This window comes from Myxocyprinus asiaticus, chromosome 32, assembly GCF_019703515.2.
Source record: "Myxocyprinus asiaticus isolate MX2 ecotype Aquarium Trade chromosome 32, UBuf_Myxa_2, whole genome shotgun sequence".
NCBI classification, from domain to species: Eukaryota; Metazoa; Chordata; class Actinopteri; order Cypriniformes; family Catostomidae; genus Myxocyprinus; species Myxocyprinus asiaticus.
This window is the reverse complement of record NC_059375.1, coordinates 40,506,208-40,577,370: the sequence shown is the minus strand read 5'-3', so window position 1 is coordinate 40,577,370 and position 71,163 is coordinate 40,506,208. Positions and strand designations below refer to the sequence as shown.

The following is a 71,163-nucleotide window of genomic DNA, read 5'->3' as shown; positions in this document are numbered from 1 at the left end:
CTTTTCTAATCAAACACAAATCTGTAGAAGTACATTGTAAAAGTTGTTACTGCAAAATAAACTCCTTCAGGGTGATACAAGTCCTGATCACCCTGTCTGGTTTATTGTGCGATAACAGCCAGCTTACTGTACATTATCCCTTACTTAATAATCACGTTAAGAGTGTTGTTTATCTTCCTCAAGGTAGGTAATATATCGGTTATACATTTTAAGCAAATAACATCATTAACATGAAAATTGCTTGTTCTCCACTCTGCTGGTTAACATGAGATTCATCTTCCAGAAGAGCAGTGCCTAATCACAACTGACGTAAAGTGTTCCTCTGCAAGTAAAGTTTTATTCTTCAACCAGCCAAAAGTTACATAGTGTAGCTTTAAGTCTTGCCTCAAAAATGCATTAAAAAATGATGTGATAAGAACAAAAGAGGTTTGATGTTATTGACATAGTTGTCATATTTGATTTTAAAGTGAATAGAAGAAATAAAGTCAGGTGGGTCTGGAGTGACATTATGGTGAGTGAATAATTAATAAATGTTAATTTTTGGACGATCAATCTCTTCTCTGTCTCTGACACTAAATACAATGGTTTCATTTAACATTTCCTGACGGTAAAGAACTGCAGATAATGATTACATAAAATACATATTTGTTTCTTTGGAAACAAGCATGCAGACAAGGAAAAAAAGACTTCCATAAACACACTTATATGTCCACACACAAAAACAAAAATGAATCAGTACAAATAATCAAATAACAAACAACCCTCTGAGTTCATTTAAAATTAAATTACATAATTCACTGCAGTATATTATTACAATTATGATCGATTTGTCACCGTTGCAGAGTAATTCATTTATTATTCTTTGTGTAATCCATTGTGTTTAACAGCAGCATGGGTTAAATCTACTTTAATCTGAAATATGTGAACAATGAAATTAAACCTGATTGCCTCATTTACTGGAAATCATATTTTACTCACATTCCCCCACACCTGAATAGTTTAGATGGTGAGAGATTATTTTAGATTGCGTAATAAAACTTGTATATACGTATTTAGAAGTTTGTCCTTATAAACAAATTTTAAATACAGACAGATTAATAAGTGGATAAAGTGACTAAAAATATCAATTTTATTATATGACATTATTACTGAGTAAAAAAATCTAAAGTATTTTAACATGATTACACTATAGAAAAATACATTAAAATGACCAAGCCATGGAAAATGTATACTGTATGACATACTTCAAATAATCTAATTATTGACCTATTCATTCATTTCTAAATAACCCACCATATGCGTAAATAAAAAGGCTAAAACTCCCCAAAACATTTGCTCTGTAGATCATAAGACAGGAAGGCTTACAAAGGCTGGGATAAAAATTAATCAGTGGTAAAATGTTTTACATATATCAATATGAATATGAAAACATGGTGGGCATGATTTTGTAGCTGAACGTTTGCAGTCGGTAATGTTGTTGATTAATTTTTTTACATTTTTTTATAATGTTTTTTGGCGAATGTTTTCATTTATGCACTTGCTCGAGACTCATGAATAGAAAATGTTCACATGACCTCTAAACTGTAAATTGTAGGTAATTTTCTGGAAAAGGCTGTATGTGTGAATGCGATTAGTGAGTGAAGTAACTGTTTTACACAGTTAACCTGTGTAGAGCTGTAGATCACGTGACCTAATTAATATTCATGAGCTAGCCCAGGGCCCCGGGGAGGCTTAACCCTGAATAGAGGTGGGTCCCAAATGGTTGATCAAACCTTTGGCTGTTTCATACCAGCAAGAGGAGAAGAGGAGACATTGAGAAATATAAGCTGTTTCTATAAATAAATAGGCTACTGTATAAGAACTCATGTTACAGAACTCTTGAACATTCATACAGTCATTCGCCAAAACCTAATGGTTGACTAGTCACAAGAAATCAATATTTTTTAACTAATGCCTTTAATAACTTAATTTAGGTATAATTGTTGCTATATTATTACAAAAGGTTTGACAAACATTCAGGGAGTGTCTGTTTTTTTGTCGCTCGCGCTTGATGCGCGAACCACGCCCAGTTTGAATGCAACAGCGAGAGGACCATTAATCCTGCGTTGAAAGTTTGATGGCTGAACCAGGTAGTGACGTATGTTTTGGCCATTTAAAATACCTAAAAATGTTTTACAAATGTTGGTTAATACAGTTGTTAAGATAAAAAAGATTATTCTGACAGAAGCACAACATTTTGTTTAGGTATAGTACCTGGTAAGTACCTTGGTCTCGTTGTTTGATCCACGTCAAATTAACCATGGTTTTACTATAGTAATATTATAGTAACCATTGTTTTGGCGGAAGCCATAGTTTCAATCTAATTAACCATGATAATGCAGTAATATGGTGTTAATATAGTAATTACCACGTACAGTTAATATAGCAATTATATTTTTATTCGTGATTTTACTTCAAAATACCATGGTGATACTATCATTACTGTAGTAAAACCATGGTTAATTTTTGTAAGGAAAGGATAGGGTTAGGTTTAGGTGTTGGTGTCTCTGGGACTCGGCTAAATTTTCGTTTCTATTTATAAATCTTGAAAAGGTGATACTGCTGTTTAATTACCAGAGCCAAAATGTAATTTTTATTTAAATAAAGTTTTATATTTATATGTATATTTTAAGTGACACAGCTTCATTTCGTCAAAGTAAAGCAGCGATGAAGGGGGAGAGCAGGGATAAAAACACTTGTGGGTCTTTGCTCATTTATTCAGTCAGTTATATTTATAAAACCATAGATTAGTATAAAATTAAACTTGAAAAGCACATAGGATGATGTTATTCAGAACACTCAGACTGTATAAAGGTATGCGATAATTGTAACACATTGTAATAAATAAAGCTTTTTAATGTGAATATATAGTATATATTTAATGTGTAATGTTAGTCAATAAGCAACATATCATAAGATCATGAAGCACAAACTTTATTCACACCACCAGACTACAATGTAAACATATTAGTGTTATACACTGATATGACGGTTGATTTCTGTGTATTGTTCATGAGTTAAAAGCAGCTCTTACATTCATACAGATGGCAGCATCGCAGATGTTTTGTAATAGTTTGACCAAACCAGAGTAGAAAACAACACAAATATTTGTTACTTCTGAATGAGAGATGTTTACGGTGTTGTACCGGTAGACGTGTGCACTCTCTGGTCACACAAAAAACTTGCCGCCGTACGGTAAATCGTGGATACAATATATTTAAATGTCCGCGAAAGTCAAGTTTGGCAATATTTGGGGGCCTGGGTAGCTCAGTGAGTAAAGACGGTGACTACCACTCCTGGAGTCGCAAGTTCAAATCCAGGGCATGCTGAGTGACTCCAGCCAGGTCTCCTAAGCAACCAATTGGCCCAGTTGCTAGGGTGGGTAGAGTCACGTTGGGTTAACCTCCTCGTAGTTGCTATAATGTGGTTCTCACTCTCAGTGGGGCGAATGGTGAGTTGTGCGTGGATGCCTTGGAGAATAGCTTGAAGCCTCCACACACGCTATGTCTTCGCGGTAACATGCTCAACAAGCCATGTGATGATGCGCGGATTGTCAGTCTCAGATGCGGAGGCAACCGAGATTCGTCGTCCGCCACCCGGATTGAGGCGAGTCACTATGCCACCACGAGGTCTTAGAGTGCATTGGGAATTGGGCATTGCCAAAAATGTTTGGCAATATTTGTGCTGACCTCAGACCTTTATATACCTTTCCTGGGACTTGTCATGGATCAAAAGTATTTTTTTTAGGTTTTTCTTGATATTGTTTTGTGGGTCTTTTTCCATTCACTGTCATTGTTTCCTACCGCTGATGCTCACAAATATGGCGGCTGCGGGAAAAAAGTAACATCACTGAAATAGGTCAATACCGTATGTTCGTATTTAATTAGGGGTGTAAATTGCATCTAACACTATTTGCACTTAGTGCAAAGAAGATGCTTTTTGTTGGTATTTACACAGTGTAAATAGTGGGGCTGCAAGATCTGGACAAAAAGTCATATTGCAATTATTTTGAAAAATATTGTGATTGTGATTTGAACAGCGATTATGATAGAATTTTTTTTTAATGTTTTTCACATGCTCAACTGCCAAAAGGCTACTGGGGTTTTCACACTTGATTCGTCTTAAAATAACCAAACTGAGACCTTTGTTTCAATTCATCCACAAACAAATAAATATATAAACAGTGAAACAAAATAAAAACACTGTCGTCTTCATTTTCAAATTGTACCCATTCACCATCTACCTGTTGTTGTCCATTTTGTGATAGGGTCTCACCCCACTTACCATCATCATTAGTTTTTGAAACCCAGTCAGCTTGAATATTAGGGATGCTCCAATCAGGTTTTTAACATCCAATACCGATCTCCAATTTTCTTTTCATCTAATCGTCCAATGCTGATCATTTAACTTTTAATCACTAGCTCTGTCAAAACTGTTTATATGTAAGCTTTCTGCTCAATGTCACTGTTAGCTGAATTTCCCTGTTGGTAATACCATAGTTATTGCCTAGTTTTTGCTGTCAGACATACTGTTGGTTGGTTGAATAATCAAATTAACACAAAATATTCCATTTTACTCTATACTCCAGCCCTTAAAAACAAGGAGGCTTATATAAACTATTCTCTGCTGTATATAAAATAGCCCAAAAGAACAAGGCTAAATGTCAAACTGAAGTTGATAACCCATTGGTGTAATTAAACTTAATGTTTTGGTTAGTTTGTAATTATTTGTATTCATAATTTTTTTATTATGTTTAATTTAAAAATGCATTATATTATAGTATCTAAATATTTTATATAGATTTATTATATGTATGTTCTTTCTTTTCATGTTGTTGGATGTTGGTAATATTAGTTCCGCTTTCACTTATTGCCACTGGGCGTGTAATAAGGGTGACACGCTTTCTCGTGAGGTAAACAAATGAAAGGAGAATGGAGGAAGAGCGCATGTTTCTGGACTCTACAGATGCTACTGTTAATGCTGTTTGCTCAGCAATCATTTTATAAAGATATATGAAGTATACTTATTCTTGTATTATTATTATGATACCTGTGCCTGGCAGAGACTTATATGCTGCTACCATAGATGATAATAAAAACCACTTGGTGCAAGATGCGCCGGTTTAGTGTAAATAAATTGCTTAGCGCACGTAAACAAACAGAACCCAACTCTGAGCACTTCAGGTACTCTAAGCATGAGATGGAGTTGTGGACATAACCACTCTGAAAACACTGTAATAATTCTCTAACTTAATATAGACTGGAAAGAGCAGTGGAAATAAACTTTGAAGCCAGCAGACTATTTATTTATTTAATTAAATCGCAGCCCTTAACGATTTAATAATCGCACAAGATCATATCACGATTTCGATTAATTTCGATTAATTGTGCAGCCCTGGCAAATAGCCTCAGCCCAATTCTTTTATTATTCTAAGTATTAAAGGAAATATTAAAAGTGGAGACTGTAAACAGGATAGGACAAAGTGGGTCAAAAGGCAGAATCGAACCCGGGTTGCCCACACGAGAAAAGCACATCCACATCGTCGTTACATCCCACACTATTGCAGCAACACTAGAGGTGCAGTTTGTCTTCAATTTCTGTGTTTCTACCAGACTATTGGAGTGCAAATAGCCAACCTGTGTGGCAGGTGCTGTTTACAGTACACATAGTGCAAATAGTCACTCTACATTTGCAATGAAAACAGATTGTATAACTGATGACAATAGTCTAAATGCCCTCTGGCAGCTCGTTAACTTGTCCTTTCACAAACCTAGTTTGTCCGGTTCAACTGAACCATCATAGTTAGACTGGCTGTCAGACATGTGCATGTAGTTTTACTTTGCTTCATTCTTTTATCTACAGTGTGTTTTATTGAAATATGCTGGTATCATCTATATTGCTGTTTGTTGTGTGTCTCCGCTACAGTCGTACAATAACCGTGTCGGCAACTCTCTACTCATTAATATGAGTGAGAAAGGTGACTGAAGCACAGTAAGCGAGAAAGCACATAAACGAATCAGGTTTGGTGCTAGAGAGAAAAATATTCAAAGATATATTACCATGAAATCCCACAGCTATATATAAACATGAGCACTTGTGATGTATAGGTCTGTTCATAACAGGAGTGCTGTTCATTTACGCTCTCCGTCGACACATCTCAGTAACCAGTTTGAAAGGAGGCAGCGGAACTCTGGAACTGGAACAAAAAATGTTTTATGTTTCTTCTCAGAACTAACCAAAATGAAAAACATCACAAAAACACAGTCCTTTAGATTGCATACAGTGCCTACATATGAATTGTAGGGAGTATTAATCAAACAACAGCACTGAAAAAGAGAAAACTCTCACTGCTCTTCACTGGATAATTTTAATAGCTTTAATAAGCCGTTTAAAACAGAGCACAAAATTAGGCATAGAAATGACTAATTTTAATTTACAGACCTAAAGGGCGGTAGCATCGAATCAGTATTAATGTTCATTTCTACTTATCATTCAGACAACTTGAATTTCACTTTTACCTGTAATATTTTTCCTTGTACCTCTCCATGTTGTCATAATTGCCATGAGCAACTCAATCAAACTTCAAAGTGTAAAGAAAGTGTGTTGTTCTTGGTCAGTTGTGTTTGTCAGATCCAGCTTCAACTGAAAAGCCCCAGATAACACACATACATATGCAAGATGTCTGTTTAAGCAAATGCTGTGTGCATTTTCCATTCCCCTTTTTTATTTCGGTAACACTTTACAATACAGGTGCAATAATAAGCATTAATTCATGCTTAACTAATGCACAGATAACATTGAGTTAATGTATGATTCATGATTAACTAAGCCATTCATTAATGATTGCCATATCAGCAACTAATAAAGGGTCTGTCAGATTAATATATTAAGTCATATATAAATTGCTATTAATTAAATGTGTCTTCGTGGATTAATTCCCTAACAACTTATTATATGAACTAAGTGTTAATTAATGTCTTAATTACCACAATGAGCCAAAGCCATGTATTTGAACGTCCACTCAATATGGGTGCAATAATATGCATTAATACATGCTTAATAACTGCATTTTTACTGCAAATTCATGTGTCAATTATAACAATTACTTAATGATGAGTTAATAGTCATGTGCCTCAACAAGTAAAGTCATAACATAATGATATCTTTGCAAACATTAGTCGATGATTCTGTGGAGTGGGACGTGGTCATGTGTCTGTCACTGGGGAGAGAGTAAGGGCCATCACCTGGTGATTAATGATGTGTAACACCTGTGTCTCGTCACAGTGACGATGGAGATGAGCTTGAAAAGGCTGCCGAGAATGCCAGTGAGGGAGATAGAGTTGGGAAGAAAGAAACCCAGAGGCCTGTAGCTGAAGCTTACCAGACTTTGAAGCTGAGAAAGATTTAAATTGTGAAGCCGATTGAGTTGTGAAGCTGAATTATTTTGTGATGTGAAACTGACATGCACGAACTGTAGACAAAATGAAAAACATTAAAAACTGACTTCCTTGGACTGCCACCCCGCTTCCACTCCCTCCCTTATTCCTGGAACCTTCTTACAGATTCATTAAAACAAATGCTGATACAGCCAAAGTACTGCCTGAAAAGTCATGACTTGAGAACTAATTTATCATTAATGACCATCATTGGACTTTATAAAAGCTGTTTATTTAACATTGGTTTCCAAAAACAACAACAACAAAAAAGAAAAGAAAATAGAGGGATGCAGATATCAAAAAAGATATATACAAAATATCACATATGTGATATTTTGTATACCTCTTTTTTTATTAGTGCACCCATAATGGGTGGAAGTTCAAATACATGGCTTCATGGCACATTAATTAACACTTAGTTCATATAATAAGCTGTTAGGGAATTAATGCACAATGACACATTTAATTAATAGCAATTCATATATGACTTAATATATTACTCTTTATTAGTTGCTTATGTAGCAATCATTAATGAATGGCTTAGTTAATCATGAGTCATACATTAACTCAATTTTATCTGTGCATTAGTTAAGCATGAATTAATGCATATTAATGCACCTGTATTGTAAAGTGTTACCTTGATTTCTAACTAGCAGCCCCCTAAGAAACATGCAAATAAAAAAAATAAAGAAAATAGACCAAATAGTTTTACTAAACATTGATGTCCACGTATGTGGACAGCGGGACTAAGTTGTGAAATTTTAAATAACACCAGTATATAGCCAGTCAGATGCTGTGTCCCAAAAGACACACTATACACTGTGCACTTACAAAATATACTATGCACTCAGCCATGTAGTGTATGAATTTTCAAAGTGTAGTATCGTCCCAAATGGAACACTTTAATATTTGTTTTTACTACACGGAAGCATTTGCCATTTTAACAGCTGATGGAAGTGACGTTTCAAGTTCATGTGATGTGTTGTTGCTAGTTTTAGCATGTTAACCAACCTCAGTTCAACACTTGTATCTTAAACAACATACATATTCACGCAGCTTGGGGTGATGGTAAAGCATTCAACTCACATTTGTAAGGTGCTGTATCCGCTGAAGTTTCACTAGCTGCTATATTCTTTATTATGTACAATTGTTTTGACAGACCACCAGCACAGCCAGGTAACTCTGCCCCTTCCGCTTCATAAGGCAAGCTGTGAGCGCTGAGTGTATGAAGTGTACAACATTCCACACTCCGTTTTGAAGGCTGAAAAGGTGCATCATCTTGGTACTTAAAGAACACTTCTTTTTGCTGCATTTTCAGTGTTAACATACTACTTGCACAACAAAATGGCGCAGAATAGTGCAGTTTGGGTCGCACCTAGTTTTTTAAAATCAAATTGTTTATTGTTATTTATTACATTGTATATATGTTTCCAGGAGTGTTGGTTATTCATGTTTTTGAGACGTTATAGACAAGACATCAGACATTAGAATAAATAATACTGATTCAAAGTACTGGTCAGTATCATCCAACCATTGCCAGCCATGTTAAAATAAAATTATACATTATAAATTATGAATCTGTGTACTGATTACCATTGTCCCATGTCTGCCAAACATGCTGAGTGGTACAAACATCATCTGCAGCCTGAAACTGAACTTTAAATTGAAAGTTTTGTGTGAATGCACTTAGCTGCATAGAGAGATATAGTATGCGCCCTTGCTCCCTGTTTAGTGAATGACTTGGCCTCCATTGTGCTGTCTATCTGCACTGGTCTCAGAACAGTTTGAAATGCACCTTATTGTCATCCTAACTCCATATAAAGCCTCTGAAAGCAAAAAAAAAAAAATCATTTTTTCTCAGTGTCCATTAATTCTCAGTGTGATAATGCACAGTGAATTTAGGATATTTTAAATGAAAATGAGCGTACAGTCCATGTATATGGTCATTGTGTTTAACAGCATGGTATTTTGTGATAAATCGCTCAAAGATAAATCTTTTGACTCAAAAAGGTTTCAGTGTAAAAGCTTAATTAGGTTTCTTACCAGATGTAGTTTTTTTGGTGTTTCAACCAAACACAAACTCTGCTGTGATCAACATCATATTGTTTGGTCACATGACTCTGTACGTTGACATTTTAACCGTTTACTGACAGCACAGAGTCTGCTGAACTGAAATCATTTGGTTTAAAGGAAATTAAATTATGCGTTGCAAATAGCGAAGCCAAAATACAACATCCACACATGTGGACACAAGATCGCATGAGGTTAAGAGTGTTTTATCTGGAAAGTATCGTATTCTATTTAACATCTGCTAAACACCTTAAAAAGATCACATTTACAATCATTCTAAATCATAAAAGTCTTAAAGACATCTGCTGAAATGAAAGGAAATGTATTCCAGATGTATTGCAAATGAGCAAGCAACATAAAAAATACATCTTCCAGATGTAAACGCACACATCAAATAGACGTCAGGGTGATGTACATGTGCTATAAGGGGTGCAGAGTTTCCGCGCTGCCCTAGATAATGTTCTATTGCTTAAAGATGCATGTTCATGTTTGATGGCTTGTTTAAAGGAAATAAAGGTAATTAGAACTGAAACAAGGTATTATGGTATTATTTGAACATGTTCAATGGCATAAGCGCTAACAGAGAAATATGTGACTGTTTACAAATGATAATGAAGGGCTGGAGACACGATTAATAAACATAGCCATTGTAAGCCAGTACAAAATAAACAGCAAGATTTTACATCTACTGAAACACCAAAAAACAATCACATATAAAACTTTTCAGATGTGTAAGTCACTTTGAAAGTCTTAGATAAATTAACAAATGTAAATGTATACAGCATATTTCACCAAGAGGGGCACCTCAGCCCTTGTGGGCAAAGGGGCAGTGGCTTGGGCCACTAGGAGCCACCCCCCTGTGCACGACACTGCATATTTCAAAGGTCTTAAAAAATAAATTAATTTCAAATTTTTGGTGTATGAAAAGTGTATCAAAAGTATGGTGAAAAAAAAAAGAGTTGGAAAAATTGAATAACGATTGATTCTTAAAATTACTGCTCTGACTCTCACTTGTGTTTTATCAAGTGGCCAGTAGCCAAACTTGTTCTTGGGATTGCACCTTTTCAGATGTGGGTGAAACAGAATCCAGTTACCTCTATTCATGTGTTTCTTTCCCTTTCACTCTCAACAGGTACAGTATGTATGAACTATGTTTGACCTCAAGAAACCTGTACTACAGTAGGTCCTACTCCTCAAGAACCAGAGCACCCTCATTTCTGGCCTCCACATACCCGGTAGAGATTCACTCTAGAATACTGTGCGATTTATACCTTTCCCATAACATTTACTTATTTTAAACTTTTAAGTACAACACTGCAGACTCCTGAGATTTCTGTGCTGCACCGGTGAAGACCATGAAGACTCTAATCACATCAGTCTTAGAAGAAAAGCTGCTTTATTCTACACATGACACACATTTATGACCGCTGTCATGCTGAGATCATGTGACCAGCCGAATATTATGGTGTGTTCTAGTCATGTCATGAACATATTTACGAGGTAATCGCACATATACACCACCACAAAGTCATAATTACCACTGGGAAACTCTGGATTTTCTTTGAGCCTGACTTTTCAAGTTGGGGATGTGATGATTTAAGAATCATGGTGGAAGCAAATTGTTATTTGTAATTTAGTTTCACTTGTGGATTTTGATTGTGCGGTTTAGTTTGTATGAAGTTTTTGTACTGTTAATGTCACAGCAATAATGCTTTTAAGAAAATAAGACTCATGCAGCTGGTTTATAAAGGGACAGGTGCATGTGTGCAACAAAACTATATTTCCCATCATTAGATGTGGCCGCACAAGAATGATAAAATATGTACACTACCGGTCAAAAGTTTTGAAACACTCATTCTTTATTATAATTTTTTTTTTCTTCACATTTTAAAATAATAGTAAAGTCATCAAAACTATGGAATAACATAAATGGAACTATGGGAATTATGTTGTGAATAAATCAAAACTGTGTTATATTTTAGCATCTTCAAAGTAGTCACCCTTTGCCTAGAATTTTCAGACATGTACTCTTGACATTTTCTCAACCAACTTCTTGAGGTATCACCCTGGGATGATTGTTAAACAGTATTGAAGGAGTTCCCATCTATGTTGGGCACTTATTGGCTGCTTTTCTTTATTATTTGGTCCAAGTCATCAATTTCAAAACTTTTTTTTTTTTTTTTTTTCTTATAATGAAATAAATTAATATGGTGGCACAATTATATTTTTGTCTAAAAAACTAATTTCAAACATTTAAGCATACGCCTTCAGATCAAAAGATTTTTAAGATCATGAGAAACATTTCAGTCAAGTGTTTCAAAACTTTTGATTTACGCAATATATATATATTGACACAGTGTGGATAAAATGAATGTCAATCTGAAATCAATTTGCGTTTTGATTAAAACCTTGTATTCAAAATCAGGTAGTTTGTACAGTTATTTAGGTTATTTAAGCATACACCTTCAGATCAAAAGATTTTTAAGATCATGAGAAACATTTCAGTCAAGTGTTTCAAAACTTTTGATTGGTAGTGTAGATAGAGCCTTACTTGCACATCTAATCTGGCTTTGCTTAAAAAACGCTTCTAGTAAGAAACAAAAAGGAGACAGAAAACTTCTCAAACTTAAATCACTTGAACGCACAACACATCGTATTTATGATTTCTGACCTCTTAGGTGCGAACTTCCCTGATGGACTTAAACGCACCATTACTTGATTTTCTCAATTATCCCTTATAATTGAAGATGTTCACTTGTGGAATAAAATTAATTTTTACAATGACATTGGTAACTGGAAACTTGTGTTTTTGTGTGATGCATCTGCTCCTCCAGGTGTCAGCGAACTGAGTGCACCTTTAATGTTAAAGAATGAGGTGCACAGCAGGAAAAACAAACCTCCTAGTTATCAAGTGCCCTTTGCAATCTCTCAATGGACCTGTGCTCATGTTCCTTTACCATTATATCTATGACTTTCAATTTACCATAAAACAGGTTATTATATTTTTTCCTTGAATTAATCTATAATTGTTTTTATGTGCTTTCTGATATTTGAGTTGAATAACTGGTTCTGCAGCACCTGAACAAATCTAGCAGGGTTCTGTTTACAGGTGACTGATGTTTCAGTCCCACAGACACTTTCCATAGGGGCCTTTAAGGAAATTCAAGTGTAAAACAGCAACAAAATATGGCACTACTACAGGCCTAAAATAATGAACCTAAATAACTGTACAAACTACCTGATTTTGAATACAAGGTTTTAATCAAAACGCAAATTGATTTCAGATTGACATTCATTTTATCCACACTGTGTCAATATATATATTGCGTAAATCTTATATATACACTACCGGTCAAAAGTTTTGAAACACTTGACTGAAATGTTTCTCATGATCTTAAAAATCTTTTGATCTGAAGGTCGTATGCTTAAATGTTTGAAATTAGTTTTGTAGACAAAAATATAATTGTGCCACCATATTCATTTATTTCATTATAAAACTAAAATGTAATAAAAAATAAATAAAAAAAAAAACGTTTTTGAAATTGATGACTTGGACCAAATAATAAAGAAAAGCAGCCAATAAGTGCCCAACATAGATGAGAACTCCTTCAATACTGTTTAAAAAGCATCTCAGGGTGATACCTCAAGAAGTTGGTTGAGAAAATGTCAAGAGTACATGTCTGAAAATTCTAGGCAAAGGGTTCTTTGAAGATGCTAAAATATAACACAGTTTTGATTTATTTGAATTTTGTTTAGTCACAACCTAATTCCCATAGTTCCATTTATGTATATATATATATATAAATATATTAGAGTGATAAATAGATAACATGCATAAGGGTCCATATACAGGCTATATATAATATATTGATTAAAATGCAAGTTATTATGAAATGTTGCCAAGTTTCCTTACCAATAAATGATTGGTTAACACAATACAATTTGTAATTATTGTTATTGTGAACTGAAGCACTTTCAGCCAGCGTCAATTATTTCTATTTCTTCTGTGTCATCCTCATTCTATGCATTTTATGTTAACACAGATGTTGTCTACTGATATAAATATTAGAAATATCCTTCTTCCTCATTGTTCTGTTTTCCATTCGATCTCTGTATCTAATAATCTAATCTAGCAAACCAACTAACTAGCTTTTTCTTTTTTTTTTTACACGTCAGCAAGTAACATCATATATAAGCCTATTTTTCAAGGCAAAAATACAACAGTGACTTTTTGGGCTTTTGTTCATCTTGATCAATGATCATAAAAGCACACAACTCTTTCATAAAAAGTACTGTGGCAAAACCATGGAACATGGTGCAATGATGTATCAGATGGTAACAATTCTTTTTTTTTTTTTTCCTGTAGGTGTGCCTACAGGGCTGTGATGCATTTAAAATCATTTAAAGCTTCCTGCTCAGCAATTTAATGCACAGTATGTTGAAGAGCTTGTTGGTTTAACCTGTCTAAGGTGAGTTTTTCTATCTTACTCTTTAACATGTCATAAGCTATATTCTCTTTTTTCTAAGTTATAAGACAACAGATAATAATGTTTAATAATATAATAAGCTATTCGAAGAACATTCAAGCTATTCTCTACAGCAACCATATGATAAAAGGCACCAATGTTTAATAATCAATTGCATCTGTTAAATCAATAAGCATAATAATTACAAATATTTATGTATTTGTTTTATATATTTTGTAACACTTTACAATAAGGCTGCATTTGTTAACATTAGTTAACAACATTAGTTAACATGAACAAACAATAAACAATATTATTAGGTATTTATTAATCTTAGTTAATGTAAATTTCAACATATAGTAATACATTTTTAAAATCAAAAGTTATATTTGTTAACATTAGTTAATGTGCAATGAATTTACATGAACTAACAATAAACAATAGTATTTTTTTATTAATGAACATTAACAAGGCAAGGCAAGTTTATTTGAATAGCATATTTCATACACAATGGCAATTCAAAGTGATATACATAAAAATTATTTAAAAAAAACAAACATAAGATACATAAGAATAATTTTAAAATCAATTAAGAACAAGAAATAAGAATAAAAAGTAATAAGACAAATAAAAAAAAAACATTCAAATAAATAAAAAGAAAAATAATAAAGAAATAAAACGATGCAGTGCAATCAGTAAGTGCAGCACAGTGCTCAATGAATTAATGCAATAGCTAAACAGATGTGTTTTCAGTCTTGAATGTGGCTACTGTTGAAGCACACCTGACCTCTTGGTTCCAGCTGCAGGTGGCATGATAGCTAAACACAGTCTCATCTTGTTTTGAGTGAACCCTTGGTATTTCTAACTGACTTGATCCTAATGATCTTAGACATCTGATAGGTTTATATTCAACAAGCAAATCTGCAATTTGTTTAGGTCCTAGGCCATTGAGTAATTTATAAATGAGTAATAGTACTTTAAAATCAATTCTAAATGTAACTAGAAGCCAGTGTAAAGATCTGAGGATTGGAGTAATATGCTCAGATATTTTGGTTTGGGTAAGAATCCTGGGAGCAGCATTTTTAATGAGCTGCATATGTCTGTGAGAAGGTTCATTGGGTGGGAAAGGAGGAAATGGGAAACGTCCTGGTTACTTTCGTAACCTCCGTTCCCTGATGCAGGGAACGAGACATTGTGTCGATGTAGTGACACTAGGGGTAGCCCTTGGGAGCCCCGAACAGTCGGGGTCTCAGGATCACGTGAGAGTAGCCCGGACCGAACTCCAGGCACGTTTCGCTGACAGAGAACACCTGCAGGTCCCCTACCCTCTTGATGGAAGTGAGCGCAGTCAGGAGGGCAGTCTTCAAAGAGAGTGCCTTTAGCTCAACTGACTCCAGGGGCTCGAAGGGAGCTCCCTGTAGACCCTGAAGGTCCCACGAGGGGTCCCACGAGGGGATGAGGCGCGGTCTGGGGGATTCAACCTCCTAGCACCTCTCAGGAACCTGATGATCAAGTCGTGCTTCACCAAATACTTACCATCTACTGCATCTTGATGTGCCAAAATGGTGGCTACATACACCTTCAAGGTGGAGGGGGACAGCCGGCCCTCCAGCCTCTCCTGCAGGAAGGAAAGCACAGATCCGACTGCACATCTCTGGGGGCTTTGCATCGGGAAGAACACCACTTAGTGAACAGATGCCACTTCAAGGCATACAGACGCCTCATAGAGGGAGCCCTAGCCTGAATGATTGTGTCTACCACCGTGGGTGGTAGGCCACTTAGGTCTTCGCCGGGGAGGCTGTCGTGAGGAGCGTGAGGTCCGAGAACCATGTCTGGGTGGGCCAGTAGGGTGCTACTAGGATGACCTGCTCCTCGTCCTCCCTGACCTTGCACAGGGTCTGTGCAAGTAGGCTCGCTGGGGGAAACGCATATTTGTGTAGTCCCGGGGGCCAGCTGTGTGCCAGCGCATCTATACCGAGGGGTGCCTCGGTCAGGGCGTACCATAGCGGGCAGTGGGAGGATTCCTGGGAAGCAAACAGGTCCACCTGCGCTTGACCGAATCAACTCCAAATCAGCTGGACCACCTGGGGGTGGAGTCTCCACTCACCCCTGAGCGTAATCTGTTTTGACAGCGCGTCCGCTGCGGTGTTTATGTCACCCGGGATGTGAGTGGCTCGCAGTGATGGCCACCGCTGAGGATGCCAAATGCCCCAGGAGCCTCTGAAAAAGTTTCAGTGGGACCGCTGTTTTCTGTCTGAACGCCTTCAGACAGTTCAGCACTGACTGTGCATGCTCGTTTGTGAGACGCACCATCATCGAGACTGAGTCCAACTCCAAACCGAGAAAAGAGATGCTCTGAACCGGGGAGAGCTTGCTCTTTTCCCAGTTGACCCGAAGCCCCAGCCGGCTGAGGTGCGTGAGCACCAGGTCCTTGGGTGCACAGCACATCCCGAGATTGAGCTAGGATTAGCCAGTCATTGAGATAGTTGAGGATGCGGACGCCCACTTCCCTTAGCAGGGCAAGGGCTGCCTTTGCAACCTTTGTGAAGACGCGAGGGGACTAGGATAGGGCGAAGGGGAGGACCTTGCACTGGTACGCCCGGCCCTCAAAAGCAAACCCTAGGAAGGGTCTGTGTCGAGGTAAAACCGAGATGTGGAAGTACGTGTCCTTCAGGTCTACCGCCACGAACCAATTTTGATGCCGGACGCTCGCTAGAATGTGTTTTTGCACCAGAATCTTAAACTGGAGTCTGTGCAAAGCCAGGTTCAGTACTTGCAGGTCCAAGATTGGCCGCAACCCAATGGCTTTCTTTGGTACGATGAAGTAGGGGCTGTAAAACCCTTTCTTCATCTCGGCTGGAGGGACAAGCTCTATTGCACCCTTACGCAGAAGGGTAGCGATCTCTGCATGAAGGGTAGCGGCATTCTCGCCATTCACCAAAGTGAAGCAGACGGCGTTGAACCTGCGTAGCCGAGTCGGACGGTCCTGATCAACCACTGCGATGGGTTGGGGAACGCAAGCCACGCCCTAAGCTCCGAGCGAGGGGGACCAAGGGGACAATCGCGTCGGACGTACCGGCAGGTGGGGTCTCGTGATGGGGCGGAGCCTGAGGCGCCATGTCGAGGGGGCTGGAGCCCAAACTTCGTGGCCGTGCTGAGTCTGGGAACATCGAAGCACTTACCTGGCTCCGGATACCCACCATAGGGCCGGTCAGGGAGGGGGGAGGAGGAAAGTCGTCCCCGCAGTCCGTCAGAACCAGCCTGGCGTGGGCGTGTTTGTGCCACAGCTGGGCACGCAGGGGTGGGGGGACCGCCCCTGGAGCGCCATACCTGCCATAAAGGAACGGTGGCCAGTGGTCCTGATAACGTTGGCTGTGAGAACCGGATATGTGACCCAGGGAATGAGGAAACCGCTCCTTTTCTGAACGTGTAGGTGCCGCAACCCTTCGGCATGCAGCGAATCAAAGAAAAGGCAAAGGATTCTCCTCCCGGCCCTCCACCAGGGGATGGAGTGGTCTGCTTACCATCTCTAGGCCTGCAGCAGGTCTCCACGTGCCTGGGTCGCCCGTCTCAGGGGTGCTTCAAAGCCTTCCTCGGGTTCTTGGTGGCCGGCCGTGAGACGGGTGGCATCTGATTCCTGCGGGTGGCTCCACGCTGGGGCTGGATGGCCCTTGGCGACGGAAGGAGGACGCCCTTGGAGATGAGCAGACGAGGTGCAAAGTCTTGAACCGTGCCGATGCAGGATGTGCTGAATAGTCCTCCGCCTGCTGTTTCATCTCCAAGAACTGCTGGCCGAAGTCCTCAATGGTGTCGCCGAACAGTCTGATCTGGGAGACGGGGGCATCAAGGAACCGTACCTTGTCAGCTTCGCATATCTCGACCAAGTTGAGCCATAGGTGTCACTCCTGGACCACCAGGGTGGACATCACCTGCCCGAGAGTCCGCGCCGTGACCTTCGTCACCCGGAGAGTGAGGTCGGTGCCGAGCGCAGCTCCTGCATCAATCCCGGGTCAGAACTACCCTCATGCAGAATCACCGAGTACCCCCTGGCAGCCCCACCATTGAGGGTAGTGAGAGCGTAGGAGCTCAGAGACCGGGTCCGGGCAGTGAAAGGTGCCCGCCATGACCTCATGAGCTCCTCATGCACCTCTGGGAAGAAAGGGACTGGAGCGGGGCGCGGCAGTGAGCGGCGCTCCAGGCCCAGGAACCAATTGTCAGGCTGCGAGGGTTCGGGTGGGGTGGAGGGTTCCACTCCAGCCTGACACACGCAGCCGCCCAGGCAAGCATGGCTTCCAGCTGCGTGTCAGGCTGCGACTGGGCGACCACACCCGAAGGTGGGAGCCCAGTCGAGTCCTCAGAGTCAGACTGGACAGCCCACTCTGCGATGTTACAATTGAGAGCTCATCCACTTAGCGAGCGCTGAAACGAGATTGCGAACTTGCACTGAGACGAGCCGGCGGTCTCATCCTAGAGGGGCAAACAAGCATACTGGGGAATGGGAGGTCCGTGGGGAGTTACCCGGCAGAATGGCTCCCATTGGGGTCCCCAAATCGCCCCAAATGCTAACCGACACGGCCTCAAACCCGTAGGTAGAAGGGCCGAGGCGGGGAGCCACTGGGGTGGTCTTTCCCTCTAACGAAGGAAAAACAATGACCGCAAAATTGCCATGGTCACCCATGAGAACATGACCCATCCACGAATGCTGTCTCCGCGTGGGCAGGCCCAAGCATGTAAGACCGCGATCGTGGCCATCGGAAGTGGAGAGGTAACGACCGCAACCAGGAAATACACACAAACATGAGAGAACGTCTTTTAAAAGACGTTCTCCATTAATGCCACTCTTTTAGAAGGGAAACTATACTCTTTTAGTAGGAAGAATATACTCTTTTAGCTGCTGAAGCGCCCAGGGGCGTTCTCTGCACTTCACCAGTGCAAGCGGGGGAGATGCTGCTGTAATGCCCCGTAAATCCAACAGCTTTTCGAGGTGAATGGATCGGCAGAGTAATTCAGCTTGCTGAACACAACCGCTTGGCTCCGAAGAGAAAATCTGAATGAGTGGTTGCGAGTCAGCTCCTCACCTGTATGTCCACTTGCCAATTCCCATTGGCCTTTTTTCAAAGATCAGAGGTGTTCGGGGCTCCCAAGGACGACCGCTGGTGTCACTACATTGACACAACGTCGAGTGAGTGACAGATAGGGAACTTGGGATTTAAAATCAAAGGTATAACTTTAATTAAACAATCTAAAAATGGCTTTTCAGCACAACACTCAGCAGATCACAGTCACAATTCAATTCAGTCTTTTTCCGTCTGGTAGATCTCTCTCCTTTCATCTCTGGCGTGGTCCATTTTTATCACTCTCCCCAGTGCTTACTGCAATCAGAAACAGATGTTAGACATTATAGCGCTCAGGTATGTACACCCTTACCGCTTTCTCTCTCTCCGGACGAACGCTCAACCACGCTCCCTCCACCACAATGTCTAATGGTCTTTTTGGGAAGGCCGGTGAGAAGTCCATTGCAGTAGTCCACCCTTCTGGTGATGAATGCATGAACAAGTTTCTCTAAGTCTTGACTGGATGCAAAACATCTGATTCTCACTATTTTTTATTTTTTTTAGATGATAGTAGACTGATTTAGTTATTGATTTGATGTTACTACTGAAACAAAGGTCTGACTCCAAAATGACACCAAGATTCCTTTCTTGATTTTTTGTCTTATGAGCCCTGGAGTCAAGGTATGTGTTCACCTTGGGAATTTCACCTTTGTTGCCAAATACAATGGCCTCTGTCTTGTTGTTGTTTAACTGAAGGAAGTTTCAGCACATACAACAGTTAATTTCATCAATGCACTTGCACAGAATCTATAGGGCTATAGTAATTTGGTGATGGGGCTAGGTAAATCTGGGCGTCGTCTGCATAGCTATGGTACACAATTTGATTCTTTTTCATAATTTGGCCTAGTGGAAGCATATACAGGTTGAACAAGAGCGTTGCAAGAATTGAGCCTTGTGGGACTCCACACATCATGGATGTCCACTCAGATTCATAGTTCCCTATGTTCACATAGTAACCCCCTCCCTTCTAGATATGACCTCAACCAGCTGAGGACTTTCCCAGAGAGTCCTACCCAGTTGTCCAGTCTGTCTATCAGAATGTTGTGGTCCACAGTGTCAAAGGCAGCACTGAAATCTAGTAATAACAGCACTGATATTTTGCCTGAATCAGTATTTAGCCAAATATCATTAAGTATTTGTATGAGCACTGTGTCTATGCTGTGATGCGGTCGGAAACCAGACTGGAAATTGTCCAAGTAGCCATTTGAGTTTAAAAGTTTGTTCAGCTGACTGAAAACAACTTTTTCAATTATCTTGCCTATGACAGGAAAATTTGAGATTGGTCTGTAATTGTTAAAAAAAGCAGGTCGACGTTTTAAGATGCTGTACAAAACTACTTCCAGGGTTTTGCCATCTATTGCCTCAAAATCAGACAAGTTTTTTTGGTGGGTGCTGTCTAATCTCAGCGCACCATGAGGATGAGCTGATCACCATTCTAATATCATTGATCTTCTTCATGAAAAATTATGCAAACTCGTTGCATTTGCTGTCAGAGAGCATTTCACAGGGAACCTGTATTGGGGGGTTAGTTAGTCTCGCTACAGTAGCAAAAAGAGTGTAGGTGTTGTTTATATTGCTGTTTATAATGATTGAGAAGAAGGTCTTAAAGCATGAATGCTGTATTTATAGATGTTATAATGTCGAGGAGCATTAAATTCACAGGACTCACCCGCTGTTGGCTGAGGGGGTCCATGGTGATGCTCTCCTGTATGTTCCTTCAGGGGTGGCAGTACCACAAGTAACTTTGTTTCAAGAACTGCAATATTTTGTAGAAGTCTGTGGCAGTTTGAGCAGCAGGTGGAGTTTGAGCCGAAAAGAGGCATTTTCTTTCTCGTCTGTCTGTGTGAAGGCAGCTGTGTTGTCCTGTTTCAGGAATGTAAACTGCCGGCATTAGAAGACTGGTAGACCGCTCTGACAGAAAATCCACTTTTTTGTAGTAATATTTTAGTTCCAAAAGTCTCTGGTTTTGGTGTGGGTGCCAAATTAAGTCCTTTGAGCACTGTGCTGAACAGCTAATATGGAAATAAGAGGTTAAACTGCAAAAGCAAGCTAGCAAAACATGGAGCAGTAAGCAAAAGCGTCCAAACAGTAGCGAAGCAGGAAGTCAGAAATGTATAAATTATGTAAAACTTAATATTGTTAATTGTTTGTTTTTGATACCTAATGCATTAACTAATGTTAACGAATGGAAACCTATTGTAAAGTGTTACCATTTGTTTATTTTATTATTGTTTTTTTTAATCCTAAGGGTTTTTAATAAGGGGACATCATTCTGGTTTTATCTCTGGCTTCATCTTATCTAGTTTTCATCAGAATGTTTCCAGTTACACAACATCTGCTGGTATTCACAATCATTTCAGTCCTGCCACTGAGTAAGTTCTTGTTTACCATGTCTTATGAGGCAAAGACCACAGACATATACAAGTCTTTTAATGTTTCAATCTCTCTTCTTCCTTAACAGCTAGGGCACAATCGACAACATTAGGTAATTGTAGACCTGTGAATTCATAACAGATTTATTGTGTGAAGTGAGCAACAATGTACCTGAGAAATCATTAACAGCATTTGTATTTGTGTCCATTCTTTCAGGTGCAACCTCAGCGGCAAGCAGCAATACGAGTAATGGAAGCTTTACGACTACAACCAGTATGTTACTGTACATCATACCCAGAATCAGACAGAAAAACAGAATCTTGCTCAAGTAGTAATTAACGCAACCTGTGCTTTTTAATGTACTTAACGGAAGTGTTTTAGAATATAATACTGTATTTTTGTTTAGCAGCCATTATACAAATACCTGCTAACCCAGGAAATTACAGACCTGTGAATTCATAACAGATTTATTGTGTGAAGTGAGCAAAAATGTTCCTGAGAAATCATTAATAGCATTTGCATTTGTGTCCATTCTTTCAGGTACAACCTCAGTGGCAAACAGCAATAGGAGTGATGGAAATTTTACTACTACAACCAGTATGTTACTGTATATCACGTCACACCAGAGATTATTTAGATAATTAAAATGAAAGGGAGAAATTGGAATGCTCAGCCACGAGCTCTAAGCGCCCAACATTCAACGAATGTAGAAAGGAAATCCTGTCTTACAGTTAAAAGAGCCAATCACCTTTTAGATACAGACATCACCTGCCAATCAACTCTATAACGCACATGCACATTAGCTATACAAGCCGGGAAAATTGAGTTTTCTGAGTAACATGAGGTAAAGAATCACAATTTATGATTCCAGTATTATCCAATTATATTGCTGCTTTGAAATATGTCATTTGATCGTAATCTTGACCAACCAGTTTTGAGATTTCTGTGTTCCCCATTCAAGTAGATAGGAGCTGCACTGTCATGATTAGAAATAGTCTCCCAGGAGCATTCCAAAGATAACCGACAGTGGACTGACTTGCTAGAAAGATTTTGGTCACACTCAAATACTGTACACCATTCACAGGTTGAATTCATTTCAGTGGCAAAAAACACAGAGCGCTAGATGATCCAATAAAATAGAAATTTTAATTACAATCTTTAAAAGTTAATACAACATACCCAAAATAAAAATACAACAATAAACACAACACAATTATAAATCAACACAATTCATCCATGCATGGACCCCAAGATAAGTAAAATCAGTCCACTTCAGTTTAAAAATGATCCATCTACTTAGAGCAACAGCTCAGCATCTCCCCGGTTACAGCTGTCAAGCTCATCCTAAATCGGATGTCGTCACCACAAACAGCGATGTCTGTTAGTGACACAAGACAGAAAATAATAAGCGTCCGTGGAGCAGTTACAATTTCACTCACGTTCTTTCATTCTAAAATCTTTTCGTTCCTTTAAGGCGTGATTAGAGTGCATTGCATAACTCAGACTATGGAGGACGAGGACTGCCGTTATTAAAAAATAAATATATAATATATTTGCAAATAAATGCAAATTTTTTTAAAAGTGTACATATAAATACATAAATATGTTAAAATCTGACATACATAAGCGTTTGTACTTTTATTTCCTTATGTATAATTGTATTAATTTATTTGCACATTTATTTATTCCCTTAATCATTTATTTCTACATTTATTTATTTATATATATTTTTATTTCTACATTTATTTATTTATTCATGGGTATATGTCCATCATTTTTAATTTCCATATTTATATATTTCCACATTATCCGAGAACGAACGACTCAGACCAGATGATTCAGGAGGTGAACTAATCATTTCTGTTTCCTGTGTGTGTGCATAGCGTATACGGCCGTCACATGACAAAAGAACGAATGACTCAGACCAAAAGACTCGAAAGGTGAACTAATCATTTCTGTTTCCCATGTGAGGAATGCACAGCGTATACGGCTGTCAGGTGACAAAAGAACGAACAACTCGGACCAAAAGAGTTGAAAGGAAGAGAAAATTTGCCCATTTGCTCAATGCCCATGCACAACTCTACACAGCTGCTGCTTTGGGGCGCGTCTGTAACATGTACAGCAAGAGTGTATTGTCTACCACATTGCTTTCCGTATCCTACACGGTCAGTAAAATCACCATGTATATGCGCAATTATGGGAAAGAATATCAATATATTTACAGTACACGGGAATGACAGGAATTAACGTATCATGCACTGTAAAGTTGCACACAGCTGATATTAAACGAGATGCGCAATGTGCCTGCCAAGGACATGCAACGTTAAGGGTATTTTACAAGGCACGCAGTAACCGAGAGTCTCAATTAATTTTAGATTGGAGAGAGGTGATAGGAGGCAAAACAACTGAAATGCTTAAAATACAATGCGTATTTGTATTTGCCTATATTCTTTTCCAGTATATTGGGATACTGATAACTAGAGCGTATTTCATTCAAACAGATCTCACGCATGCACCTGTCTTCCCCATAGTAGGCCTACAATATCCAGTGAAACACTAACATGACCTCTCATACTCCAAGGCTCCAGACTGTGACCAAGTAGTCACATTTTGCGACCGTTATTCCTGTCAGTGCCACTATATTTTATTATAGGTCACACTGGTGCATCTTCAGTGTTGACCAACGTTTTCTCACTCTCCTCTTATAAACTGCCATTTTCTGTAAAGCAATATCAACCAGCAAACACTTCAAAAGTGGAGCGAAACAGCATTGTGTGTTACCTGGATTAATGGACAGAGTTGCGTGAAGGCAGAGCAGGTACATTTACTCGCAAACCGGTCTTGAGCTCTCAACTGTGACACGCAGCGTAAATCTTTAACGGTACTTGTCTGCTGGCATCTTTCCAACTGTAAACACGCATATTTAAGATATTTTTGTGTGTGTACTGAATAGATGATAGACAATGATAGACAATATACACTCACTTTACATATTACAAACACATGCCCCAAAGCAGCTGCTCTCGGGCGTTGTTTTTCGGGTATTTTGCAGATTTCTTCAGCACCTGTGGACACACAACAAGAGTAGTTTCTATTGATTTTCTTTACCATAATTGTGCATATAAATGATCATTTTACCATGTAGGATATGGAAAGCAATATGGTAGACAAAACACACTGGCTGTACATGTTACAGACGCACCCCAAAGCAGCAGCAGTGTAGCATTGTGCATGGGCACTGAGTGGATTTCCTCTACCACGCCAGTAGACACCTACTGTAGAGTGGAGGGAGAGGGTAGGTAGACCAAAGGAGAGTAGTTTGGTTACAGTAGGTTAATAACATGTTGATCTGGCAGTGATAATTCCAAATGAATAGCCGTGTGTCACTCTCTCTCTCTCTCTCTCTCTCTCTCTCCCGCCCTTTTGCCATCCTGGCTGAGCTGCCTAGTTTGGATATACCTATTTGGCAAGCTCCTGTTGCCAACATCTGCGCGTTTGCATTAAATATAATATTGGACCCTGCTTTTGACAATGTAAAAAGTGTCTGTTACCAGATCAGCTGGATTCACAGTTTTTGATCTGATTGCCAGACAAAATTTTCAGAAGAGTCCCAGGCATTTTAAAAATCCCTGCAGAGATTTTTAAAAGAGTCAGTGCAGAGATATACATTTTGTTAAATAGTTGTTATATAAGATTTTGATATGAGACCTCAGTCATTCATTCAATACAGATATTAATTCCCCATTAAACTCGCTCAACTCGCAGCCAGGTACATTTTACAATCTCTTAATGCACGGCCACATCCATCTGTGATTATGTTTCAATTGTATTTCATTTGTCAACCATAAGATGTCACTGTGGCCTCCAAGCACCACTCTGGAGCACTCTGAGTTCGACTGCTTTGCCTCAGGGATAAAGCACGCCCCCCTCATTACCTTATGGACAATGAAATATATAAATAAATGTGGAAATATATAAATAAAAATATGGAAATATATACATGAAAAATAAATAAATATAGAAAATATATATATTTAAAAATAAATAAATGTATAAATAAATTAAGGGAATAAATAAATGTGGAACTAAATCAATGTGGAAATAAATTAATACAATTAAACATAAATAAAGAAATAAAAGTATAAATGCTTATGCCAGATTTTAACATTTTATTCAACACTTTTTTATTTTTTACATTTATTTGCAAATATATTTATATATTTATTTTTAACAATTGCAGTCCTCTATCTGATCTTCTCTGCTTCACACTTTGCAAAAGAGTGCGAAAAAAACAACAACAAGAAAGCAAACCAACATCCCTTCAATTAATACTTGCGTGCATTGTATCAAATATTGTTTCTACAGCTGAGACGCCGTTCTCTCGTGCAACATCCAAACCCCCATCTGCACAACGAATGCTGGTGTCCCTTTTATCCAGTCAGCTCTGATACATCACAGTCAAAGCCATTAGTCCCAGCTGGGGATAATTAGTTTATGTCCAAAAGATCAACCCGTACTCATTCCCTAAGTGTCCAATTTTGACGCTTGTGCAAAAGCCATCTGTATCTGCATGATGACGCCAAAGGTGCCTCCAGCGTCCTCTCATTGACGCGGTGATAGTGATGGGACACGTCTACCCCCCCACCCCCCCCCAACACGTCTACTTACGCAAACTTTGATTACAGTCCCAATAAGGAAAAAATTATAATGCAGCCAAGGACAAATTATAAGAAACAGAAAGATTAGTTCACCTCTGGAATCTTCTCGTCTGAGTCGTTCATTCTTTTATCTATCACGTGACAGCCATATACGCTATAGAGTATATGGCTGTCACGTGACAAAAGAACGAACGACTCGGACCAGATGATTCAGGAGGTGAACTAATAATTTCTGTTTCCTGTGTGAGCAATGCATAGCATATACAGCTGTCAGGTGACGAACGACTCGGACCAAAAGAGTTGAAAGGTGAACTAATCATTTCTGTTTCTTGTAAAGCGGTTTTCACGTAACAACGGAGGTTGTGCAATGCGCATGCGCGGCCAACGCAAAATGAACGAATCACTCTCTGAGACTACTCGTTCTTCTGAGTCACATAAAAGATTCATTCAAAATGAACGAATCGTTCATGAATGACCCATCACTACGCGGTGAGAAACCCCATTGTTTTCAACGAGAAAACTTTGTTGTCAGTTATCAGTCTTTGCATATTATTATTTGTGTGCTTAACCTCAATGATTTATAACACTTACAAATATATTAGTGTGATATTACATTATACAATCATATATAATATTTTAGATCATCATTTTATTTATAAAAATGCACTTTAATAATATTCCAAACCATACGATGGCATTGAGTGTGTAGCAGAGTGAAACTGAAGGTTTTAATCGGTAAATTATTGCCCCTCCATGAAGGCATCCTGATCCTGTGTCATCCTGATTCTACCAGCATGTGAGAGCCAATGGCATAATCGCTTTGAGTCTCTGACGTCAAACCCATGTCATTATGCTTGAGGCGTCAAATTTTTCAATGTGTTATAACGAAACTTGTGCAGGATGTGTTACGGTGGATGCAGGATGACAGTGATCGGTGACTGAAAATGTACATTTAGGTTTGTTCTTCATATAAAATGATTGTAAGACTCGGAATACACCCGTAATGAAACGGGTTACTTCAGCAGTGCAGGATGTGTCCAGACAGATTAAATAGACAGATAAACAGCAAATTAAATATTAACCACTGTGAATAAATGCTGCTGATTTCAAATGAAATGAAAATCATACCCCCAACATATGTCACGATGACAAAGTTGTACCCCAACGTATAATTAAACGATGCTAAAATTCTAATGCCCATCGCGTCAGTCAGTTGACGTCAAAGGTTTTTCCGTTGAAAAGAAATGCACTTGCCGGATGCGTGGTAAAGCTGACACTAGAGGGCACTTTTCACGTCTGTAGATTGACGTGCTGGGCTCTTGTACAAGCATTAGCCTTTGATACCTTGGGAGTGAGAACGTGTTGAATAGATCGCAGGGCATTGTTGGCAAGGAGATTGGCATTAAGTGACAACACCCATCCTCAATCAAAAAGATAAACCACAACAAACACTGCAAACAAAACCATCTCAAATATCACAGACATGCAATAGTGAAAAATCACACACAAATAAGAAAAATGCCTCCCACACTCCACCTGTTAACCATCTGACATATCATACCTAGAATCAGATAGAAAATCAGAAACTTACGCAAATAGTAATCTGTGCGACCTGCGTTTATTTATTTAATTATTTTTACGGTACTTTACGCAAGTGTTTTAGAATATAATTCTCTGTCTTTTTGTTTAGCAACCATTGTACCATCAACAACAAAGCCAGGTAATTAAAGACCCTTGAATTGGAACTAGTTTTGCTTTTTTAAATATGAACAAACATGAACCTCACAGATAAGTGTGAAATGCAAAGCATCTTCATCCAAGCTTTTGTATTTTTTGTGTTCATCATTGTCTCTACAGTACCAGCGATATTTTATCCATTTGGCTTAGCGGCAGGACACACAGAAAATCCTACTGGTGAAGAAACCTACTATCTGGTCAACATATCCAGTCCATTTTTATTCTTCGGGCGAACATTCAGCCAAATATATGTGAGAATAAAATGTGTCTCTCTAAATGTGAATTGCCAATGCTTTATAAACACAACTGTGATACGCCTCTCTTTTATGCAGTCTAGTTCATAGCTTTCTGTTTGTCTGGCAGATTTTGACAGATTTCTCTTTCTTACAGGTTAATGGTAATGGATTCCTTTCATTCAAACAACCTTTGTATGAGTTGGAGTCTTTTGTTTTTCCTGCCGCTGGAAGCGAAGATCTCATTGCTCCTCTATATACTGACATTGATGATTATCAGTCAGGTGTGGTCTCATATCATGAGTACACCAATGGAAGTGTACTCACTCGGGCCTCTCAAGATATAAACCAGTATTTCCCTCATCATGGCTTCAATGTTAGTTGGGTCTTTGTTGCGACTTGGAACTATGGAATTTATGGTGGCGCTGTAAGTTTTTCATACCTCCTGAACTGTAGCGGTTCAGACTTCAGCCACAAAGACACAGACTTTGTCAAATAAAACTTGATATGCTCTGGGCTGCAGTGATGATCTGTGTTTTTTTTTCTTTTTTCTTTTCAGAAATCGTTGTTTCAAGTGGTTTTAATTTCAGGCAGTAATCTTTCTTTCATTCTGATGAATTATGGTGACATGGCAGCAGCACAGTCGGAAGTGCAGGTAAAAAAAACATATCACTGGAACACTTTTTTCTGTACTTTGTCTTATATGTACAAATAATGTATGTTGTTTTATGGTTTGCACAGGCTGGCTATAACACAGCAAACTCCGAACACTACTTTGTAATTCCTCATTCAAACGAACTTAACTACTTACCAAACCTCAAATACTCCAGTAATGTAGATGTTCCAGGCCGTTGGTTCTTCGGTGTCTCCAACGGTAGGAATTTCATCACAAATATATGTTTTATGTGTTGAACGATACCAGAAAACACAGAATGATAATAGTCAAGTCATATTTATGTGTAGCGCTTTTCACAATACACATCGTTTCAAAGCAGCTTTACAGAAAATCATACTGTAGTGCCTGTAAAGTCCCCATTGAGCAGTTTCATTGAAAATCATGCATTCATATTTTACAAAAGATTTTGTTTCAGCAAATCAAATATAATATCCTTATATAATGTTTTTGATATGTGCAGTATATACATGCAAGCATAACATGCAAATACACTCTCAGCATACAATTCAACAAACTGCATATTTAATGTGTGGTGTGTGTATCCCTTTAGAGATTCTCGTTGGACTTAGAATGACTGTTAGATCGTTTTCAGACCTAACACAGACTGGAAACATTGAGACTGTTTTAAAGCAAGTAAGTCTTTGGACTATTCACGCAAAAGACATTGTCATTGGATAGAAGTGAAAATACTGTATGTAAAACTCAAGAAATTTTAATTTGTCTGTCTATTTTTTGTTTCAGCTGAAACAAGAGCTGATTAATCGTGGAGTCTCAGAAACCATAGCCCTGAAATTAAGAGCGGTTAAAAAGACAAATCCATAATACCAGTCTCAGGGAGTGGGAAAAATAAATAAATCAAAGTACAAAAACAAGGAAAACACTGGAACAAGGCAAAACTAGGAAATAAAACAAATGTTACAACCACGATAGGAACTGGTACATGAAACAGAAAAAACACACAACAACTGACAAAGACAGAGCAGACATCAGGGGATTATATACACAAGGATAAATTAGATAATGGAAGACAGGGGAAAACAATTGGGAACAGCTGGTAGTGATGAGGGCAGTGAATTATGGGGAATGTAGTCCCTGGAAACAGATGATGGGGCAAAACACAAGGCAAAACAACAGTGAATCATGACATACACAAATCTGACTATAATTCATTGCATTATACTTTCCATCAGATTATGCATTTTAAAAAGACTATCTTCTCTAAAAATATGTTTTTTAGCCATCTGTAAATGTTTAACCTTAGTTAATGTATTTGATATCATGAACTAACAATGAATGATATTTTTACAGCAATATTGGTTAATGTTAATAAGGAAAATAAAATTGTTCATTGTTAGTTCATGTTGGTAAGTTCATCATCCATCCATCCATCTTCTAAAGCCGATTGTTCTATATAGGGTCGCAGGTAGTGCTGAAGCCTATCCCATTTGTCTCAGGCCAAAGGCAGGAAAACACCTGGCTTAGACAGATGGCCAGACCATCACAGTAGTTCATAATGCATTAACTAATGTCAAGACGTTCAACTTCTTTCTTTTTTTATTTTTTTTTATTTTCTATAAATATGCTTTTGAAAATGTGTTGTAAAAAGTGCTTGACAAATAAAAACTAATTGAAAGATATTAATTGAAATTAAAAGAATTAAAAGATAATTACTTTTGGCCCTCCTGATTCTTCATCATGCTTTGCACCACAGATGCAGTTGATAATTGTTTATCCAACATGATCACACAGGAAGTCGGCATGTTGTTTCCGAGAGTTCCAGTACCCTAGGATCAAGCACATTATGCCAACTCACTGACAGTAATCGCATTCACATTATCAGTGACGAGCGTATTTCGGAGGTTGCATTTTTCCCTCTAACATTACATTTTTAGTCCACTGATGGTTAGGTTTAGGTTTAGGGTTTTCATTAGCAGATACAGTTTATAAAATATGCATTCCTCTTTACTTCATCCTGTACAGCTGAAAACAACTAACTTAACAACTTGATTTCGGCGCCCCTCTGTAGACATTTCACCCGAAAAATTGAGCTCACAAATGCCAATATGCTCAACAACACTTACAGCTTTGGCCACTAGGGCAGTGTTATTATTTTAGCTAAAAAAAAGTCAACTTCCTGTTTCCAATTTCACTGTGAGTTTTTATCTGGCACATTGAACATTACTGCCTCAATAAATTTGATAAGGTACAATGCATCAACCTTGCAATTTTAGTTTATTTAGTTTATTTTTTTAGTAAAGTTTATAGCTAATATTAAAGTATGTTTCCAAATATATACCAAATGTTATCCTCCTACAACAGATATAGTTTGCAAAAATGTATTAGCCCCTTTTTTCCCCTTGCAAAATAGTGCCATTTTTTCTTGGCCAAGGTTCAACAGAATAAAAAACAACAACAAGCGAACCTTTCCAGTCTGTTGCCACTGCGTTGTCTGCTGATTTTAGTACCAAGGGTTAATGCAGACACATTTTAAAAGAGTATAAAAGGATGTTGGACTCTTGACTTATGAAAAGATTAAAAGACAAGTTAATTTTAGAGCTGTCATTTGAGGTTAAGAGTGGTCCATTTGCTTTAATTGTTTTGCACACATGTGGGGTCATTTTGGCTTTATCTCTGGCTAATATCAGTCCTGTTTACTGAGTAAGTTTGTATTTTCCATCTGTTTGAATATCACTCAGTATGGCAAAGGCAATAATAACAAACAAATGTTTTACAGATGTGATTTAGAATTGAATAAAAATGGCAAAATAAAGAGAAAAGTTTAAAGATTTGTGAATAAATTAAACGTCTAACTTTAACATTGTTTTCCAATTACACTTGCTTTTAATTTGCAGCATTTTTTTTAATTTTTTTTTATTTCAATGTCACATATGTTAAATTATTTTTAATTGTGTTATTTTTCTTATTATAATTTCAATGTACTTACCTATATGAACTTCACAAATGCGTAAGGGCATAAATGCTCTCTTTAAAAGCCTACATTCTTAAATTGCCAGAAAACAAGCATTAATGTTTTTTTATTATGTAACAGGCAGGCACAAGGCCACATAAGGGCAAGAGAGGCACTGGTCCACCCAGATTAACGGCGGGTCCACCCAATAAACCTGCCGAAATACAGTATAGGCTACTAACAGGGTTGGGAGGGTTACTTTTGAAATGTATTCCACTACAGATTACATAATACATGCTGTAAAATGTAATTTGTAACGTATTCCGTTAGATTACTCAAGGTCAGTAGAGTAATCTAAATACTTTGGATTACTTCTTCAGCAGTGCTAGATTTTTTCACTTGTTTTGACTATAAACACTCTGCCAGTACAGCAGGGCTGGAGTGGGATTCATAATCAGCCCGGGATGTCATGCCCAAGTCAGCCCACACCCAAAAGGGGGGTTGGAGGTGAAGGTGATAACAATAAAACAAGATCACAGCAAAAATATGCAATATATGTAATTACTGGAAATTATTTAAGCTCTATATGTCATTATACCACATACGGCATTCACTAAGATTTTTCACTTTGTCATAAGACATCATTGTATATGCTGTAAAAATAAGTGAATGTTAAAGGGATATTTTATCATTTCCTCACCCTCATGTCATCCCAGATGTGTATGACTTTCTTCTGCAGAACATGAATGAAGATGTTTAGAAGAATATCTCAGCTCTGTTGGTCCATTCAATGCAAGTAAATGAGAAGCAGTGAGAAACAGATCAATAATTAAGTCATTTTTTACTATAAATCTCCATTTTCACTTTCATAAGTGCTCTTCTCTCGTAAGAGTTCTTCTTCTGTTTTTGGTGATTTACATAAGCATATCGCCCCCTACTGGGCAGGGAGGAGAATTTATAGTAAAAAAAAAAACATTAAATATTGATCTGTTTCTCACCCACCCCTATCATATTGCTTCTGAATACATAGATTAAACCACTGGAGTTGTATGGATTACTTTTATGCTGCATTTATGTGATTTTTGTACCTTCTGAGTTCTGATCACCATTCGCTTGCATTGAAAGGACCAACAGAACTGAGAAATTCTTCTAAAAAGCTTAATTTGTGTTCAGCAGAAGACAGAAAGTCATACACATCTGGGAAGGCATGAGGGTGAGTAAATGATGAGAGAAATTTCATTTTTGGGTAAACTAAGTTTATTTTAAAGACTATCTAGGCACATAATAACACTATAGAACTGTAAATGTTTATAACTCTTTCAAGATGTACAGGCTCACACTTTAAATGGTCAGTGCTTTGTATTTTAGATAATAAAAATAGCAACAGATCCAGTGAAACAATTAAGGTTGAGTGATTATTTTTACATTTTTACATGCCATTCAAAAACGTGCCATTTTACAATGATAAGAGTGAAATAAAAGACTAAAAATAACACATTTGTACTTTTCTTTTACTTGGAATGTAAATGTTCAGGACAAAGGCAAAATGGTTACTGTCTCTTTAAGAGGGTTTTATCACATTACAACACTGAAGGCACTCTGTGCAGTTTGTTTCATTGAGTTTAATCTTTTGAGAGCTGTAAAGTCCCATTATTTTCGTACCATGTCGTGCTGTTGCATCTGTATTCATTTACTTTAAGTATTCTGTTATTTTGTGACAAAAAATAATTTTGCTATTATCATTCTGCACTGCTAGGGAAGAGGCTTTCAGAGATTAATTGAGATTGTGAGACTGCAGTCAGTATTAAACTTGTGATGATCTTGTAGGCTACCTGAAGCACGAGATGATACAATACAGACTGCGTTCTCTATAATACGGAACGCAATTCTGATCCTTTAAATACCAGATGTTACGGACTGTTGGCAATTGTTATGCAACATATGATGAAAGTTTGTCAATCAACATGCGGACCTAACCGGCCCAATATTTGACCGGCCCAGCGGGAATTCTCCCGATCTTCCCCATTGCCACTCCGGCCCTGCAGTACAGTAAGACAAAATACACATGTTAAAAATACATTCTCTGAAAAACCTAAATATCTTATGCAGTGTTGTTTCTAAACAAGATAAATCATATTGATCTTGTTTTAAGGATTTTTAGATATTTTTACAGGAAAACAACACAAATATTATTATCAAGAAAATGATTTTTGCCCTGATATCAAAGGTCTTACTAGAAAAAAAGAAATTATGATCCAATGTGAATTTTCTTGATAAAAAAATATGATCGTGCCTGGTAACATGTGCATGTAAAATGGCTAGAAATAGCATTTTATCTTAGCGTAAAGCTGTCAATTTACACAAGGTTTATTTATATTTCTTCTGCTCCAAACTTACTTCAAACTTACTTCTCTGTCTGCTCGTATTAATGTAGCACATCATAAGAAAGTGTTTCACCGCTGTTCAAATGCACTTTGGATCGCATCATTTATATGTATAAATGTTTTCCATCTGAAAGGACTAAATATTAAATGAAACAAATGACAATAAAATGCAAAGTAATCTCTTCAGTAATCAAAATACTTTTTGAATGTAACTGTATTCTAAATACCAATTATTTTAAATTGTAACTGCAGTGGAATACAGTTGCTTATATTTTGTATTTTAAATACGTAATCCCGTTACATTTATTCCATTACTCCCCAACGCTGGCTACTAATAGTTTGCAAAAAAAAAAAAAAAAATGCATTCGGTTGCAGGCAAAATAGCTTACATGTAAGATAATCGTCACACTCCTGTTATATTAGTACATAAAGACATTTTTTTAATTATTATTATTTATTTCAAACAAGAAAACTTTGATATGATTATGTTGAAATGAAATGGGTTGTGGAGCGCTTCTCACCGAGTTACTCATGTTTTCTGGTCTGCGCATGTCTATACTGTACAATCATGCCTGAAAAAGATCCACTCAGCACCAAGATAATTGATCCACGTTAATCTCACTTGATTTTTATTTTATTTTTTACGTGGGAGTGTGGTAGAAGTTTCTGTAGATACCATGGCATTTCTGTGATTTGGTATGTGAACAGGGTATGAAATTAGTACCCGCCAAATGCGGGTATTTCAGGCAATGTGACAAATGGCATGAAATACTGTTAGACACAAAGACACGTTTGAAGAGGCATACTAGATTATATTTTGAAGAACAAATCAAAGAAAATCCATGATACACGTGTCTGATTCGCTGTATGTGTTTTCTTGTCGCTCTCACGGAACACACGCATACGAGTTCTCACTGTTTATTTTTTGTCAGTCATCTGGGAACAATTTGCAAGAATAGTGTTGTCTGAGAATGCTGTATATGATCTCAGAACATCTCAGGATGCAACAACACTGGGACTACAAGTAAATTGTCATATGTGTCATAATTCAGTACAACCCCAAAAATGGTTCTTAAACAAGATTATTATTATCATTATGATAATAATAATAGCATGGCATAGGCCTATTTTATATTCTAAAACAATATTGTTCAATTATTTATATGACAAATTAAAGTGGCTGGTAAAATTTGGCATTCACCTGCCACTATGACTAGTGTGCAAAAAAGTTAATTTCATATTCTGCATGCAGGGTACTTAACAAACACACACAAAAAAAGAGCCACATAAAATAGGGTGACCACGTCCTCTTTTACACAAACTTCTGGCCGAGCATCTGGCCCGGATTTCTAAATTGCCTTAAAGGGCTCACAATATACTCTTTTATTTTAATATTATTGTATTCCCTGAAGTCCACTTATAATGTTAGTAAAGTTTTCTTTGTACCAAACAGTCATAATTTAGTCATACATAATAATTTTCCACCCTGTCTCTGGCCCTCTGTCTGAAACACTCGGTTTTAAGCTGTCTGGCCCTTTAAGACTTTAATGTAAACACCCATTGTTGTGTTGAAACTCCACACAACATAATAAAACTACATTTCAAGTCAAGTCATTTTTATTTGTATAGTGCTGTTCACAACGCACATTGTTTCAAAGCAACTTTTCAGAAAATCATGCATTAACAGAAAATGTAACTGTAACATCCATCAAGTCTTAGAGTGATCATGTGTAGTTTGATTAAATATGATTATAAATTGTATTTAGAACCCCAGTGAGCAAGCCGAAGTTGACTGTGGCTGACGATGTTAACCAAGATGTTGGTTAACGGAGAAAAATTACCTTGCAAGAAACCAGGCTCACTGTGGGGGCCAGTTCCCCTCTGGCTAACATCATGAATATAATGCCAATATTAGTTATTTGTGTGCAATGCAAGTCATGGTTTAAAATTATTCAACTAAGTAAGCGTTAAGGGCCAGTGATTAGACAAACATTTTGTATGAACTGTAAGATTAATGACTAATGTCTTTGAAGTTCATCCTGGTTTAACTGCAGAAGTTCACATAGATGCATTGTCCTTTGTTAGTTGGCTGATGAAGGCTTTTGTTGGCTATTTATTGATAGTCAATGTATTCCATTATAAGAGTGTAGTCCATCCTTAGACCAAGGTGATGCAGGCAGAGATTGGTGAGGTGCAACACAGTTCAACCAGCAATACATTTCGGTGAAGTTCAAGGTTCAAGCAGTGGCATATGAAGTATCCCTTGTCTTATGGTTGGAGATGGCATCAGTTCATACCCTGAAGTCCATCGTAATAGACTTAAGTGATGTCTGGCTGGCACTGGCTGCATTTAGTCGTTATTACTCAGAGACAAGGTAGCAGTGTAGTCCGACTCCAAGCAGGAATGGAGCTGGATCTGGCCAGCTCTGATAACCTCGGGATATGATTCCCGAGGTTGAGAGAGGGAAACAAAGAGAATAATATTAGTGTAGATGCCATTCAATTTTTTGCAGAGTTATAGATCATGGCCTAATTGTGAGTTGATGGATAAATGTTTCCTTAGTCTAGACTTAAACTGAGTGAGTATGTCTGCTTCCTGAACAGTGTTAGGAAGACTATTCCATAGTTTAGGAGCCAAATAGGAAAAGGATCTACTTCCTTTTGTGGACTTTGATATTCTAGGAACTATAAACAGGCCAGAATTTCGCAGTCGTAATGAACGTGATGGAATATAGCGTATCAGAAGGTCACTTATGTACTGCGGTGCTAGACCATTCAAAGCTTTGTAAATAGTTAATAAAATTTTAAAATTAATACAAAATTTAGCAGGTAGCTAATATAATGATGATAAAATAGGGCTAATATGATCATATTTCTTGGTTCTAGTCAGCACTCAAGCTGCTGCATTTTCAACCAATTTGAGTTTATTTATTGAAAATCCAATCTGTTTTTGGTGAGATCAGACCAAAATATAAATCCTTTTTCACAATACATTTCCTTGGCCATCATGATTTCAAAGTCATTAACACTTCCTTGCACCATCAAGCACTAGAAAGTGTAATCAAGCTTGAAATCAGGAGTGTGCTTAGAGACTGTAATGGCAAGATGTACAGTTAAACATTAGTTACATTTTGGTTTATTTTCACACAAAACCAACTGGATCTCTTCAGAAGACAGGGATTAAACCACTTGAGTCATTCAGATTACTTTTATGCACTTTTTAGAACATCAAAAATTTGGTCTCCTTTCACTTGCATCTTGCTTTCTATGGGCCTACAGAGCAGAGACATTCTTCTAAAAATCTCTGTTTGTGTTCTGCAGACAAAACAATGTCATACACATCTGGAATGGCATGAGGGTGAGTAAATGATGGGAGAACTATTCCTTTAATGTGTTCAAAATTTGATAAGGATGATCCATGTAAATTATCCAGAATAATTTAGTGTCATCCAGTGATGTTTGTGACGAAATTGAAAACATAAGACAAAAGTTATATATATATATATATATATATATATATATATATATATATATATATATATATATATATATATATATTATTTTGTATTATGACCATATTTAATTATGCACATTTAATTAAAGGTTTAAGTACTTAATATTCTTTCATCTAAAGCCACCTTTATTTAGTTTATTTCATAATGTTAATTAATGCATTAACTAACAAACATGTACTAACATGTAATTAAGGTGAATGTTATTAATGCATGAATTCATATGACTCATGTTGTGGTTAATGTTAGTTCCTGATTAGTCCATTCCTTAACTCATCGTTAATTCATGCGGAAGTAACTATTAACTCAGGTATTATTTCATGATTATCCATGTACTGTTATTATAAAGTGTTACCAAAAAACCAAACAGAGACCGATTATTCAAGTCTCACCAAAATTTCTTACAATTGAATATGTGAAAACCGAAAAGAGACAGGAAAGTTGTTCCTCAGGTAAAAGAACTTAACCTACATATGTGCTCACCTTTTATATATGTTCTGTCTCTCACATGCAGATAACTCAAACATAGTCACACAAAAACACAAATGAGCACAACTATTGAAATCATATACAAAAATTAAACCTCAGTGTTTATTTTTATTACATTCATTACATAATTGTTACATTATTCCATTTACATTTTGATCGGTTTATCACTATAGCGGAATTGAAGATCGAAATCGCTTTATGAAAAGAAAAATGCTCTTAATCTTGTGATGATTTTTTTTGCTTTTCATCATATGTCTTTATCAAAAACTGTCTTTATCTTCAACAGATATCTTGATATATTTAAACGAATCACATTTTATCTTTTTGCCGGGGTTTTGCCTAATTAAACAGATCAGTATAATGTGAACAATTAAATTATATCTGATATTTCATTTAGATTAAATAACCTATCCATGTTATTACAAATATTAAATGTTCACACACTGTAAATTACTTGTTAATCTTTTTACACACCTTCAGAAGTTTAAATAGTGAGAAAAAATGCTAAAGCTACAGCATAACTTGTATTGTATGTTCTGCTTTTTTATTGTTATGTAATGTGCTCAACGTTCCACTCATTTCAAGTTTCAACTAAATTATTAAAGAGATATTTGAACAATGAAATTAAACCTGTTCTTATTCTACCACTTAACAAGTCAAACAAACAACCGCAACATGAATATAAAGGCCTTGTTATGCGTTTTACATAACTGCATTTATGATGGAAATCTATGAGGCTTCAGTCTCATTATTAATGCACCATACACTTCCATTGTAAGTGCAGAACTTGAGGAACAAGTTAACCTTGTTCTTGGAAAAAGCTCATTTCTTAAATGAGAAGCACCCCTGGAAACCGATCAAAGTCTGCCATCATGAAGGACATATCAATTCTTGAAATGCACCACGAGGAGATGATGACCGAGAAGGGAGGAAGCTTACCGAGGATGCTTGATCGAGGAAGCACCGGAGCATCCTATGTGGAAGAATGTTTTTGTCAAAGTACCTGATGCAAATGTAAATTATCCTCCCCCTACACATCTGACACAACAGTTTTAGTTCATGTTTCACCTTTGAGGTTTAAATAAACCATTATTTTCACATACTTCAACAGTGCATCTTAATTAATGCAGCTGCGCAGAGACGGCGCTCTGAAGTGACTTGTGAGCAGGACATTTCTTTTTACATATATGTCTTGCTTCGATTCCTCCGTCCTCATTTCCTTTCCTTGCATCCTTTCCTCGTTCCCTAAGAGCGAGGAGCTAGGAAATGAGGAAAGAAAGCAAGGAAAGGAAACGAAGATGCACAATTTCAGAAATAAAAAGCACCCAGGGTAGGCTGTCCCTTTTGCGGCTACCAACATTTTTTCTGTGACAGATATGGTCGAAGACTTTTTAGAGACTAGAGGTGGGTAGAGTAGCCAAAATCTTTACTTAAGTAAAAGTACAATTAATTAAAAAAAATATTACTCAAGTAGAGGTAAAAATAGTAATGTTAATAAGTACTCGAGTACGAGTAAGAAAGTATCCAATTAAAAGAATACTCAAGTAGCGAGTAACTAGTTACTTACACATACTGTATAACATAATGGACATTTATGCCCCAATATTCCATTTAATAATACACATGTAACATGTATTACACAAAAATAATAATAATCATCATCATCATCATCATCATAATCATTCTTCTTCTTTTTCTTCTTCTTCTTCTTCTTCTTATTATTATTATTAATGGATATTGTCATCATACACCCTCATGTTGTTTCAAACCATATGACTTTCTTCCATGGAACACAGTTAAGGAGAAGTTGGACAGAATGTTTGCCTTAGTCTCCATTTACTTTCACTGCATGTTTGTTTTCCTCCTTATTTTAAAAGGGAATGTTGACTGAGACTGTCAGTCTCTAACTTTCTGTCTAACATGTTTTGGGTTCCACAAAATACAGGTCTCACAGGTTTGGAACAACATAAGAGGGGGTAGGAAATTACATTTTACGCTGAACTATTACTTTAAGGACACTTGTCAGATTTGGACAAATCTGTCAATTAGAAGAGAAGTCTGGAAACCAGTTTCTAGTAATTATTATGGTGAAAAAAGTGAACAACGTCCCACAGGCCCAATAATATATAATTCTGAATAAAAAGAAGCAAGATCATGCTTTAAAGCCTACTGTTGCTATTTCAAAAGTCCTGTCACTTTTTAAAGTCCTAATTGGATCTTAGCTCAGTGTAGTTACAGTATTTTCAGTGTCGGAAGAATTTAGATAATTAGTTCCGTACACTAAGTGTAAACTACACCTTATCTCTGTATTTGAAGGTGTATTAGACTTATTTAAGTTTAGAGCTTGTTTTCTGTTGTCCATGAGAAAAACGCGCCCCATCTGTCAAACGCAGTAATGCTGTGCTCGCGCAGACATACTGTCAGCTCGCTCTCCAGAAGTGAAACACGCAATCGGCAGAGCAAAAGACATTTACACTTAACGTTGATGTTTATATGGATTTATACAGTAGGAACTGATATATTGCAGCACTGATATAAAATGTATACTTATAAACTGAGGTCATAAGTGCCCATAGTTACAGAATCAGCCTAAAAATGACCATGACACAGACAAGCCCACGTTATCAATATCGCCAACACTTAACATTCTGCAATTTAAATCTTGAAATATCCGCTTGTCTTGGTGTGAAATGAAAGCATTGCGTGATGAAAGTAAGTGCTTGTAGGAGTGATGAGCTCGACTCGAGTGACTGTAAAGTTCCGCTGTTGTAAATGTCCCATTCAAAAATCTCTCAACAAATTACGCATTAACAATTAAAATTAAATGAAAACTAGTAATGTTACGACAGGAACATCGCCCATTGAAACAAAGTAAAAGTAAAAAAAAAAAAAAGAGTGAATAAGAGTGAAAAGTACACACCATTAAATATACTCATTAAAGTAATTTTTTTTCCAAAAAGTTACTCAAGCAAATGTAACAGAGTAGATGTAGCACGTTGCTACCCACCTCTGGTAGAGACAACATATATGACAATATATTTTATAGGACAACATTGAGCTGGGAAAGAACACAAGGCAACTGTGAAACTATTTAAGCATTTCTTTTTATTTTTATTTTTTTATTTGATGGTCAGGTAAACATTTTGTGCACTTTTATTTTGTTAGAGAAACCCTGGAGAAAGAGAATGGTGGTAATAGTGTGAGAAAGAGACATCTGTAATTAAAGAGGTGTCTGTGATTAGCTGAATTCATGGTATAATTGATCCATAATTTCATTTTCAGAATTTGTGACAACAATGGCATGCAGGCTTTGGGTCTGTCACAATTCAAACCTGTAATCCTTATACAACAGTTACAATTTGCAAAAATGCATAAGCCTATTTTATTTATTTATTTTTTTCCATTGCAAAATGTCATTTTAGTTTCTTGGTTCAACAGCTTTATGCTACACAGCATTTTATACTATTCATTATGTGTTCTAGCATTAAGACACCACACAAAAAAACAAAACAAAACAAAAAAAATAACAAAAACAAAAAAAACTTCTTTGTCTTCTGAGTTTAGTACAGAGGACTGGTACAAACACATTTTGAAAAGGGTGTGTTGGATTGTTGATGTGAAAGTAAGAAGACAAATTATTTTTAGAACTGTCATCTGCATTGAAGGGCAGTCCTTTTACTTTAATTGTTTTGCACCTGGGCTTGAAGTTTTATTGTTTGCTATGATCCAAATTAAAGTGTTTAACCTGCTGATGTCACTTTGCTTAAATTAGTTCACATATACTATATAGTCTAGTCAAAAAAGAGTTAATAATGTTGACATATTATAAAGATGTATACTTTGTCAACATTATGAACAATTTTGAACAGCACACTATATGGTAAATGCAGGGCTGGAGTGGGATTCATAATCAGCCCGGGATGTCATGTCCAAGTCAGCCCACACCCAAAAGGGGGGTTGGAGGTGAAGATGATAACAATAAAAAAAGATCACAGCAAAAATGTGCAATATATGTAATTACTTAAAAATTATTTAAGCTCTCCATGTCATTATACCACATACGGCATTCACTAAGATTTTCACTTTGTCATAAGACATCATTGTATGTGTTGTAAAAATAAGTGAATGTTAAAGGGATATTTGACATTTTCCTCACCCTCATGCCATCCCAGATGTGTATGACTTTCTTCTGCAGAACATGAATGAAGAAGTTTAGAAGAATATCTCAGCTCTGTTGGTCCATTCAATGCAAGTAAATGAGAAGCGGTGAGAAACAGATCAATAATTAAATCATTTTTTACTATAAATCTCCACTTTCACTTTCATAAGCACTCTTCTCTCTTAAGAGTTCTTCTTCTGTTTTTGGTGATTTACATAAGCATATCGCCCCCTACTGGGCAGGGAGGAGAATTTATAGTAAAAATAAATAAAAACTTAAATATTGATCTGTTTCTCACCCACACCTATCATATCGCTTCTGAATACATAGATTAAACCACTGGAGTTGTATGGATTACTTTTATGCTGCATTTATGTGATTCTGATCACCATTCACTTGCATTGAAAGGACCAACAGAACTGAGAAATTCTTCTAAAAAGCTTAATTTGTGTTCAGCAGAAGACAGAAAGTCATACACATCTGGGAAGGCATGAGGGTGAGTAAATGATGAGAGAAATTTCATTTTGGGGTAAACTAAGTTTATTTTAAAGACTATCTAGGCACATAACACTATAGAACTGTAAATGTTTATAACTCTTTCAAGATGTACAGGCTCACACTTTAAATGGTCAGTGCTTTGTATTTTAGATAATAAAAATAGCAACAGATCCAGTGAAACAATTAAGGTTGAGTGATTATTTTAAAATTTTTACATGCCATTCAAAAACGTGCCATTTTACAATGATAAGAATGAAAAAAAGACTAAAAATAACACATTTGTACTTTTCTTTTACTTGGAATGTAAATGTTCAGGACAAAGGCAAAATGGTTACTGTCTCTTTAAGAGGGTTTTATCACATTACAACACTGAAGGCACTCTGTGCAGTTTGTTTCATTGAGTTTCATCTTTTGAGAGCTGTAAAGTCCCATTATTTTCGTACCGTGTCGTGCTGTTGCATCTGTATTCATTTACTTTAAGTATTCTGTTATTTTGTGACAAAAAATAATTTTGCTATTATCATTCTGCACTGCTAGGGAAGAGGCTTTCAGAGATTAATTGAGATTGTGAGACTGCAGTCAGTATTAAACTTGTGATGATCTTGTAGGCTACCTGAAGCACGTTCATCCATTCAGCTATTAGTAGCCTATCTGTTCTCGATGGATCTTCCGTGATCCTTCCCGCGCTGTCAAGTGAAGCGGCAACATCAGTTTCATATCTCACAGGCTACTCTCTCATTTGTTTGGGTGTGAGATGATAAAATACAGACTGCGTTCTCTATAATGCGGAACGCAATTCTGATCCTTTAAATACCAGATGTTATGGACTGTTGGCAGTTGTTACGCCACATACAACTATATTGCCAAAAGTATTCGCTCACCCATCCAAATAATTGAATTCAGGTGTTCCAATCACTTCCATGGCCACAGGTGTATAAAATGAAGCACCTAGGCATGCAGACTGCTTCTACAAACATTTGTGAAAGAATGGGCCGCTCTCAGGAGCTCAGTGAATTCCAGCGTGGTACTGTGATAGGATGCCACCTGTGCAACAAGTCCAGTCGTGAAATTTCCTCGCTACTAAATATTCCACAGTCAGTGGTATTATAACACAGTGGAAGCGATTGGGAATGACAGCAACTCAGTCACGAAGTGGTAGGCCACATAAAATGACAGAGCGGGGTCAGCGGATGCTGAGGCGCATAGTGCGCAGAGGTCGCCAACTTTCTGCAGGGTCAATCGCTACAGACCTCCAAAGTTCATGTGGCCTTCAGATTAGCTCAAGAACAGTGTGTAGAAAGCTTAATGGAATGGGTTTCCATGGCCGAGCAGCTGCATCCAAGCCATACATCACCAAGTGCAATGCAAAGCATCGGATGCAGTGGTGTAAAGCACGCCGCCACTGGACTTTAGAGCAGTGGAGACGTGTTCTCTGGAGTGACGAATCACGCTTCTCCATCTGGCAATCTGATGGACGAGTCTGGGTTTGGCAGTTGCCAGGAGAACGGTACTTGTCTGACTGCATTGTGCCAACTGTGAAGTTTGATGGAGGGGGGATTATGGTGTGGGGTTGTTTTTCAGGAGCTGGGCTTGGCCCCTTAGTTCCAGTGAAAGGAACTCTGAATGCTTCAGCATACCAAGAGATTTTGGACAATTCCATGCTCCCAACTTTGTGGGAACAGTTTGGGGATGGCCCCTTCCTGCTCCAACATGGCTGCGCACCAGTGCACAAAGCAAGGTCCATAAAGACATGGATGAGCGAGTTTGGTGTGGAAGAACTTGACTGGCCTGCACAGAGTCCTGACCTCAACCCGACAGAGCACCTTTGGGATGAATTAGAGCGAAGACTGCGAGCCAGGCCTTCTCGTCCAACATCAGTGTCTGACCTCACAAATGCGCTTCTGGAAGGATGGTCAAAAATTCCCATAAACACACTCCTAAACCTTGTGGAAAGCCTTCCCAGAAGAGTTGAAGCTGTTATAGCTGCAAAGGGTTGGTCGACGTCATATTAAACCCTATGGATTAAGAATGGGATGTCACTTAAGTTCATATGCGTCTAAAGGCAGATGAGCAAATACTTTTGGCAATATAGTGTATGATGAAAGTTTGTCAATCAACATGCAACATCCCGATCTTCCCGATTGCCACTCCGGCCCTGGGTAAATGTGAACTAATTTAAGCAAAGTATGGTCAAACCCATGGGTGGGGTCAATGAGCATCAACAGGTTAACACACATTCCACAGACATGTCCCTCCCGTCAACATAATGAATTAGAGTTTCAGTTTGCTGTCCACTTGGAATTTAACCCACAACAGGTGCAAAAGTTGTTCAGTGAAGCTGTCTGAGGTAAGAATCCATTTTTTTTAAAAGTTTGCTTTTAATTTGGCTACATTTCTTTACATATGTAATTAAGTAGTCACTTAAAAGTATTGCATAATAATTTTGGATATACTTTGACATTTTGACAACGATGAGAAACTGAAACCTGTGTGAAGTTGGCCCCCCACCCAACGCAAAACGTCGCAAAATAGTCTCAATCGTTTGTGCCGGTAAAAGTTTTGTTTGTGCTGCTTCGTTTTTTTTTTTTTTAATATTAGACACTGAATTACAGGCGAATTATAAATGCTGATATTTATTGAATACAATACTGACAGAATAAAATAGATCACTTAATGGTCACAAAAATAAAAAAAGTCTCGGTCATTCGGTCACCACCTACCTCCGACTATATTATATATTTCAAAAATAGGTCTATCTTGTTTTGTGTGTAGTCAGTATGATTTATGAGCAGTGAGCATTTTATTTTGGGTTTGTCATTTCAATTTCTTACCAAAATGTTGGATGAAGATATTTTAATACAACAACAACTCCTTATCAATGTTTTTGTAGTTGCTATGGTGTTTCTTAAAAACTTGTTGTTCAGACAGCAGCAGCTCAATATTCATCTGGTGTCTGTTGGACTCTTTCTGTCACTCACTTTCGCTCAGCTCTGGGCACGAGAACAAAAGCACAAATCTCCTCGATGTGAACACACTTTTACAGTTGAATTGCTGAAGACTTTCTGTCAAGACTAATCATCACATCATTTGTTCAATAAACGATTATCTTTACTTAATTCACTGGTCTTTCCTGATGGTCTTTCTATTTATTTACATGGAGTATCATCTGCTACACTTCACTGCCACCACTAGGCGCAAGTGACACTTCTGTTCAAGATGCTCTTGTGGAAATTAGTGTAGAGGTAGTAGAGAAAAAGTCGATATAAATCAAACTACAAAAGTCATTATTAAAACAAATTTCTTGCCAATGTAAGTACAATGTTTTAACACTGTCAGTTACAATATTATTTGTTAACTTCAAGAATAATGGTACAACATTCAAGAGAGCTAAGACTGTCAATGTTTACTGAACAGAAAACTCATTGCTAATACTAATATATGCTAATTACAGTTGCACATGAGGCCCATGTTAGTTTTTTGAATACATTGTGCATCTAGGGGTCAACATAACCATAATGGTCCTAATATAAGATATATTATCCTTATATATTATTACTATATTACATTATCCTTATATTCGGACCAATACAGTAATACATGAAAACAAGTTTATACTGAACATGACATTTTTTGAGTCAGGATTATTTAAGTGGGTAATTATGTTTTGCTTATGCCAGATGCCCAAGAAACCAGAAGTCGACAGAGATTCCATTTTCTCTGTCCTGTGTTCATCTAAAGAGGCTATAGTCCAAAATGGCAACATAGCTACTCCTAATCAGAGCATCTGGACAGAGCTTAGTAAGCAGCTAGAAAACAAGATCACTGCAAAGGCTCTATACACTTTTGTTAAATTCAATAGACTCAACATCTGGAATGCTTTAGGGTTTACTCATGAATGTGATCATGAAACAAATGGCAGTAGTGATGACACAGGGTCCCTTTCACCCAGACCAAAAGATTGCTGGACTTTTGATCTTGAAGTTCCATTTCAGAAATGGATTGAATTCATGCCTGAAACGGTTAAATACAACAACAAGTTCTCTAAAACACAAAAAAGGGAATACACAATTTTAAGCCTGGCATCTGGACACATGTGATAAATCATGACATGTTTTTAACTTTACGTTTTTAAAGGTCCATTATTTGTGTTAATGGATGTTTGATAGTACACAGTAATTAAATTTCAAAAGTAAAATCATTTTGGCTTAATTCATTGAGTCACGAGTTTCCACACACACACACACATATATATATGTATATATATATATATTATATATAGTACTAGTCAAAAGTTTGAAAACATTAAGATTTTTTAATGTTTCTGAAAGAAGTCTCTTCTGCTCACCAAGGCTGCATTTATTTGATCAAAAATACAGTGAAACAGTAATATTGTGAAATATTATTCCAATGTAAAACAGTTGTTTTCTATCTGAATATATAGTAAACTGTAATTTATTTCTGTGATCAAAGCTGAATTTTCAGCATCATTACTTCAATCTTCAGTGTCACACGATCCTTCAGAAATCCTTCCAATATGCTGATTTGCTGCTCAAGAAACATTCATTATTATTATCAGTTGAAAACAGTTGTGCTGTTTTTTCTTCTTTTTTTTTTTCGTGGAAACCATGATACACAACCATTCAAAGGTTTGGGATAAGTAATATATACAGGTGCATCTCAATAAATTAGAATGTCGTGGAAAAGTTCATTTATTTCAGTAATTCAACTCAAATTGTGAAACTTGTGTATTAAATAAATTCAGTGCACACAGATTGAAGTAGTTTAAGTCTTTGGTTCTTTTAATTGTGATGATTTTGGCTCACATTTAACAAAAACCCACCAATTCACTATCTCAAAAAATTAGAATATGGTGACATGCCAATCAGCTAATCAACTCAAAACACCTGCAAAGGTTTCCTGAGCCTTCAAAATGGTCTCTCAGTTTGGTTCACTAGGCTACACAATCATGGGGAAGACTGCTGATCTGACAGTTGTCCAGAAGACAATCATTGACACCCTTCACAAGGAGGGTAAGCCACAAACATTCATTGCCAAAGAAGCTGGCTGTTCACAGAGTGCTGTATCCAAGCATGTTAACAGAAAGTTGAGTGGAAGAAAAAGATGCACAACCAACCAAGAGAACCGCACCCTTATGAGGATTGTCAAGCAAAATCGATTCAAGAATTTGGGTGAACTTCACAAGGAATGGACTGAGGCTGGGGTCAAGGCATCAAGAGCCACCACACACAGACGTGTCAAGGAATTTGGCTACAGTTGTTGTATTCCACTCCTGAACCACAGACAACGTCAGAGGCGTCTTACCTGGGCTAAGGAGAAGAAGAACTGGACTGTTGCCCAGTGGTCCAAAGTCCTCTTTTCAGATGAGAGCAAGTTTTGTATTTCATTTGGAAACCAAGGTCCTAGAGTCTGGAGGAAGGGTGGAGAAGCTCATAGCCCAAGTTGCTTGAAGTCCAGTGTTAAGTTTCCACAGTCTGTGATGATTTGGGGTGCAATGTCATCTGCTGGTGTTGGTCCATTGTGTTTTTTGAAAACTAAAGTCACTGCACCCGTTTACCAAGAAATTTTGGAGCACTTCATGCTTCCTTCTGCTGACCAGCTTTTTAAAGATGCTGATTTCATTTTCCAGCAGGATTTGGCACCTGCCCACACTGCCAAAAGCACCAAAAGTTGGTTAAATGACCATGGTGTTGGTGTGCTTGACTGGCTAGCAAACTCACCAGACCTGAACCCCATAGAGAATCTATGGGGTATTGTCAAGAGGAAAATGAGAAACAAGAGACCAAAAAATGCAGATGAGCTGAAGGCCACTGTCAAAGAAACCTGGGCTTCCATACCACCTCAGCAGTGCCACAAACTGATCACCTCCATGCCACGCCGAATTGAGGCAGTAATTAAAGCAAAAGGAGCCCCTACCAAGTATTGAGTACATATACAGTAAATGAACATACTTTCCTGAAGGCCAGAAATTCACTAAAAATGTTTTTTTTTATTGGTCTTATGATGTATTTTAATTTTTTGAGATAGTGAATTGGTGGGTTTTTGTTAAATGTGAGCCAAAATCGTCACAATTAAAAGAACCAAAGACTTAAACTACTTCAGTCTGTGTGCACTGAATTTATTTAATACACGAGTTTCACAATTTGAGTTGAATTACTGAAATAAATGAACTTTTCCATGACATTCTAATTTATTGAGATGCACCTGTATATATATATATATATATATATATATATATATATATATATATATATATATATATATAATACTTTTATTCATCAAGGACGCATTAAATTGATCAAAAGAGACAGTAAAGACATTATATTGTTAAAAAGATTTCTATTTCAAATAAATGCTGTTCTTTTTACCTTTCTATTCATCAAAGAATCCACACAAAAATGTATCATGTATTGTGGTTTCCACAAAAATATTAAGCATGCAAAAATGGTTTTCAACATTGATGAAAAAAATAAGAACCATTCTTAATAATTGAGCACCAATAATAATTCAATATAGCTGAGCACAAAATCAACATTTTACTATGATTTCTGAAGGATCATGTGACATTGAAGACTGGAGTTTTTTTATTATTTATTTATTTGTATTATTATTATGCCAGTCAAATTACAAACAGTGAACATGACAATAGTCATTCCAACACATAATATAAAATATAGAGCATATATAGACTACAAATAGAAAAAAGAATATATAGTATAATCTATAAAATAAACAATACAAGTAAAATAAAGAAAAACAAAAATGAAATTAAAAACAAAACAAACAAATCATTGAAGAATGGAGTAATGATGCTAAAAATTCAGCTTTGACATCACAGAAATAAAATTACATTTTAAATTTTATTAAAACAGAAAACAGCTATTTTAAAGTGTATTGTTTCACAGTATTACTGTTTTTACTGTATTTTTTTTTTTTTTTTTTTATCAAATAAATACAGTCTTAGTGAGATTAAGAGACTTCTTTCAAAAACATTTAAAAATCTTAATGTTTACAAACTTTTGACCTGTACTGTATAGGCCTACACACACACACACACACACACACACGCATAGCCTATGTATGTATAAACACAGAGCTACACCAAACAGGTTATGGTGCCTGTATTTATGACAATGTCAATATTACTACTGTTATTCACATAACTACATACAGTAATAAGTAAACACACTTACCTTGGAGTTTGTGTTACATTCCACACATCCTGTGATCCGCTGTGTCCATTAAAAGTTGAAAACGCACAGTGGATAGGTAACAGTTAAGTGAATGCGACTATTTATGTGATTTGGTTTTTCAATTGGATCTTACCGTGTTACTTCAACTGTATTGATAAAAAAAAAAGACAGTCGCAAAAACGAATCTTTTACTGGTACAAACCAGCACAAATGAAGCACAAACGATTGAGCTTATTTTGGGTGAATTTAGAGCATGTGGGGGGTCTGGTGACATCATCGCCTTTAATTCAGTGTCTAATATTTAAAAAAACCGAAGCAGCACAAACGAAACTTTTACCGGCACAAACCAGCACAAACGAAGCAGAAACAAACGAGACTATTTAGGTGAATTTGGAGCATGTGGGGGGTGGGGGGTGGGGCTAGGTGACCTCAGAATGACCTATAAATATTATTTTAATAACTAAAAAACCGAAGCAGCACAAATGAAAATTTTTACAGCACAAACAAGCACAAACGGAGCACAAACAAACGAGACTATTTTGCCGACGTTTTGCGTTGGGTGGGGGGCCAACTTCACGCAGGTGAAACACGAGTTTTAGAGCTACTGAATGTTCTGCTGTTCTAGTTTTTCTAAATGAAAATATGAGAATGAAAAGGTTTTTCTCTATGATTACAGCAAAAGGACACTCTACATTTTGTCTTTGTCTCTGGCTTTGCCCGACTAGTTATCAAAGGATGCTTTCAGTTTCACAACATCTGCTAGTGTTCACAACATCAGTGCTGTTACTGAGTGAGTTTGAATTTGTTTGAATAGCTCTCTTAATAATGCACAATAAAAACGAACACATCTTTTATGGATATGACTATATGTATTCATCTCTATTTTTAACAGGCATGATGACAAAGGCACAAACAGGTAATTATAGACCTTTAAATTAGAACCAGTTCAACCTATTAATAATCTACTCCTACAAAATCCACCTGAGATTATTGATTATCATCATAAGAGTTTAAAGTTGTGCATTCTTTATACACCACCAGGGACATTCTATCCATTTGGCTTAGTGGCAGGTGACACAGACCGTTTTGCTATTGAGGATGAAAACTCCACTCTTATTGATCTTTGGAGTCCATTTGCTTTCTTTGGCCGCATACACCATAAGATATATGTGAGAATTCATTTCCATAAATGTGAACGCAAATGCTTTTACACACAACTACGACATGCAAGCTAGTTCACATTTGAACTGATTTCTTTTATTACCTAGGTTAATAATAATGGATACCTTACATTCAACCAGTCTTCATCAGAATACATCCCCAAGCCTTTTCCTGCCAATGGAAGTAAAGATATCATAGCTCCTTTGTGGACTGACATTGATGTCAGTCAGAATGGTGTGATCTCGTATCAACAATACTCAAATGGAAGTGTGCTCACTCGTGCCTCTCAGGATATAAACCAGTATTTCCCTGATCTGAGCTTCCATGCTACTTGGGTTTTTGTTGCAACTTGGGATAAAGTTGAATATTTTTATCACTCGGGCACGGTAAGTTATTATCCTGAATTCTGCAACTGTTTTGACTTTACCCACAAGGTCACAGACGATGACAATCAATGTTTTCATCTTTTCAGGAAACATCTTTTCAAGCCGTTTTAATATCAGATGGTAATTTGTCTTTTATTCTGATGAATTATGGTGATGTTGCTGTGACACAAAATGTAGTGCTAGTGCAGGTAAAAATACATGCCTTGTACATCAGTGGACCAAAATATTTCTGTCCCAATATTTGCTCTCTCTGTAATGAGATTTTTCATTGTTTGTACAGGCTGGTTATGACACAGTAAACTCCACACATTATTGTGTAATTCCTGGGTCAGACAGCGGAAGCTACATTCCAAATCTCAAAAACTCTAGTAATGTAAATGTTCCAGGGTGTTGGGCCTTCAGAGTGGACAGTGAACCAGAGAATCAATACATCTCAAAAGGTAAAAGATACCCTGTGATCATGATTATACCTGTACTATTATCAGTTTTAAAGTCATATCATACACAAGAAAAAAAGATACATTCAGAAGATTTTGTTTTAGAAAGTTATAGCACTGTAAAAAGTCAGAAATTGCCAGAAATATACCATAACAAATATGGTGACCATGTTTCATGCTTTACGGGATGTAATTTTGATGCCTGTATATTTTATGGATCACTGCCGTTTATATTATTAAATGATATAAACTTGATATACTAACTTTCTGGAAGTACAAATGTCTGATTTTCACTTTAAAATGTATTGTTAATAATTGTAGTATCTACAAAAGTCCATATGATGACTTAAAGCTCATCAAGAGTGTAACTAATAACTAATACACATGTACACCAGAACACATGTGACAGTAAAATAATGCAATAAATATTCATTTAACTTCATAAAATATAACACAGAATGCCAATACACATAACTGATATTAAAAATAAGAAGAAGCATAGCTATTCCCATAAAATATAATTAAATGTGATGGGTCACGCAGGGAATTCTGGAAACGCCAGATTAATGTTTTTCCAAGTAAATTTAACGATAGTTTACCATAAAAAGTACATGTGTTCTCTTGTTAAACATTTACAATTTTACCATTAATTATACGGTCAAATCATACTTTTTACATCTAAAAACAAAACAAAACAAACTCTGCACAATATTTTACCTTCAAATTACATATATTGTCTTGATAAATGTATTATAATTTTTACATAATATGTTAAGGTAACTCCTGTTAACTAATTAATTATTTTTATTTTTTTTACCATTAAAATTACTGACATTTTTTACAGTGTGCATTGAACAAATCAGATATTACATCCCTACTTTTATACCGCTCTAATATATTTAGTATAATATACCCTTTTAACATACAATTCAACAAACCTCATATTTTATGTATTGTGTGTGTGTGTGTGTGTGTGTGTGTCTGTGTGTGTGTGTGTGTGTGTGTGTGTGTGTGTTTTCACTTTAGAAAATGTCATTGGACTTCAGATAAGACTTTCCTCATTTTTAGACCTGACAGAGACTGGAAATATTGCGACTGTTTTAGAGAAAGTAAGTCATATTTACTGTGCTAAATACACTGCTAATAGATAACATAGAAAATATGTATATGTAATGCTTAAGATATTTAGATCTTTCTGTCCATCTTTGTTTCAGCTAAAACAGCAGCTGATCGATCATGGTCTACCAAACACACTGGCGCTGAACTTGAGAAGAGTACAAAAGAAAAACCTGTGAGATTATACAGGGCAAAATCTAAAACCAGTACAATTTGATATCAAAAGGTTTCTCTTCTCAAAATGCAATTTGGACTGCTAATAAGGAATGTCACTCCACAGGAAGGGGAAGATTTATATGTATTTGACATGTGTAACTTATATAAATTTTTGTCACACACAAAACCTCTCACACACATAATTCAGCTCAAATAATGAAATGCCATGCAACAAACGATCATCAAAGTTAATTTTAAATGTGAATTACATATTTCCATTTTGGTATCAGCATGTCCTAAGCAAGAACTCTCATGTAGCGTTTCATTTGCCTAATTATGCTTATTCTTTTTTTTTTTTTTTTTTTGCTTATTTATAGGCTGTATTCTTGTAACGGGGTCATATATTCATTGTAACATTAATTGAAAAATATACATATACAGTAAAAATTACATGTAGACTGTCTGTTCTTTTGCTTGCCACAAGGGGGGAGACAGAAGCTTTGTGAGATGTCCCAATTTGACCTTATTCAGCCCTGCCGCTTTTCAAAATGCAATTCTTGTGGGCACAGAAAGTATTTTTAAAAAGAAGCGATGGTGTGAGATTACAGTACCCCTCTGCTATGTGAAAATGCAATCGAGGTGTTTTGCCATCACTTTAAAAGTTCATTTTCTGACACCACAAAGGTAAATTGGATTGGGGGTTATATTGTTATATTGACCCTATTGTATACACATACATATACACCCGTGTTGTACAGTGCAGATATATATTTAATTACTACGTGTTGTCTCTTGAAGTTACTAAATGACATCCCCCCATAACATCCCCCTAACAAAGGGGTGGGCAACTATTTTGGTACAGGGGCCACATTGGACTTTAAGTAGTGCAGGAGGGCCACATTGTACTCCTTTTGAGATACAGTGTTCCGCATTGATTTGGTTCTTGTAACTTTCAAGTGCAGAAATAGTTGTGTACTAGATTGTATGAAGTGTATATGTGACTAATGGGACTATTGCTGCCTTCAGTTGAAGCTGGGAAGCTCGTACCTCCAAGTTGGGCATTTGTTACAACAACATGTCATGCATTCAAGTGGGAAACAAAATTCGGAAGAAGCCAAACTTAAACAAATGCACAATGATTGACAGCAAATGCTCTTTTTCTGTTGTACTAATGAATAAACATAAATGAATAAATGTGCATTACTGATTCACAACATATATGATTTATAAATGCATGGTATCTAAGAAATTATTAATTAATTTGCTTAAAACAAACCACGAAAGATGAGTCATTAGTTGACTGTCATACCTAAACAAAGTACAGAAGTTGAAATATTTTTACAAAATAATTAGTTTCCATAATCTTTCCTGTCGACATGCACCTTCCAACATCCCATCTTGGCAACTCGTGTTTCATCTAGAATTCCGAGTTTCCCAATTGTAAGTATGACTACGCTTGATCGTTCATGTGCTCGGAATTCGTAATTGAGATATTTCCGACTACACTTGAAGGGCACATATTCTGCAATTGCCTAAAGTTTAGAACTGTTCAGCCATGATGTCAATTTCTAGGCGAACCCGGAAGTTTAACTCGCCATGGGTTCACTCTGGATTTTCCTATATGTGGACATTTTGTTCTACAACATAAATTACACACAGTCATACTTCAAAAGTGAGTTTTTAAGCCACTGTGTGTGTTTTTTCTTTTTTTTTTTTTTTTATGTATGCAATTCAATATGGCTTCAAAATTCCCTTTTGCAGTATGACTGTGTGTAATTTATGTTTTAATACAAAACATCCACGTATCATCAAGTAATGTTTACCACAGACCTTATTGTTCTCATAAATTCAAAAACCCCATTATAAAAACCCATAGGAAAATCCAGAGGGAACCCATGGCGAATTCTCTTCCGGGTTTTTGGACTACAAGCTGAACAGCTCTACTGTGTTGCCTTACAAAGGTAGATACTTTTCTATCAGGTATTAAAAAACTGAATAAAGGCTGAGCATAATTGTAAATTATTTATTTTACCATCTCTATTTCCATGGTAATTTATTATTTAATTTAACACTTTCTACTTTAGGGATCTGTTTTAATAAAATAAAAATAATACAATTATAGAACTTTTCATGTTTGTCACAAAGCGGGCCAGTTTTCTCAAAACATTACTCGTTTATGTGCTAAAAGGGTCATTATGCTGGTCTCGTCAATAGTTTGTATGCCAATTGTTTGGCTTTCCATTCAGCACACAGCTGAATAAAACAAGCTGCATTACTATGATAAATTATTACTGCAAGTGTTAAATTAAAATACAGGTGACTCGCGAGGAACTTCAACATTTCTAAATTGCACAAATAAAAAAGACATATAGGCCTACGTCTCTCACTTGCTTTTGCTCACGTGTCAATTAGCCTACCCCTCCGCGTGTCAATAATGCCAAGATCTATATTTATATTTTATTAATCACTGAAAAGGTTTCCTTGCAAACTTAGTAGCACCAAAGAGCACAAGCAACCTAAAGAATGGACACGGAGCGGCCATATAACACTTTTCCTTGAACAGAATATCGAACTAGAGATAGCTACGTTTGTTTACACCGATCAGCCAAAACATTAAGACCACCTGCCTAATATCATGTAATAATAATTTTCTTTATTTATCACACATTATACATTTGCACATATACAGTGAAATTCTTCTTTTTCACATATCCCAGCTAGGCTGGGGTCAGACATGATACAGTGCCCCTGGAGCAGATAGGGTCAAGGGCCTTGCTCAAGGGCCCAACAGTGGCATCTTGGCAGTGCTGGGGCTTGAACCCCTGACCTTCTGATCAGTAACCCAGAGCCTTAACTGCTGAGCTACCACTTCCCCTCTATGTAGGTCCCCCTCGTGCCGCCAAAACAGCTCTGACCTGTCGAGACTCCACAAGACCTTTGAAGGTGTCCTGTGGTATCTGGCACCAAGACATTAGCAGCAGATCCTTCATGTCCTGTTAGTTGTGAGGTAGGGCCTCCATGGATCGGATTTGTTGGTCCAGCACATCCCATAGATGCTCAATCGGAATGAGATCTGGGGAATTTGGAGGCCAAGTCAACACCTTGAACTATTTGTCATGTTCCTCAAACCATTCCAGAACAATGTGTGCAGTGTGGCAGGGCGCATTATCTTGCTGAAAAAGGCCACTGCCATCAGGGTATACAATTGCCATGAAGGGGTGTACGTGGTCTGCAACAATCTTTAGGTAGGTGGTACGTGTCAAAGTAACATCCACATGAATGCCAGGACCCAAGTTTTCCCAGCAGAACATTGCCCAGAGCATCACACTGCCTCCTCCGGCCTGCCTTCTTCCCATAGTGCATCCTGCTGCCATCTCTTCCCCAGGTAAATGACGCACACACCCAACTGTCCACATGATCTAAAAGAAAACATGATTCATCAGACCAGGTCACCTTCTTTCATTGCTCCATGATCCAGTTCTGACTCTCACATGCCCATTGAAGGCGCTTTCGGCGGTGGACAGGGGTCAGCATGGGCACTTTGACCGGTCTGCAGCTACGCAGACCCATATGCAGCAAGCTGTGATGCACTGTGTGTTCTGACACCTTTCTATCATGGCCAGCATTAAGTTTTTCAGCAATTTGTGCTACAGAAGCTCTTCTGTGGGATCGGACCAGACGGGCTAGCCTTCACTCCCCACGCATATCAATGAGCCTTGGGTGTCCATGACCCTGTCGCCGGTTCACCGGTTGTTCTCCTTTGGACCATTTTTGGCAGGTACTAACCACTACATATGGGGAACACCCCACAAGACCTGCCATTTTGGAAATGCTCTGACCCAGTCATCTAGCCATCACAATTTGGCCCTTGTCAATGTCGCTCAGATCCTTATGCTTGCCCATTTTTCCTGCTTCTAACATATGAAATTCAAGAACTGACTGGTTACTTGCTGCCTAATATATCCCACCCCTTGACAGGTGCCATTGTAATGAGATAATTGATGTTATTCACTTCACCTGGCTGTCAGTGGTTTTAATGTTGTGGCTGATCAGTGTAAAGGGGAAAGCCAGAGCTAGAAAGAGGCACAGCCATGCATGGTTGCCAGATTGCACAAAATAAGTATAACATTAGGCGGAATATTTCCAATTTGTGCAAGTATAAATATCTAACTTGTAAACACCTGTGGAGGCGCGTTAGGTCCCAATGCAAGATAACTCAAATATCCTATGAAAAACCGCTTTTAGGATAAATGTGCTGGGGCCAGATTAAACCTTGTGGAGGGCCTGTAATTTGCCCATGTCTGCTCTAACACATTAAACTACTAATAATACCTTTTGGCAACTCGGAAACCTTTTGCTTAGACATCAAGATATCTATGGGTTATTCCTAAAATTTGGTGACATTTCGGCTATGAAACTTTTGAAAAATGAAACAAAGGCCTACTTTTTAATTTTCTTTATGTTTCATCATCAAAGGGATGGGGTTAAACATTCAGTAAATCATTTCGGTCAAGCTAAATGACCATCCAGATTCAATTCAGATGTCCATCCGGTGAAATGGGGAGGGTCAGGGTGAAAAATAATAGGGTGGACATTCAGTGGGAAAATTAGCCACTACATTGTCTGTTAATAATATCTAGCAAACATATCTGTAAACTTATATTGATGATTTTATTTCTGTTCACATAAGTACATTGAAATTTTTAAATTAAACTAATTTTCCCAATATCTTGCTGTTACAAGTTGGACATGTTATGCTTGACCACCTATGACTAACATCACAAAATAAAATAAAACTGAATTAAAACAAAAGAATAATGCACTTCAAATAACCTCCATTGTGTGTGATGTCATTTCATAACATATATCTTCAGTTAAAGGTCACAGTATCATGACATTACAGGGTGGACAATAGCTCAAGGGACAGTGAAACACACTTAAAAAAATTACACATTTACTGCAAATGAATACATTTTAGTGAGAGAATTTAGCCTTATACTAAACACTTTATTGTATGGAATATAAATGAATAATCCATTGATTTCACAATTATTTTGTCAAAGATGTTTGACGTGCAGCTCTAGAGACATGAGGAAACGACTGTAGTGCGATAACTGAAAATGATTACAGTTATTTCAAATTTGATATTTAGGCCCACAGCAATGTTTAACATTTATAAATAGTCTTTATTCATTTTACCGAGCCTATTAAAATTTTAATTGGGTGAAATTAAACAATATAAATACCACAACTCGTACTGAGGACTGAAATATCACTGAAATGTAGGAGTGATAGCTGTAGCAACAGCTGCACTGGAAGTTCTATGAAAAAAACTATTAAAGATTGCACACTAGTTTATCTGGGGCATAAGGTCAGTTAATAAAATGCCAAACCAATTCCTTGCATAAGCCTAAACTCAAAACTTTGCATTGCTTTTAATTTTATTATGGGTCCCGCTGCTGGAATAATTCAAATGAATGGGTATATTTAATGGGTCAAAGAGAGTTGTTTTGAATTATTGAAAAGCCTTAAAACATACACACTGATGCACACACAATAGAGATATCCATTTTAAGTCATGCAGTGCAGGCTATACAAATAATAGGATGCATTTCATATCTGTGCACAATATAGGTGTGTCATTTTCCGGTAGGTGGTTGAGTCCAGCTGTATAGCCTGGACGACTGGTATTTTTGGCAGAAATCTGCACCGCCTTTGGAATGACCCCTTTATGTTGTCTCTCTTTGCATGTTTAAGAAACTTTTGTTGAAAGGCTCTTCTTGTCCTATAGTTGTCCTGCTAAATGGACAGAAGGTGGCGGTAATGTCCGTCAGAACAAAGAAGCATTTCTGTCTGCGAGCATTCGGTCTGAGAAACAAAGCAAATTCTCAAAATCACAATGCGAATCACACACGTATCCCTACATGTTTTATCATATACCACTATATATATATATATATATATATATATATATATATATATATATATATATATATATATATATATATATATATATATATATATATATATGCATGCATGCTATGGTCGTCATTATAATAATAATTATTATATTTTATGTATTATTAATTCAATAACAATAATATTAATAATAATATAATATAGTAGGCTACATGAATGTACCCCGTGCATATACGGATAAAATAAAACAATCAAGGGCCACAAATATAATTAAAACAATATAAATAATCAATTAACAATAACTAATGCAAACTTCTACTAATGCAAAAGCTGTATTAGGCCTACTAAATTACCAAAACTGCAAATATCTGTTCATGTCGATTTCTCTGCTGTATAAATTTGTAAATTCAAGCGAGACTTCTTTGCTCATTTACTTCGGGTGTTATAATATGTAAAAGGCATGCTGGGGGTTAGGGGGTTCGTCTAATTGGACTAATTTCATGTCAAACAATGATTATACATCATTAGCATCTGTCCCAAGTGAACATCTCATTCCACTCCACAATTTCCACCAAGAATAGCCTATATTTAGCTTTTAAAGACTTCCCTCGCATGCATTATATTTTATTTGGATTTCTGTTTAAATATCCATGCACAAATAACTTTTCTAACAAATAATTTTGAATATCTAAATAAACAAACGATTAAACGTTTTTTTTTTACTTCCCACAAAATCGTTACTTTAATTCCAAAAGATCTATATATAAAAAAGAGGCAAATAATTAATTAATTACTCTTATTACTATTTAATTTGCACCCTTAACGAGGTGGCTGCTTTAAAACTTTTGTGGCACCTTTCAAGCATGCTTATCTCAAGGATGATTTCAACGCCAAATCGATGCATATTTGAGGAGAAGCGTGACAGTGGGAGGGGGTTGTCTTTCATTCACTACATGCGCTCTGGGACAGGTTAAATAACCCTCCCCTGCCGTGAAGTCGGGCATTCCCTCGTGAACTCGCAGAGACAAGTACAGTCAGTAGGTCTTCATGTTTCTAGAGGGAGAACGGATTATGAACGCGTTCGGGCAGCAGCCTTCGAGCCAGCAAACGAGCTCCCTCCAGCACCCCAACGCGCAGGACATCCTGGACATGACCGTGTACTGCGACACCAACTTCAGCATGTACCAGCAGAACCTCCATCATCACCACCACTCGCAGAGGCCCCCTGCGCATCCTTCAAACTATGGACTTGGCGAGTATACCTCACCAACCACCAACCCTTACCTGTGGATGAACGGCCCTGGTATCAGCTCCTCTCCGTATCTGTCAGGCGCGAACGGAGGCTCGTACATTCAGTCAGGATTTGGTTCGAACCAGCGGCAGTTTCTTCCTCCTCCCACGGGCTTTGGAAGCGCAGATCTCGGGTGGCTCTCCATTTCTAGTCAGCAGGAGCTTTTCAAGATGGTTAGACCACCTTATTCCTATTCAGCGCTTATAGCGATGGCTATCCAGAATGCTCAGGATAAGAAACTGACCCTCAGTCAAATTTATCAGTATGTGGCTGATAACTATCCATTTTATAAGAAAAGCAAAGCAGGGTGGCAAAACTCAATTAGACACAATCTGTCCTTGAATGATTGCTTCAAGAAAGTTGCAAGAGATGAAGATGACCCTGGTAAGTCTGAACAATTGTTATTCATACTGCAATCTTTGCTTAGATACATTAAACAGGCCTTAGATGTGATAACTTAAATGTAGATTTTGTTTATCGGGTCTAATTTAACATTATTGCTGATTGCGTGTTTTTGTTTTGCGCATGATGCTGCGAAATTAAGTTCACAAAAAATCTTTCTTTCATTCAGGGAAAGGAAATTACTGGACTTTGGACCCCAACTGCGAGAAAATGTTCGATAATGGCAACTTTAGAAGAAAGAGAAAAAGAAGAGCCGATGGGAACAGTGGAAGCGTCTTGTCCGTCAAATCCGAGGACTCGCTCAAATTGTCGGACACTGCGAGCCTGATGAGCGCGTCCCCGCAGAGTCTCCAAAACTCCCCAACTTCCAGCGAACATAAATCATCCCCGTCACCCTCCGCAGAGCACAGCCCCTGTTTTAGCAACTTCATCGGTAACGTGAACTCAGTAATGGCAGGAAACAGCAACGGGATCAGAGGCCGGGACGTCAGCTCTGGACACTTGGGGGATTTTACGCACGGCATGACTGGACATCAGAATGCGACTCAGTCAGAACCCGGTCATCCCAACACCAACAGAGTAAACTACTACACTGCAACCCATAATAACAGTGGCTTGATCAACTCACTATCCAACCATTTTAGTGTTAATAATCTCATATACAACCGGGATGGAACAGAGGTTTAGAGACGTTTACAGTTTATTAACATCTAGTGTGCTCTATGAGTACATATGGACAAGTTGTTGTTATTTACATTAGACCTGTCAGTTCAAATTCAATGCAATTCAGTGTTTTTAGTTGCATCAATGTGCTTGGGCATAATTTAGCTGCAATACATTTATTCTACTAGACGAATAAATGTTGCATCATTAGGACCAAACTGTTCCATGCAATGGCATGCAAAGTTTTTTTTTTAATTTTTTTATTTGTATTTTTTATCGGACATTACATGTGCCTTATGAAATGCTGTTTTTTTTTTTGTTTTGTTTTGTTTTGTTTGTTTTTTTAGAAGAAGAAATGTAAATATACTTTATTTAAATCGACTGTTTCTGATTTGTAAATAAACCGTGCGCATATCTGCAAAGTCTGTTCCATCAGTTTCTGACCAAAACACCACATGCATCATTGTGTGATTATCCGCTAAAAAGCACAACAAACACAAACACCTCGTGCATCTATCTGTGTTCCCACGCAATCAGCGGGTGTTCACAGAGATGCACAAAACAGTTCAGCTATTAAGACTTGTTTACATGCATATGTTTGTTTACATAAGGTTGCAATTATATAGGACTTGTTGGTTGCAGTAATATTTAGTTTGTTTATAGATGTTTGCAATTAAATATAGCCAGTTTAAAGGAACAACTTTAAACTATGCACTAAAATACTGTTCTTGTAAGTTTCAATAGAACAATGTCATTATAAACCTGAATGCATGCATGCACTGAATACATTTAGTGTTAAAAAAGCTTTTTGAAACTTTTATTTCTTAAAAACCCTAGATTTTAAGTATTTAAAATATAGCCCCCATCCGATCAACTCCAGCAAACATATTGAGGTGACAATTATTTATCAAAAGAATTTTAATTTTAATCGAGCGTTTGAATTAATCCGCGCCCCCGCTGCGCGCTCTCCTAATTGCTTTCTGCAAACTGCCAGAAACATTTAACTCTTCAATGTCCTCATTATCCCTGTGAATTTTTTTTTTCATCTGTTTATTTACTATGCACGCATTGGTGCTGAATGGCACTGACTCAAGTGTGTGATGGTGTAAATAGCCTCATATGATCTGCTGATTTATCCAGAGGTTCAAATTCTCCTGCCATTAACTCATGTCCAGTTTGAGCTGCATGAAAACAGTAGGTGAGACTGAGATATTTTCCGCTTGCCACTTTGAATACAGCCGATTTTAACAAGTTATTAGGCCTACTGCTTTATTTCTGGGGAGTTCAAAAGTTCGACTGTTTGTCTGGGAGCTTCTATTTACACTTGACTTATTTAAGTGTGTGTGTGTGTGTGTGTGTGTGTGTGTGTGTATATATATATATATATATATTAGGATTTATACTGTGATAGACACCAGAATTAGGTTTTTTTTAAATTATTATTCATCTGGTTGCATTAATGTGGATTTATTGGCCATGCACTTATTATAGGGGCCAAAATGGTTCCCAGTCCGCTTGAAAGTTTATTAAACTGAGGCCTTTACAGCAGACTGCTCACTCCATTCATATTGAGAAGCAGTCTACAGCAAATAACTTATATATAATAATAATAAATTATTTTATGTACATTTAAAATGAAATTGAACACTTCATAACCACACCATAATTGAATGCGCTTCGGAGCGTACTTGTCCTGGATAAAGCAGAACTGACAGGAGATTCGTGTCCACGGTGCTGGAACGCAAACGGATCTGGCATCACCAAAGACCCCCCGCTGCACTCCAGTGAAAACATGGAGACCGCATATCTGGGAACAAATTAAAGCACACAGGGCGCATTTCCTTCCGTGTGCCTTTTTTTTTAATTTTTTTTCTTCTTCAACAAAGGACATTCTTGTTCCACGAGTGGAGGGTGGATTCTCACTGAGAAAATATATTCGTGGTTAGAACTTAGAAGAACACGCAATTGTAAAGGGAATACGTTTTATAATGTAGGCAAGTCAGCTTTATTATTATTTATTTGTTATTATTATTTATTTGTTAAAATGAGACTTAATGTACTTCGGCCACAGTTTTTTTCTTATTTATTGTTTATGTTCATAAGGTCTTGTTAAATGCTTATTTTATGTTATATTGTATAGTGTGTATTGTTATATATATATATATATATATATATATATAATTATTGTATTCATTACGGCACATTATTTGAATTATATTTTTATTGTTATTTGTTACTATTTTATTATTATTATTATTTTATCATTATCTGTTTTGTGTATTAATGCTTTGTCAATATTGTATGTAAACACAGTCATGCTAATAAAGTACTTTAAAATGAAAAATGAAAAGAAAAAAAAAGAGGAAAAAATCCCGTTAATTAGGCTATAAAAAGACGATGCATTTCACATAAACTTAAAAGGCAAAACTGCATTGTCCAGTTTGTTTAAATAAACCTGGAAGCTGGTTTCAGTCCATTTGCATTAATAATTGTTCATATCGACACGCTCTCGCCGCATCCATTGAGACGCACGCACCTATGAAAATTCTGTTCAAATGTACAAATTGATACCGACGTCATCAAACATGAAGCTTCACCAATATTCCCGCTGCTGCATTTTATTATGGACGAGATAAATATGCAAAAAATAAAATAAAAAGGTACACAATCGCGAACACTGGTGGTTAAATAGAATAGGGGAGACTGTGAACTCTATTTCAGTGAATATTTCTCAGGATAAGGTTTATTATTGAAAGTTGATTTTGTGTAGATACATTCCTTAAAGTAAGATATTAGCTACCAAAAAGCTATTTAATATCTCCACCGTTGTTGTAGGAAAAAACAGATTGCAGATAATAAAACACGTTGAGCTTTTGTGACGGCGGGGCATGTTGTCACAGTATGGGCTAAATTAATATTCCTTATTCGATATGAGCTTAATCGACAGCATTTGTGGCATAATGTGGATAACCACAAAAATAATTTCGACTCGTCCCTCCTTTTCTTAAAAAACAAAAGAAAAGCAACAAAAATCGAGGTTAGTGAGGCATTTACAGTGGAAGTCAACGGGGCCAATTTTTGGAGGATTTAAAGGCAGAAATGTGAATCTTAAAAATGTTATAAATGCACTTATATTAATTATTCTGGTAAAAGTCGTGTAGGCCGTATTTACGCTCTTTTCATGGCAACGAAGTTATAAAATTGGATATGACTTTGCATAGAAAATATTAGTAAGCGATTTCTTTTTTTTTTTTTTTTTAAAGAAAATAAGGTAGAAATATTTTTTTTTATGGTTATCAACATTATGCCACAAATGCTGTCGACTGAGTTTAACTTGTATTGAACCCAGAATATTCCTTTAAATAACAAATCAATTATGAAACACAGAACTATTCATGAAACAATTGAAAAGCTAACATGCAAAAACATAAATAAATAAATAAACAAAGAACATGACCTACAGAAAGAGTCATTACATTTTTTATGAAATGACAACATATAGAGCACATGTGACAACTTGCCCTGACTTTATAAAAATGCCATTGTCCTGAGGACACAGTTCTGCCTTTCAGTTTAAAATCTGCCTTCATTATTTAGTTGACTTTTCTTTGAATGTTTGACAATCTTACAGCTTTTACACAAATATGATGACAATAGACATTTAGTTTGTAGGAGTGAATTAACAAAAATGATTATAATTTAAGACTAACTCAAATCCTTTTTTTACAAGGGCTTGTGACATCTAGCCCCTCTGACATTTTTATATTATGGATAATATTTTCCCAAACTTTTTTAACTAACAGAACATCTGAAAATGATCTGAAATATTCTTTGAAATTCAAGCACTGAAAATTTCAATTTCGGACAATATAAGCAGCCAGAATTACAGTATATGCAGGCTATCCTTCCTTGGTTTAAACCACTGGAGTCCTGTAGTATGATCCCCCCCCCCCCCCCCCCCCAGATGAATATCGAATGGAAGATGTTGTACCATATTAACACTGCTGAAGGTTTGGTTTGGACCAGACTGACCACAGGGCCCCTGGGGCCCTCACCCTTCACCTTTCCCATCTCCCAGGTGCCAGTCCCCTGTCCGTGAGGTGAGGACGCCCTGGGGCAGGGATTGACCAGCATGCCTCTCTGTGGGGGTCTCAAAGGGTGGTGATGTTCTTCCAGTCCCCCTTCATGTGAGGTAAGACCATAAACAAAGGTTTAAACTCTATGGTCACCCTGCGACCTAAACTAGAGCTTCATCATAAACAGGAGCTGCTCAGACTTCAGAGCAAGAGGTTAGACCGAGATTATTCTAATAAAATCCAATCTGATAATCTGATCTAATCCTGTTTCAAGAGCAGGAAATATCACTTTCTACTGACATCTGACACTTGATCCTTTTGCAGAAACACTGGGAAAAGGTTGTTGTGTAAACTGACAACACAAATAATCAGTGCATGGAATGAATGAACCCTTCTTTACAATTTTTTTTAAGGATTTTGAAGCATATGCATGCTTGAAAAAACTCAAAGATACCACTCACACTTAACCCTCAGAGACCCACTTCAGCAAAGCTAAAACAGTTGTCAAAGCAATTAAATAATGCATATTTTTCTAAATATGGGTTGAAACGGCAAAGAACAGAAACTCAGTTTGAATGAATCAGCATATCAAAGTCAAACAACCAAATTTTAGCCTCCTAGCTTGCTGGGAAGGCTTCTCAAGACAGGAAAAGAATGTGTGCTTTAAAGGAACATTTTGTGTATATTTCCACAAATCCAATCTGTAAGTAGCTCAGTTGACAGCATTTGTGGCATAATGTTGATTACCACAATAAATAATTTCAACCTGTCCCTGATTTTCTTTAAAAATATGCAAAAATCTGGGTTACAGTGAGGCACTTACAATGGAAGAGAATGGGGCCAATCCGAAAAGTTAAAATACTATTAGTTTATACTGCAAGTATAAGTATAGCTAAGACATAAACAATATGTGTTAACATGATTTTAGTGTGATAAAATCCTTTATTAGCCTTTTCTGTGTAATTTCCAATTTTACAACATCGTTGCCAGGATGATATTATGCCTTAAACACTAAAACGACAGTGAAAACAATGATTTAAACAACTTTACAACTCAAATAATGAGTTTTTTCAGAAGAATTAATGTAAGAGCTTTTATAAAATTATAAGCTTCACATTTCTGTCTTTAAAACCCTCCAAAAACAGGACCCCTTCACTTCCATTGTAAGTGTCTTACTGTAACTTTGATTTTTGCCTTTTTTATTTATTATTTCAAGAAAAGCAGGGACAAGATTTTTATTTGTATTAATTTTTTTTTTTTTATTTATTTATTTATTTTTTTTTTTTTGTGGTAATCAACATTATGCCACAAATACTGTTGATTGAGCGTAACTTGTATTGAACCTGGAATATTCCTATAATTATAACAGTGGGGGAAATATACAAATTGACAACTTATTTTATCAATATATTTTTGAGGCATCGATATATTAAAATTAGCTGACATTTAAATTAGAAGCCCAATCTGTGTTCTTTCCAATTCACTCAATTGGCCTCTGCTTATCAGTCTGGCATAATAGCAATGGGAGATATAACATGCATCTCCACCACACACACACACACACACATAGGATGAGCTGAAGCGGGACAGGAGATGGCAGTCCAGAGTTAAGAAAGTTTTGGTACTTCTTCAAGAATGAACAAAGTGACGTGAAGCATTTACATGTTTCTAAAAATGAACATGGGGGGTATGGGGGGGGGCTGTAACATTTGAGCTGTACTTAACACCTCGCCGCCACCCCCCACCCCCCCCGGAATCTACGCCCCTGTGCATCACACTTGTTGAAGAAAGAAATCTCAGCTGTCAAATAGTTCCCAGATCAGGTACTGAGCGCTCGATCAGTGGGTTTGTAAAGATAAACAGAGTTTGGCTGGAGGAATCGTGTTTCAGTCAGCACTGATAACACTCTGCCTAGGGAAGTGCAGTCACTCAGCAATCGGAGATCGAGACCGAGCTGATGAGTTACTGAAGTATAGTGTTGCACTTTTGGAGGTGTGAAACATCATTGCCATAGACAAACAGATGCTTTTACCTGTTTACGTGAGACTCAAGAACAGGCCCAGGTATACCAAATGTTCTCAGGTAGACTTAAGTAGAAATCACCAGTTATTACACACTAAAACTGTTAAAATTGCATTTATAACTTTTCTGAAGTCAATCAAGTAGGCTAAATATTGCGTTGTCAATACATCTTACATTTGTTGATCTTGTACGTTTGCTTAGAACTTATTTCTTCAGAATAAAAATATTTGTTTATCTGTTACCATAGTTGTTGCAAATTCTGCTTATTTAAACTTGTAACCAGAGGTTTTGTCCAAAGCATTAGTTGAAGAGGTGATGTCTTGCATGGTATGCCAGTGTTTTCTAACAAAAATATGTTGTGTATGAATTTATAGTTTTAATTAAGTTTTTTCTTTTGTAAAAATAACATTGAATATTTTTTTAACCTTTTTCTGGCACATAAAATAATACATTACTAACAGTCTTTGGGAGTAGTTAACTAAAAGTAGTGCAAAGCTACTAATTTACAGGAATGTTCCAGGTTCAGTGCAAGTTAAGCTCAATCAACAGCTGTCACGTCATATGTTTTCCCTTAGGACTCTTACTTTGAGAGTCTTCCTCTTATGTTTGTCTTCCCATCCATTGCTCTAATTGTATTCCAGGTGTTCCTTGTCTCCTTGTTAGCCCTAGTCTGTGTGTGTATATATATATATATATATATATATATATATATATATATATATATATATATATATATATATATATCTTCTTGTTCTTTGTTCCAGTGTCGGTTCTTGTTTGTATAGAGCATTTTAAGCCTGCATACTGCTGATGAGTTTGTTTACCTTCTTCTTTGTATCCTCTTATTTTGTTTATTATTGAAGTTCCGCATTTGGATCCTCTCTCTCACCTCATCCCTACACATACCCTGACAGCAGCATTTGTGGCATAATATTGACTACTAAAAAAAAAAAGCAAAATCTGGGTTCCAGTGAGGCACTTATAATGGAAGTGAATGGGGCCAATCAGTAAACATTAAAATACAGTTGTGCTCAAAAGTTTGCATACCCTGGCAGAAATTGTGAAATTTTGGCATTGATTTTGAAAATATGACTGATCATGCAAAAATACTGTCTTTTATTTAAGGATAGTAATCATATGAAGCCATTTATTATCACATAGTTGTTTGGCTCCTTTTTAAATAATAATGGTAACAGAAATCACCCAAATGGCCCTGATCAAAAGTTTACATACCCTTGAATGTTTGGCCTTGTTACAGACACACAAGGTGACACACACAGGTTTAAATGGCAATTAAAGGTTAACTTCCCACACCTGTGGCTTTTAAAATTGCAGTTAGTGTCTGTGTATAAATAGTCAGTGAGTTTGTTAGCTCTCACATGGATGCACTGAACAGGCTAGATACTGAGCCATGGGGAGCAGAAAAGAACTGTCTAAAGACCTGCATAACAAGGTAATGAAACTTTATAAAGATGGAAAAGGATATAAAAAGATATCCAAAGCCTTGAAAATGCCAGTAAGTACTGTTCAATCACTTATTAAGAAGTGGAAAATTCGGGGATCTCTTGATACCAAGCCAAGGTCAGGTAGACCAAGAAAGATTTCAACCACAACTGCCAGAAGAATTGTTCGAGATATATAAAGAAAAACCCACAGGTAACCTCAGGAGAAATACAGGCTGCTCTAGAAAAAGACAGTGTGGTTGTTTCAAGGAGCACAATAAGACGATACTTGAACAAAAATGAGCTGCATGGTCGAGTTGCCAGAAAGAAGCCTTTACTGCGCCAATGCCACAAAAAAGCCCGGTTACAATATGCCCGACAACACCTTGACATGCCTCACAGCTTCTGACACACTGTAATTTGGAGTGATGAGACCAAAATAGAGCTTTATGGTCACAACCATAAGCGCTATGTTTGGAGAGGGGTCAACAAGGCCTATAGTGAAAAGAATACCATCCCCACTGTGAAGCATGGTGGTGGCTCACTGATGTTTTGGGGGTGTGTGAGCTCTAAAGGCACGGGGAATCTTGTGAAAATTGATGGCAAGATGAATGCAGCATGTTATCAGAAAATACTGGCAGACAATTTGCATTCGTCTGCACAGAAGCTTCGCATGGGACGCTCTTGGACTTTCCAGCACGACAATGATCCTAAGCACAAGGCTAAGTTGACCCTCCAGTGGTTACAGCAGAAAAAGGTGAAGGTTCTGGAGTGGCCATCACAGTCTCCTGACCTTAATATCATCGAGACACTCTGGGGAGATCTCAAACGTGCGGTTCATGCAAGACGACCAAAGACTTTGCATGACCTGGAGGCATTTTGCCAAGACGAATGGGCAGCTATACCACCTGTAAGAATTTGGGGCCTCATAGACAACTATTACAAAAGACTGCACGCTGTCATTGATGCTAAAGGGGGCAATACACAGTATTAAGAACTAAGGGTATGCAGACTTTTGAACAGGGGTCAGTTCATTTTTTTCTTTGTTGCCATGTTTTGTTTTATGATTGTGCCATTCTGTTATAACCTACAGTTGAATATGAATCCCATAAGAAATAAAAGAAATGTGTTTTGCCTGCTCACTCATGTTTTCTTTAAATATGGTACATATATTACCAATTCTCCAAGGGTATGCAAACTTTTGAGCACAACTGTACTCACTGATTCAAAAGAATATCCAGAAGATGTAAACAATATGTCTGTTAACATGATTTTAGTGTGACCAAATTGCTTACTAACCTATTTTGTGTAAAATATAGCCAATTTTACAAACCCTAAAATTACAGTAAAAATGACGATTTAAACAACTTTACAGCTCAAATAAAAAACTTTAAGTGTATTTTGCATAAGACTATATATGGAATCAGATCTGTGTAGAATTTCAAGACTTTAATGATAACAACGGAAAGATGTCTTGACTGTTTTATCTTCTTCTGTATGAGGCATTTGGTGCATGAATATGATACCACTGCTGCCCAGTCAGGTCAATCAAAACAGGCCCATAACTTACAGTAGCGATGCTTCAGTCGTCCTACAGTCTGTACATCATTTGTCAAAACCAACAAAACAGTAAATGTTGTGTCTGGACTGGGCAACGCATCCAACCACGTAACTGAGCTTTATTGCCAAACTAATGCACAATATGAAAACCGACTCTGTCATGCACTGGTTGTCTGTCTGACCGGGAGAACATGATAGCTCAGACACTTATTCTGTCTTCATTCAACCTGACGTTCAACATCTGTTTGTACCAGTCAGCAGGAATTAGGGGGCCTATATCTAATACCACAGTGAGATCTCTTGAGGAAGTTAAATATTTAAGAGTGCAATATGCTGACAGTTCACAGGTTCCTCTGTGAACCAACTGTGGTCGGGAAAAGTCAAAAGATAAAGCGTACATTTGATCTCTGAGGATAATGCCCATCTAGTGGCATGACTCTGGTATGGTTTCATCAGACTCCTTACTGAGCCCATAAAAGAGATAATGTATGGGCTGATAATGGAATGAGATCCACAGAACGGCCCAGCGGCCTCCATATGGGTGAGTTTATACAGAGCCAGACCCATAT

The 71,163-nt window shown here is 37.1% G+C and overlaps 2 protein-coding genes across 2 annotated transcripts; both read left to right on the top strand.

Moving 5' to 3' along the window:
- The first annotated feature begins 13,780 nt into the window (after positions 1-13,780).
- Positions 13,781-53,591, top strand: LOC127423221 (uncharacterized). Its single transcript, XM_051667361.1, has 21 exons — positions 13,781-14,014; positions 21,374-21,497; positions 21,587-21,610; positions 21,715-21,771; positions 22,039-22,095; positions 27,847-27,876; positions 28,014-28,144; positions 28,284-28,553; positions 28,686-28,781; positions 28,868-29,000; positions 29,353-29,435; positions 29,544-29,603; positions 50,460-50,544; positions 50,640-50,753; positions 50,856-50,879; positions 51,005-51,132; positions 51,232-51,510; positions 51,597-51,698; positions 51,791-51,950; positions 52,974-53,056; positions 53,162-53,591. The coding sequence occupies exons 2-21, from the start codon at positions 21,440-21,442 to the stop codon at positions 53,240-53,242; spliced, it is 2,055 nt and encodes a 684-aa protein (XP_051523321.1). The 5' UTR covers positions 13,781-14,014; positions 21,374-21,439; the 3' UTR covers positions 53,243-53,591.
- Positions 53,592-60,108: 6,517 nt separating this feature from the next.
- LOC127423320 (forkhead box protein I2-like) lies at positions 60,109-61,518 on the top strand. Its single transcript, XM_051667516.1, has 2 exons — positions 60,109-60,813; positions 61,001-61,518. Exons 1-2 carry the CDS (start codon positions 60,186-60,188, stop codon positions 61,516-61,518), a joined length of 1,146 nt encoding a protein of 381 aa, XP_051523476.1. The 5' UTR covers positions 60,109-60,185.
- The last annotated feature ends 9,645 nt before the right edge of the window (positions 61,519-71,163 follow it).

What these genes read in the sequence shown, in the direction of transcription:
- LOC127423320 (XM_051667516.1), top strand. Translation starts at nt 60,186, where the DNA reads ATGTTTCTAGAGGGAGAACGGATTATGAACGCGTTCGGGCAGCAGCCT. An exon ending in AAGAGATGAAGATGACCCTG is followed by an intron (nt 60,814 to 61,000) that starts GTAAGTCTGAAC and finishes TCTTTCATTCAG; the next exon opens with GGAAAGGAAATTACTGGACT.
- LOC127423221 (XM_051667361.1), top strand. Translation starts at nt 21,440, where the DNA reads ATGTTTCCAGTTACACAACATCTGCTGGTATTCACAATCATTTCAGTC. An exon ending in TAGCCCTGAAATTAAGAGCG is followed by an intron (nt 29,604 to 50,459) that starts GTTAAAAAGACA and finishes GAAAATTTTTAC; the next exon opens with AGCACAAACAAGCACAAACG. An exon ending in GAATCAATACATCTCAAAAG is followed by an intron (nt 51,951 to 52,973) that starts GTAAAAGATACC and finishes TTTTCACTTTAG; the next exon opens with AAAATGTCATTGGACTTCAG.